The sequence below is a fragment of the Papio anubis genome, chromosome 1 (assembly GCF_008728515.1).
Source record: "Papio anubis isolate 15944 chromosome 1, Panubis1.0, whole genome shotgun sequence".
In the NCBI taxonomy this organism is placed as follows: Eukaryota; Metazoa; Chordata; class Mammalia; order Primates; family Cercopithecidae; genus Papio; species Papio anubis.
The window spans coordinates 171,933,267-172,005,355 of NC_044976.1; the positions used below are offsets into that span (position 1 = coordinate 171,933,267).

Below are 72,089 nucleotides of genomic sequence, written 5' to 3' on the forward strand. Positions count from 1 at the left end.
TCAAAACTTACTTATACAATTGTATAAATTCATGCACAATTCCTTAAAATGACAGACAATATTTGTTGATTCAATATTTCAAGATATTTGAAGAAAACATTAGCAGCCATCTCACTTAATGACATATTCTGGGGTTTCATAGATGTTGAGATAATTTGAATAACTTGCATGATGTGTAATATCAGAGTTTATTTGATAATATGCGGCCAACTTAAAAATTTGATATGGGTTCAGCAATTTTAAGTAGGGACACACTTTGCACACATGTTGTCAGCTGTATACATGGACTTTTTAATAATTCTTTTTAGTGATAAGATGAAGAACTCCAAAACCTTCTCGGTATCATCAAGTCTGCATAAAATATTATTCAAATATGTGTAAAATTCAATATACTTTCCCAAACATTTGAAAGCAAAAATAAATACTTAGTCTTCAGAAAGTTTTGCAGTTAGTCAAAAACCTGATGGACACTGACAGAGGACTTGAACTGTAAAGGTTATGCTTATATAATGACTGAACGCTGACGCTTGTATGAAATTATGATTTTTTAACTTGTTGGTGAATTAGTGTTTGACTGACATTGGATTCCAAACATGAATGTAATTTAAGTATATTATTACTATTATTATTATTATTAAATGCTAGGTATTAGAACAATTATTTCTAAAGAACTGAATTTCATTCTCAAAATAGAAGAATCTGAAAAATCTGATATGAATTTCTAAATCATTTTCTACAGAAGTAGATCCATATGTGTGACATTAGAAAATGTATTTTATTCTATATTGTAAGAAGATTATAAGTAGCTGTGTGTTTCTAAATATTGCCAATAAAATAACTATAATAAAATGCCAATAATTCCAACAAGAATATCTGGATTATAAAAATTTTAAATTTGCTTCCTAAATAGAATAAATTAATTAATTACGAGATGGAAATTCTTGCTTGCTTGTTGAAATATTATACCTAATTCCTTTTTATCCTTGATATATGCAAAATTTAGTCTCATCTATGGTATGGCTATTTTAATCGATAATGGGTATTTCTTTATCCAACATATTCTTCAAAAGAATGTCCTTGCATTACCTTATGCACAGAATATTTGGGATCAAATTTCAATTCAATGCAACCTCAGAGTACTATAACACAAAACCTATTCCTTGACCTGTAAGGTATTGAATAGGAATTAGTATCTAAACTTTTGTAGTTTGAAAGGCTCAAATGTAAATTCACCAATTCAACAAAGATACATGATTCCAAACTAATTCATCTCTTTTAAATAAATTTCACTGTGTTAGTGTATATTCTGCATGATCTTAGACCTTGAGGTTATAGTTGTAGGTGATAATTAAAAAGATACTTGATAAAATTCATCATGTTTTGGCCAGGTGCAGTGACTCAGACCTGTAATCCCAGCACTTTTGGGAGGCTGAGGCAGGCAGATTACCTGAGGTCAGGAGTTTGAGACCAGCCTGGCCAACATGGTGAAACCCCATCTCTACTAAAAATACAAAAATTTGCCAGGCCTGGTGGCGCATGCCTGTAGTCCCATAGTCCCAGCAACTCAGGAGGCTGAGGCAGGAGAATCACTTGAACTCAGGAGGCGGAGGTTGTGGTGAGCATTGATCACATCATTGCACTCCAGCCTGTCTCAAAAAAAAAAAAAAAAAAAGAAAAGAAAAGAAAGAAATTATTCATTTTTGAAAACACAATTTAAACTAAAAGTGTTCAAAAGATCTCATATGTTTTCAATTAAATTTCAGTTGTAGAATCATATGCAATAACTAAGACCACTTAAATATTTTTAAATTATACTAACCAAATAAACTCGGTGAGTAGTATGATCTGTACACAATATATTCACTTTCTCCAAATTCTTTAGATTATAAAATGTAGATCAACGTTAGATAAAAAAAGCAAACAAATAAATCTATCGCCAATTTGTTTCAGTGGGAACAATTTGAAATATGTGTGTACATATACTCTATTGTATATTACTTTCTTTCACTGCTAATAGGCAAGTAGTGCAGCTTTAAATGAAAGTCAGAATCTATTAAATAATTATAAGTTATATGTGTTAATGTGTAATATTATAGCCATCCCAACTTACAAAAGATAATCTTTCAAAGATAAATTACTATGGATATATACAGAATATCACCATCTTGTCTTCCATAACTTATTTTTCTAAGATTTTCATTTATTTTTGTTTTTCGAAAGTCCTGTCATTTCAACTATTTTGCAATGGTTAATCTTAAACACATGTAGACCATAGAAATAAACATAATGACAAATAAAGTCTAAGAAAAGTATGTTTTTACTTTGAGTGGATGATAATGATTATTAATCATACAGAATGTTTTGTACTTACATAACAGTGCTGTTAAATACTCAGATGAGATGCAGACAGAACACCAGTAGAAAAGAATTCCACTCTTCTCTGTTTAATAAACATAGTAATTAATATCTTCTGCAGAATAGCTTACAAAATTACAGTCTCTGTGGTAAGAAAACCATTATGAACCCTAGGGTGAAACCTAATCATATTTAACAGTAACAAAAATAAACAAATAATTGGCTTTATTTTAGTAGCAAATATAATCCATAGTTCTATTTTCTTCCTGGGAGCTTGTGACATATTTAGAAAAGCATATTTGCAAATGTTTTTTATTATTTTTGAATATCTATGTATTGATTTATAAATATAGTTATTTATGGGATCAATTAAAAATACTTCTACAAATTTTACTATTGAATCAGAATGGCAATTAGGGAGAAAAGTAAATGCATACCACAAATAGTAGTTGAAATTATATTTATAAATCATAGCTAAGAAAGAAAATACTGAAAATTTCTTGCAACTAGAGCTTCTTATTCTTAAAGAGTCTGTGTAGGGGACACTGTAACACACACTTGATATGAATACTGAATTCTTTCTGTGAATAAATAAAATCTCTATAAAATTCTCATATCCATTTACTAGCAGAAATAGGTAAACACTAAATCAACAAAAAATAATAAAGCAAAAACGACCATTTAAAAAGTGTAAGTATAAAATATAGAGTATGAAGTCAAGTAACATTTATTTAAATTTACTTCTTTTCTTATTCCATCTTCAAATTCACTAACAAATGGGTGATGCCTCTTGAGATTCACTGCATCTAGACAGCTCTGTAGATGGGTAACACTAAATATTTTAGGCCTAGAATTTGGAATAAAACACGGTTGTCTTAAAACCTTATGGTATTATTTGATTTTATCATCAGATTGCACAAATATTTGGGATCAAAATCTCCTTTTAAAAAGTAAATGCTCTTACTCTATTAAAAAGCAAATGCTCTTACCCTGTGCAATAGGCTAAAGTATGTTCATACATTCCTGCTTTCAGTCATAGCAAGAAAGCCATAAAATAAATATTTGGGAACATTGACATAAAGAACCCAAACTTAGATGCCAAGGGACAGCTCTGGGGGCACCTATATACTTACAGTCTGCAACAACCCCTTCAAGTGCCTCTGAAAACCTGAAAATCTAAGAGAAAAATGTCTTTATGTGTAAATTCACCAGATTGCTGTTCCCAAATCATTTCTGAAAATAAGTTTCAGACACAACCTCTAAAATTTCTTCGAAGTAGTATAGATATTTCTGGTGGGCTGGTGGGAGCAGGAAAAAAAAAAAATCTTAAAGTGACAGAAATTTCAGGTGCAATCATTTGATCCAAGGCAAGGAGTTAGCTTTCCAAGAGAAAGACAATCTTCAGAAGGAAAACTTGGAACAAATTATTAATATTTGGGTATTTGATATAAAATTGAATGCTTGGAATAGATAATATTTTAATATGTTCTTCTCTACACTGCAAGATTATTTTAAAATTATTCATGCAATAAGAAATATTAATAATGAATACAAAAGATACTCACATAGTGAAAACTTTCCTTTATTGAAATATCTTTATAAGCCACTAAAATATACTATTGTAAAAAAGGACAAAAGAAATAAATTAGTACTTTTTAATTACATTAACATATTTTCTTTTAAATGAACTTTATTGTGGGGGGAAAAATTTTAGCTTCATAGCAAACTTGAGGGATATTACTTTTACATGCCTTATTCTTCCCAACTCCACACACCCATAGCCTCCTCCATTATCAACATCTCTCTCTCTTGTTACAACTGGAGAACCTACATTGATGTGTCATTATCAACCTAAGTTTGTAGTTTACACTATGATTAAGTCTGGGCGTTGCACTTTGAGTTTCACAAATGTATAATGACATATATCCACCATTATAATATCATACAGAATAGTTTCCCGGCCTTAAACATTTCTGTCATCTGCCTATCTATTCTTCCCTCCTCTTAATGCCTGACAATCACTAATCATTTTACTGTCGCTGCAAATTTGTCTTTTTCAGAATGTCATGTAGTTTCATACAGTATGTAGCTCTTTCCAATTGGTTTATTTTACTTATTAATGTTCATTTTAAGTTTTCTCTATGTATTTTCATAGAGAAAATGGCTTGACAGTCCATTTCTTTTTAGTGCTAATATTCAACTGCTTGGATATTCAGAGTTTAATTACTGATTCACCCACTGGAGGACTTTTGGTTGCTTCTAAGTTTTGGCAATTGTGAATAAAACTGTAATAAACATCTGTGTGCTAGTTTTTGTGTGGACTTAACCCATTAATTTGGATAAATACCAAGGAACATAATATGCTGGATTGTTTGGTAAGAGGTTTACTTTTATGAGAAACTGGCAAACTGCCTTTCAAAGTATTTGTACCATTTTGTATTCCTGTTAACAGTCAATGAGAGTCCTATTGCTTCACATCCTTGTCAGTATTTAGTGTTGTCAGTGTTCTGGATTTTGGTCATTCTTTTAGGTATGTAGTGATAACTCGTTGTTACTTATTATGCATTTCCTTAATGACATATGATCTGGAACATCTTTTAATATGCTTCTATGTCATCTGTACATTTTCTTTGGTGAAGTGTGCATTCTTCTCTTTGTCCACTTTCAATGGGTGGCTCAATTTTCTTTAAATTTAGATTCAAAGCTCTTAAGGTGGCGTATCCGGAGTTGTTCATTCTTCCCAGTGGGTTCATGGTCTGGCTGGTCTCAGGAGTGAAGCTGCAGACATTCGCAGTGAGTGTTACAGCTCATAAATGCAGTGCAGACCCAAACAGTGAGCAGCAGCAAGATTTATTGCAAAGAGCGAAAGAATAAAGCTTCCACAGCATGGAAGGGGACTGAGCAGGTTGCCACTGCTGGCTTGGTCAGCCTGCTTTTATTCCCTTATCTGGCCCCACCTACATCCTGCTGATTGGTCCATTTTACAGAGAGCTGATTGGTCCATTTTACAGAGAGCTGACTGGTCCATTTTGACATGGTGCTGATTGGTGCGTTTACAATCCCTGAGCTAGACCCAGTACTGATTGGTGCGTTTACAATCCCTGAGCTAGACACAGTGCTGATTGGTGCATTTAAAATCCTCTAGCTAGATATAAAAGTTCTCTAAGTCCCCACTAGATTAGCTAGACACAGAGCACTGATTGGTGCCTTTACAAACCTTGAGCTAGACACAGAATGCTAACTGGTGCATTTACAATCCTCTAGCTAGACGTAAAAGTTCTCCAAGTTCCCACTAGATTAGCTAGACACAGAGCACTGATTGTTGCAGTTTACAAACCTTGAGCTAGACACTGAGTGCTGATTGGTGCATTTACAATCCTCTAGCTAGACATAAAAGTTCTCCAAGTCCCCACCCCACTCAGGAGCCCAGTGGATCCCGCCAGGCCTGGCCTGGAGCTGCCTGTCAGTCCCCGATCAGGTGACTGCACTCCTCAGCCCTCCCGTGGTTGCTGGGACCACGTGCGCAGAGCAAGGGACTGCCTCCATCAGGGAGGCTCAGGCCGTGGTGGAGGGGGGCTCTGGCATGGTGGGCTGCAGGTTTGGAGCCCCGCCAGGCGGGGAGGCAGCTGAGGCCTGGTGAGAATTTGAGCATGAGGCCGGCAGGTCAGCAGTGTTGGGGGACCTGGCACACCTTCTGCAGCTGCTGGTCCAGGTGCTAAACCCCTCTCGCCCATCCGGAACTCACCCTGGCCCGTGAGTGCCTCACACAGCCCTGGTTCCCAGGGGAGTCTCTCCCTCCACACCTCCCTGCAAGCAGAGGGAGCCGGCCCTGGCCTTGGCCAACCCAGAGAGGGGCTCCCACAGTGCAGCAGCAGGCCGAACAGCTCCTCAAGCATGGCCAGAGTGGTCGCCTAGGCCAAGGAGGTACTGAGAGTGAGCGAGGGCCACCAGCACATTGTCACCTCTCACTAGTGCACCAGCAGCCAAAGAGTGAACACTGTACCCAGCAGGCAATTTTTCAATTTTCACTTTACTTTCAATTTCTCCCCTTTTGGAGCCCTCAGAGTCTATTATTTTCATTTTTATATATATGTGCACACATTTAGCTCCCACTTATAAGTGAAAACGTGGTATTTGATTTTCTGTTTCTGAGTTATTTCACTTAGGATAATGGTTTCCAGCTTTATTCATGTTGCTACAAAGGATATTATTTTATTATCTTTGATGGTATTCCGTGATGTGTATATACCACATAGCAGTCCATGATGTATGTATACCACATTTTCTTTATTTGACAAACTGCTGATAGACACTGAGGTTGATTTCATGACTTTCCTATTGTGAATAGTGTCATGATATTGCCTTATTGTTGAGTGCTAAGTTACTTGTAAAATTTCAGTAACAGCCCTTTGTCAGAAATATCTTTTGCATTAATGCATTGTTTTAAAAAAGGGGTAAATATATCAGAGGAAATGCTTCAAAAATAATTCTTCTGTCAAGTTAAGATAATAATTTTCATATGATGTGAAAATAGAAGTAACTCAAATTTTGGTCTTACCAATTTACAATCACTAGGTGCATGGTTTATGTAGAATCTATTGCTAAAAAGGAGCATATGTAGCTAAATGGGCATCATAGACAAGAAAGACATGCAAAATGATTCTTATCTATTCTGAACCACTACAAACTTAACACTTGAAACAAATGTGTGTAGCTGGCCTGTTTGACCAATGTCATTATTATTTTTAAACGTTCTATAGAGAATAGCTCATTACTCATATTCCCTCCACCTGGTGCAGACTGCTCCCACTGTCCCACCCAGCTATGGCACCTTTGAGTGGTATCATCATATATATACACATAGGCACACCCCAACGTCTTCCTACAGAGAAAATTAAGCAATAACACAGTGGAGATGAGCATTTTGGAGGAGACCTCTGAGTGGGAATATTCTCAGAATATTTTGCAGAAGTCCAGGAATTTTCATTATACATCTTGCACTGCCCTTTATTTACTTTATGTACTATGGTCAATGAGGTTGACAGCAGGGAAATGTTGAGGTTTGTTTTGCAGGATTGACTTTTGTGAAGGTAAAAATAAATCACTTTCTTTATAAAAGGCTTTCATATGGTAAAATGAAAGTAGTTCTGGTCATTTGTAATACCTATACCAAGTCTCATTAAGAAAGTAAGTTTGTAATCCCAGCACTTTGGGAGGCCGAGGTAGGCAGATCACGAGGTCAAGAGATCGAGACCATCCTGGCTACTGGCTAACATGGTGAAACCGCGTCTCTACTAAAAATACAACAAAATTAGTCAGACTTGGTGGCAGGCGCCTGTAGTCCCAGCTACTCGGGAGGCTGAGGCAGGAGAATGGCGTGAACCCAGGAAGCAGAGCTTGCAGTGAGCCCAGATCATGCCACTGCACTCTGGCCTGGGCAACAGAATGAGACTCAGTCCCTCCACTACCCCCCCCCCAAAAAAAGAAAAGAAAGTAAGTTTGTTCTCCTTTTCCCCAGGGGGAAGACATACGGCTTCACTTAAGAAGAGCCCACTTAGGCATCTGCTGCTTCTTGTTAGGCAACTACATAAGCAAACAGATATATGATCCCAAAACTATATTAGATATATATTTTTAAATTATCCTGTTAATGTATTACCAAATATGGCTCAGTGTCAATGCTACAATAGTGTTTATACATTTTTATTTTTCATTTTTTCCTATAACTTTACTTTTTATTTGTTTCTATATGGTATTATTCACAGTTACTATTATAATTTGCTCAATATAACTTAACTGTTATCTTCATCATGAATAGTTGTGGAATGGGATATTTTCATTATTATGCAGCAGGTCCTTGAATAATGTCGTTTTGTTCAATGTTGTTTTATGAAAATGTAGATGAGAAAAGATAATTTGTTCTTGGCTGGGACCACTGTGTGTAGTTTGCATGTTCTCCCCATGACTGTGTGGGTTTTCTTTGTTTGTTCTTATTTCCTCCCACATCCTAAAGGTATGCACCTTAGTTTACTTGGCGTGTGTACATGGCCCCATCATGAGTGAGTGTGTCTGTGTGAGTGCACCCTGTGACGAAATGACATCCTATCTAGGACTGGTACCCACCTTGCGTCCTGAGCTGCCTGGACATCTTTAGAGACCTGAAAACCTGAACTGGAATAAGTGAGCAATTATCTTACTTACTTTTATTAATATTTTTAAAATGTATGTTTAATGCACATTTATTTTGATATTTAATATGATAAGTGTTTTGGTCTTTATTTAGAAGTTTTTGATGATTTTGTGACCAGAAATATGCCATAAGAACTTAATTCTTTTGCATATCAATTACCCTATGGTAAAGGTTTCATTACATGTCATTTTGCTTAAAGTAGCAGTTTCTAAGAACCTATTGAGGAGACTGAGAACTTACTGTACTTCAATATTACGTTTACTCATCTATACAATGGGGTACAAATAGTAACACCAACTTCATATGCTTACAGTGAAAAATACTCTAATTAAAATTCAGGAAAACACCTGGCATCTATATAAATACTCAATAAATATTAGCCCTTTATATGTTCTACCTGTTGTATGCATATTTTCAGCTTCATCACTTAACGCAAAATCACTAAATTAAGTCAACATTCATCAGTTGTTATGTTTCATTGCCTTTTAGCCATTTTTGAAAATGTTGAATACGCTTTCCACGCATTTCTTTCTCCTTGACTTTCATAAAATACCTTTCTCCTATTGTCCTTTCTCTTTTACCATACCTTTTTAGTCTCTGTTGCAAGCTCATATATTTATGGTGCTAAAGAGTTTATTTTTAACATTTATCTAAGTATTCAGTTCTCCATCTTTGTCTTGTTTTTCCTGTTTCATTTGCTTCCGTTGTCATTGTCCATGTGCTGAAGATCCCCAAATCTGCATCTAGAACCAGACTACATTTCTTACCTTCAGATCCATATATCACTACTTGACCTCTATACTTGGATCTCTGCTCAGTTAAGTCCATAAATGAGATAATCGTCCATCTCTATCCTCTGTCATTTCTTTATGTATTTGTCTTCTGACAGCATTATCTGAGAAACTTCACAAACCAGAAAACTTGGACTCATCTTTTGCTTGCTTCTATGATTCCAAATCTAATGAATTACTTTCCTCTGTTGACATTATTTGTTAAATATCTTTTGGATTCATAAACTTTTCTTCATCTCCATTACCAATTCCAGTTCTCCTGTTATGCCTTAGCATCCTCTTAGCTGAGCTCCCATACATCAGTGAGAACATAAGATGTTTGGTTGTCCATTCCTGAGTTACTTCACTTATAATAATAGGCTCCAATCTCATCCAGGTCACTGGAAATGCCATAAATTCATTCCTTTTTATGGTTGAGTAGTATTCCATCATATATACATATGTGTGAGATATTATATATCTATATATAACATATTATATATTATATATTTCATATATAATCATTATATATTTCATATATAATCATTGTATATTTCATATATAATCATTGTATATTTCATATATAATAATTGCATATTTCATATATAATAATTGCATATTTCATATATAATTGCATATTTCATATATAGTAATTACATCTATTTTATATATAATATATCTTATATATAATAATTATGAGTTATATAATAATTATATATAATATATATTTTGTGTGTGTGTGTGTGTGTGTGTATATATATATATATCTATCTCACAGTTTCTTTATCCACTCACTGATAGACATTTGGGTTGGTTCCACGATTTTGGCATTGAGAATTGTGCTGCTATAAATATGCATGTGCAAGTATCTTTTTAATATAAGGACTTCTTTTCCTCTGAGTAGATACCCAGTAGTGAGATTGCTGGATCAAATGGTAGTTCCACTTTTAGTTCTTTAAGGAATCTCCACACTGTTTGCTGTAGTGGCTGTACTAGTTTACATTCCCACCAGCAGTGTAGAAGTGTTCCATGTTCACTACATCTACACCAATATCTTCTGTTTCTTGATATTTTGATTATAGCCATTCTTGCAGGAGTAAGATGGCATTGCAATGTGGTTTTGATTTGCATTTCCCTGCTCATTAGTGATGTTGAGCAATTTTTCATATGTTTCTTGACCACTTGTATATTTTGAGAATTGTCTATTCATGTCCTTAACCCACTTTTTGATGTTTTTTGTTTGTTTGTTTGTTTTTATTTGTTTTTACTGATTTTCTTGTGTTTGTTGTAGATTCTGGATATTAGTCCTTTGTCAGATGTATAGATTGTGAAGATTTTCTCCCACTCTGTGGGTTGTCTGTTTACTCTGCTGATTGTTCCTTTGGCTGTGCAAAAGCTCTTTAGTTAATTAGGTCCCAGCTGTTTATCTTTGTTTTTATTGCATTTGCATTTTGGTTCTTGGTCATGAAATCCTTGCCTAAGCCAATGTCTAGAATGGTTTTTCCAATATTATTTCTATAATTTTTATAGTTTCAGGTCTTAGATTTAAGTCCTTAATCTATCTTGAGTTGATTTTTGTATAAGATGAGAGATGAGGATCCAGTTTCATTCTCCTACATGTAGCTAGCCAATTATCGCAGCACCGTTTGTTGAAGAGGGTGTCCTTTCGCCGCTTTATATTTTTGTTTGCTTTGTCAAAGAGCAGGTGGCTGTAAGTATTTGGGTTTATTTCTGGGTTCTCTATTTTGTTCCACTGGTTTATGTGCCTATTTTTATACCAGTACCATGCTGTTTTGTGACTATGGCCTTACAGTTTAGTTTGAACTCAGGCAGTGTGATGTCTCCAGATTTGTTCTTTTGGCTTAAACTTGCTTTGGCTATGAGGGCTCTTTTTTTGGTTCCATATGAATTTTAGGATTGTTTTTTCTAATTATGTAAATAATAATGGTGGTATTTTGATGAGAATTGCATTGAATTTGGAGATTGCTGTTGGCAATAAGGTAATTTTCACAATATTGATTCTTCCCATCCATGTACCTGGGATGTGTTTCCATTTGTGTCGTCTATGATTTCTTTCTGCAGTGTTTTGTAGTTTTCCTTGTAGACGACTTTAACCTCCTTGGTTAGATATATTCCTAAGTATTTCATTATTTTTGCAGCTATTGTAAAAGGTTTTGAGTTCTTGATTTGATTCTCAGCTTGATCGCTGTTGATGTATAGAAGAGCTACTGGTTTGTGCACATTAATCTTGTATCTGGGAAGTTTGCTGAATTCTTTTATCAGTTCTAGGCACTTTTTGGAGGAGTCTTTAGGATTTTCAAGGTAAACAATCATATCATTAGCAAACAATGACAATTTGACTTCCTCTTTACCAATTTGGATGTCCTTTATTTCTTTCTCTTGTCTGATTGCTCTGGCTACGACTTCCAGTACTGTGTTGAAGAGGAGTGGTGAGAGGGGACATCCTTGTCTTGCTTCAGCTCTCAGAGGGAATGCTTTCAGCTTTCCTTTCTTCAGTATTATGTTGGCTGTGGGTTTTCCATAGCTGGCTTTTATTATGTTGAGGTACATCCCTTGTATGCCAATTTTGCTTGAGAGTCTTAATCATAAAGGGATACTGGATTTTGTCAAAGGCTTTTTCTGCATCTATTCAGATGATCATGTAATGTTTGTTTTTAATTCTGTTTATGTGGTGTATCACATTTATTGATTGTATATGTTAAATCACCCCTACATCCCTGGTATGAAACCCACTTGTTCATGGTGGATCATCTTTTTACGTTGTTGGATTCAGTTAGCTAGTATTTTGTTAGGGATTTTAGCATCTATATACATCAAGGATATTGGTCTGCAGTTTTGTTTTTTGGTTATGTTCTTTCCTCGTTTTGTTATTAGGGTGATGCTGGCTTCACATAATGAATTAGGGATGTTTCCCTCTTTCTCTATCTTGTTTAATAGTGTCAAAAGGATTGGTACCAATTCTTCTCTGATTATCTCATAGAATTCTGTTGTGAATCTGTCTGGTCCTGGACTTTTTTTGTTGGTAATGTTAAACTACTATTTCAACCTTGTTACTGGTTATTGGTCTGTTAGGGTATCTAATTATTCCTGATTTAAGCTAAGAGGGTTGCATTGTTCCAGGAATTTATCTTTGTCTTCTAGGTTTTCTAGTTTATGTGTGTAAGAGTGTTCATAGTAGTCTTGAATGATCTGTATTTCAGTGATGTCAGTTGTAACACCTCCCATTTTATTTCTTAATGAAGTTATTTGGATTTTCTCTCTTCCTTTCTTGGTTAATCTTGATAATGGCCTATCTATTTTATTTATCTTTACAAGGAACCAGCTTTTTGTTTCATTTATCTTTTGTATTTTTGTTTGTTTGTTTGTTTCAATTTCATTTAGTTCTGCTCCGATATTGGTTATTTCCTTTCTTATGCTGGGTTTGGATTTGGTTTGTTCTTGTTTCCCTAGTTCCCTGAGGTTTGACCTTAGAATGTCAGTTTGTGCTCTTTTAGTCTTTTTGATGTAGGTATTTAGGGCTATGAATTTTTCTCTGAGCTCCACCTTTACTGTATCCCAGAGGTTTTGATAGGTTGTGTCATTATTGTCATTCAGTTCGAAGAATTTTTAAATTTCTATCTTGATTTTGTTTTTGACCCAATGCTAATTCAGAAGCATTGGGTTATTTAATTTCCATGTATTTCCGTGTTTTGAAGGTTCCTTTTGGAGTTGATTTCCAGTTTCATTGCACTGTGGTCTGAGAGAGTGCTTGATATAATTTCCATTTTCTTAAATTTATTGAGGCTCATTTTATGGCCTATCACATGGTCTATCTTGGAGAAAGTTCCATGTGCTGTTAAGTGGAAATAGAATGTATATTGTGCAGTTGTTGGATGCAATGTTCTGTATTTATCTGTTAAGTCCATTTGTTCAGATATAGTTTAAATCCATTGTTTCTTTGTTTACTTTCTCTCTTGATGACCTGTCTAGTGCTGTCAGTGGAGTATTGAAGTCCCCCACTATTATTGTGTTGCTATCTATCTCATTTCTTAGATTTATTAGTAATTGTGTTATAAATTTGGGAGCTCCAGTGTTAGGTGCACATATGTTTAAGATTGTGATATTTTCCTATTGGATAAAGCCTTTTACCATTATATAATGTTCCTCTTGTCTCTTTTAACTGCTGTTGCTTTAAAGTTTGTTCAGTCTGATAGAATAATAGCTACCCCTGCTAGCTTTTGGTGTTCGTGTGCATGAAACTCCTTTATCCATCCCTTTATTTTAAGTTTATGTGAGTCCTTATGTGTTAGATGAGTCTCCTGAAGGCAGCAGAGAATTGGTTTGTGAGTTCATATTCATTTTGCATTTCTGTATCTTTTAAGTGGAACATTTAGGCCACTTACATTCAATGTTAGTATTAACATGTGAGGTACCACAGCATTCATTGTGCTATTTGTTGCCTGTGCACCTTTTTTGTTTTGTTTTGGTTTTCGGTTTTGCTTTTTAACTTGTATTTTTGTTTTATAGGTCCTGTGTGATTTATGCTTTAAAGAGGTTCTGTTTTCATGTGTTTCCAGGATTTGTTTCAAGATTTAGAGCTCCTTTTAGCAGTTCTTGTGCTGGTGGCTTGGTAATGACGAGTCTCTCAGCATTTGTTTGTCAGAAAAAGACTGTGTTTTTCCTTCATATATGATGCTTAGTTTCACTGGATACAACATGTTTGGCTGATAATTGTTTTGTTTGTAGAAGCTGAAGATAGGATCCCAATCCACTCTAGCTTGTAGGGTTTCTGCTGGGGTATTTGGATGTCTAGGTCTATAGCAAGGCTTGGGATGTTTTCCTTGATTATTCCCCCAAATATGTTTTCCAAACTTTTAGATTTCTTCCTCAGGAACATCAGTTATTCTTAGGTTGGATCGTTTAACATAATCCCAGACTTCCTGGAGGCTTTGTTCATATTTTCTTGTTCTTTTTTTTTTTTTTCTTTATTGGATTGGGTAATTCAAAGATCTTGTCTTTGAGCTCTGAACTTCTTTCTCCTACTTGTTCAACTCTATTGTTAAGACTTTCCAGAGCATTTTGCATTTCTATAAGTGTGTGCAATGTTTCCTGAAATTTTGATTTTTTTTTATGCTATTTCCCTCTATTATTCTTTTATTCCCTTTAGCTTCTTGAACATTTTGCCATTCCTGAAGTATTCCAGGTTTGTTTCACCTCAACTGTCTTATAAAAAAGCTTTTCTTCCTTTCCTTTCCTCTTCTCTCTTTTTTTTTTTTTCTTGCTCTGTCATCTAGGCCAGAGTTCAGTGGTGCAATTACAGCTCACTGCAGTTCAGTGGTGCAATTACAGCTCACTGCAGCCTCCTGGCTCAAGCAATCTTTCCACTTCAGCCTCCGTGGTATCTGGGACCACAGGCATGTACCACCATGCCTGGGTCTTTTTTTTTTTTTTTTTTTTTTTTACTTTATTTATTTATTTTTTAGAAATAGGATCTTTCCCTCTATTATTTCTCTCTTCACTTCTTGCATTGTTTTTTGGATTTCCTTGCATTGGGCTTCACTTTTCTCTGGTGCCTCCCTGATGAGCTTAATAACTAACCACCTGAATTACTTTTCAAGTAAATCAGAGATTTCTACTTGGTTTGAATTCATTGCTGGTGAACTAGTGTGATTTTTGGGTGATGTTAAAGAGCCTTGTTTTGCCATATTGCCAGAGGTGGTTTTGTGGTTCATTCTCATTTGGGTAGGCTCTGTCAGAGGGAATGTCTAGGGTTGAAGGTTCTTGTTCAGATCCTTTTGTCCCACGGGGTGTTCCCTTGATGTAGTACTCTCCCCTTTTCCTGTGGATGTGACTTCTTGTGAGTCGAGTTGCAGTGATTTTTATCTCTCTTCTGGGTCTAGCCACCCAGCAAGTCTACCTGGCTCTGAGCTGGTACTGGAGGTTATCTGCACAGAGTCCTGTGATGTGAACCATCTATGAGTCTCTCAGCTGTGGATACCAGCACTTGTTCTGGTGGAGACGGAAGGGGAGTGAAATGGACTCTGTGAGTGCTCTTAGCTTTGGTGGCTTAGTGCTTTATTTTTGTGCTGATTGGCTTCTTGCTGGGTGGTGGCACATTCCAGAGAGCATCAGCTGTGGTAGTACGGAGAGGAACCTGAGGCAGTTGGGGCCCCAGAACTCCCAAGCATATTGAAGACAGAGAGCCCTTTGTCTTTAGCTTTCAGCCTGGATAGGGAAGGCCCAATAGGTGCTGGCAGGGATAGCTGTGTCTGAGTTCGGACTTTCCTTGCGCAGGTCTTGCTGTGGTCACTGTGGGGGACATGGGTGAGGTTCCCAGGTAAATGGATTTGTGTACCTAGGGGGATTATGGCTGCCTCGGTTGATTCATGCCATTTCTCAGGAAGTGGGGGAAAGCTGGCAGTCACAAGCCTCACCCATCTCCCACACAAGCCAAAGGGCTGGTCTCACTCCCACCATGCTCCCCTAAAAGCCCTGGGTCTGTTTCCAGGTGGTAGGCTAGCTGGGCTTGAGAACTTGCCCCAGACTACCAGGTTCCCAGTTGTGAAATAAAAGGACTTGGTTATTCCCTGGCCTATGGAATCAGCACACCGAATTCACACCCTCCCTGGAGTTCTGGCCAGGAGGCTTCTCTTCTGGTTCGAATTGTTACAAAGTTCAGCAGGAGACTTCTTTCAGCCTCTGACATTTTATCCCCACTCCTCTGGCCACCCTCCCAAAGGAACCCTGTGGTGCCAGGCAGGAATGGCCTGCTTGGGGACCCAGCAAGCTCCCAGGGCCTTCCCCTCTGCTTCCTCTACCCCTGTATTTCGCTCAGCTTTCTATATTGACTCAGCTCAAGGTAAAGTCGGAAAGTGCCCCCGCAAACAGACCTTCAGTTTCCCTGGTGGGGGTGTGTGTATGGGAGAGGAGGATCTCTCTTTCCCAATTCCTCAACTGGGGCACTCACAGTATTTGGAGTGTCTACCAGGTCCTGCAGGAGCATTCTGCTTCCTTCAGAGTGTCTGTGGTTCCTCTTGGGATTCCTGTTTTGTTCTTGCAGTTGATCTGGAGCTAAAATTCATGATGCGAATCTCTGCATGCTGCTCTCTCTCTCCGAGTTGAAGCTACAGTGTAGTCCTGCCTGCTGTCCACCATGATAATTCGGTGTTTCACCTCCCTGATGTCTTTTTGTGTGTCCAACTTTCCTCTTCTCATAATTACCCTCATGTAGTTTGTCTTCTTATGGAGAAGGCAAATAATTTATAAAATATAACACATAAGGAACTGAAAATTAAATATAGCATTTTAAGATATACTAGGAGATGCCATTTTCATTAAGCTAGTCAGAGATGATTCCTCTGAGGATCAAATGTTTATATGAAGAGCTAAATGAAAGAAAGGAAAGTGAGAATCATTAAGTAACACCTTCCTGGCCAGGGGCAGTGGCTCACTCATGTAACCCCAGTGCTTTAGAAGACCGAGGTGGGAGGATTGCTTGAACCCAGGAGATCAAGACCAGCCTGGTCAACATAGTGAGATCCTGTTTCTAAAAAACAAATAATAAAAAAAAAAGACCCAGGCATGGTGGTCCATGCCTGTGGTCCCAGATACCACGGATACTGAAGTGGAAAGATTGCTTGAGCCAGGAGGTTGAGGCTGCAGTGAGCTGTAATTGCGCTGCTGAACTCTGGCCTAGATGACAGAGCAAGAAAAAAAAAAAAAGAGAAGAGGAAAGGAAAGGAAGAAAAGCTTTTTTATAAGACAGTTGAGGTGAAACAAACCTGGAATACTTCAGGAATGGCAAAATGTTCAAGAAGCTAAAGGGAATAAAAGAATGAGCATACAAAAATGATGTTGGAGAAGGTAATTTCCAGAAGATTACATTAAAGACTTTCACCTAGTGTTTTGAAATGTCATTGGAGTTTTAAGGAGGGTAATGATGTGATTGAATAGAAGTTTTGAAAGGATCATTCAGATTCCTATGCCGAAATGGAAAATAACTAGGAAAGACTAACTAATAGAGAGTTTAGTTAAGAAATTATTGCAGTATCTTAGGAAAAAAGTTGATTATAGCTTTACCTAAGGTAAAGGTAGACAAGTTAGAAATAAGTACATGGATTGGAGATCTATTTTGTGGAACTAATAGAATTTGCTGATGGATTGGATACACAACATAAGAAAAGAGAAGAGTCAAAGATGAATCTCAGCAACAGTGTACCAGTAAATGTTTGATAAATGGTGTTTCAAAATTATGTGTGTGTATATTTGTAGCTCACAATATCCAAATATTAATGAGATACAAAATACATATTATGCTTTTCATAAACCAATTTATTCAAGACATATTATTGATTGTTCTTTTGTTTGCCAAAATTTTGTATCTATAGATTGCGATTCAATCATGATTTGACAAAGAGAGTAGAATGAAAATTTACTAACTCTTATTAAGTACATTATCATTAAACCTGATGTGTGACATACTGTTAATTTCTCAACCATGAATAATAACTTACTATTAATTTCTCACTGACAATTTTATATTTATTGAACTGAAATGTCTGTCAGCTAAATGTGATCAGTACTGATCACAATAGTTTTTTCACTTGAAAACTATTCCTCACTTAAAACTATTTATCACCTGAACTTTTTGTATAGTTTCAGGTAACTGAATATAGTTTGATTCTAAATAATTTAATAGTGAATTATTTTAAAAATCATGTCACAAAATTTCTAACGAAATAACAATAAGCTATGAACAGTTATCTGAAAAAGAATTTGGAGGAAAGAGACATTATTCCAATGAAAAGTTTGCAAACCAGGAAATGCGGACTTTGGTGTAAAATAAAGGTGTGTTCCAGGGAACAAATGGAGGGTTTGAGTTTTAAAGCCAAAGTTCCTGCTCAGGTTTCCAACCAGGTCATTTATGTAAATAAAGACACAAACTTGCTTAGTTCTGATTGGTCACTGCAGCTGAGTTTTGATTGGTTAATGCATGTGAGCCCTGATTGGTTGATACAGCTAAACTTGGAAAAGTCTCAAAGTTAAACAGAGGTGTGTGTTTTAGGGGAACTTATTTTAGCTGTGTGACCTCTAGTCAGCAAATGGCCATTTGACTCTATAGAAAATTTAGACCCAGTTAGTCGCATGGGATAATCTTGAAGGTTTGGCTCTCTCCCCCTCACCTCTGTTGTCAAGGTTTTCACAAATCAGTACCAATCACTCCATAACATACATGATTCTCTGGTTCTGGCTTGAGCAACTCCATGTATAGTGGCATCATTTCTTGATATCAGGAACATGGTAAAGTAACAAGACTGGTGAGCAGTGGATATTGACAACTACACTGGGGCTTTTTAGTTACAAATGTCTATTACAGCTGTCCCCAACTTTTTGGCACCAGGGACCTGTTTTATAGAAGACAACTTTTCCACAGACCAGAGGGAGTGGAGTATAGTTTCGGGATGATTCAAGTGCATTGTATTTATCATCGATTCTCATAAGGAGCACACAACCTAGATCCCTCGCATGCACAGTTCACAATAGGGTTTGCACTCCTATGAGAATCTAACGCCACCGCTAATCTGACAGGTGGTGGAGCTCAGGCGCAATGCTCAGTTGCCCACTGCTTGCTTCCTGCTGTGCGGACGGGTCCCTAACACACCTCGTACAGCTATCCAGTTCCCGACACCTGGTCTATTAGACATGGTTTCTAATTAACAATTACCTATATAAATTTGGAATTTCAGGGGAGGTCAGGGCTAGAGACAATTTTGCATGTATTAAAAACAGTACATAAAAGTATTTAGAACCATCAGTGCAGATAGAATCACAAATAACACTGTTTTTCAGTATTGATGCAGAAGAAAAGAGGCTCTAGACCTGGATCCTGGCATATTTCACTAAGTAGAAATACCATCTGAAGACGCTTGAGAATGAATATTGAGGAAAGAGGAATATGACATAGTGTGATACCCAGGAGGATTAAAAAAAAAAAAAGGGGGGGGTTGCAAAAGGACAGAGTGAGAATATGTATTAAATGCAGGTGAGAGGACCATAAATGAGTACTAAGCCTTGACCATTGGATATGGTGACTTTGACAAGAATTCAGTACAGTGGTGGGGAAGAAAGTGTAATTGTAATGCCATTATAGGAAGTAGAGATAGTAAAAGACAATTATTGTAGTAACTCTGTAATAAAAGGAATTATAGAAAAAAGATGTAGCCTACAGGGAAATGTAAGGTTAAAGAAAGGGATGATTTTAAGAAGGGGAAAGTATAATAAGTTTGTATGTTATTAACACAATGAAATCTAAACATGTTGTGAGTAGTATTAGTCTGCTCAGGCTGCAATAACAGAATGCCACAGATTAAGTGACTTAAATAACAGAAATCTATTTTCTTAAAGTTCTGAAAATTGCAAGTTCAAGATGAAGGTACCAGCATATTTAGTTTCTGATGAGACCCCGCTTCCTAGCTTGCAGATAGGTGCTTTTATTCTGTGTCTTCACATAGCCTTCTCTCTGTGACCTCAGAGACAGAGAGGGATCTCTGGTGCCTTTTGATATTCTCATAAGGACGTTAGTCCTTTTGGATTAGGGCTCCAATCTTATGACACCATTTAGCTATAATTACCTCCTTAAAGACCTTATCTCCAAACACAGTTACACTGGGTGTTAGGACTTCAACATATAAATCTGGTAAGGACACAATTTTATCCATAGCAAGCATATGTCTTTAATATTTTTCAACATTATTGTATATATATAGTGTGCTTACTCTTTTAAATTAATATGAAATGGAAATTCTATATCCTACATAAATAATATATAATTAGAATCTTTAAAATGAAAGAAACATTGGCAATCATTTAGTCCAGGGTCAGCAAGCTACATTTTATATAAGTGAAATCCAAATTTATTTGGTAAACAAAGTTTTTTTTTTCTTTTGAAAACAATGTACATTCATTTGTGTAATTTACATCCTCTTTTGTGCTAAACCAGAGAGTTAAGTAGATGCAACAGGGACTATATGACCCACAGATCCTAAAATATTTACTTTGTTGCTCTTTACAGAAAAAAAGTTTGCAGATTCTAATCTAGTCCATACCACTCATTTTACAGAAAAAAAAAACCCTGAGCTTTAGATATACTAATTAAAGTTATTAAGCTTAACAGTAGACAGCCTTCAAGATAGCCTGGGATTAGTCTCAGTTCTTGATATACAGGTTGTTCCTCCAATATTGAAGAAGGGCTGGCCATTGTGAAAAACAGAGTATGGAAGAGGAGAGAGTATGTAACTTCTGAGGCTAGGATAGGCGTATTAAATCTTTCTTGCTCTTGATCTGGTTCTGGGGAAGCCAGATGCTATGGAATTAGGACACTTAAGCAACCCTAGTAAGGGGCCCATGTGGAGAAAAACTAAGACTCTATTACTATATAAAATAATAAGTACCAATTTGCTACTGTACATGTTAACCTTTTGCAAATGGCCTGTCCATCCCAGTAAGACCTTCAGATGACCAGAGTCCCAGAATAACTGATTGGAACCTTATGAAACACTCTGAACAAGAACTGCGTAATCAGGTTGTTCTGGGTTTCCTGATCCTCTGAAATTATAAAGACATAACAATTACAATTGTTTAAACTACTTAGGTTTTGGAGTGATATGTTACAAAACATGAGGCAGCTAATATAGTGTCAGGAAAAAAGTTGTTCCTAAATATATCCATGAAGTAAAAGAAGGAAAAAAATTGCTAGAGAGTTTGTTTGGTTATGTTTTATATTTATTCTTATACTTATACTAGATATTTATAAACTGCATAATCCAGGTCAAAAACCTGCTTTTGGATTTCACTTAAAATGTGTTGAAATTTTTGTTTGCAGAATTTTTTCACTTTATCTTAAAAATGTGAGAAATAAAGATAATTTTTGTTAATGAGTAATCATTAATTAAATACTATATTTGTAATCTGAGTAATTAAAGGAGAATGTAAAATAGTCTTTGAGTCAGGAGCCAGTGTTATACTAAGAAGCATATTTATGAATTTTGTAAGGATATATGTAATCCATATTCCTACTACCAATTTACAATAGATTTCCAGAAACATTCCATCTAAGTTAGTGAACCTAATTGCAAAAACAGCACTAAGCATTAGTCTCTTAGACTTCTTAAAAATCTGACTTAAAACATCTTTTCCATGTTTACCAAAATTTACAGAGACAGAATAAACTTATATTTCCTTGTACATATTTATTGCTTAAGAAAATACATTTGGAAAAGAGAGAATTATTCATTAACTCCATACAGAAAAACAAAACCAAGCACATTCTCTTGATTCAATTTTTTAATTTAATTTTTGAGGAGGATAGTCATAAATGTAAATTAGAATATAAAAAAAGCATTTTCTCCAGATGCTTATATATATTTCTTAAACTATTCCAAAAACTTTTTCCTAAGATCTTTTTCAAATTCAAAATTACTGCAAAATTCCGGAATTGGGAAATCCATGAATTAGTTATTTTTACTCTGCATAAGATATTAGATGAAGAAATATATGCACTTATTCTTACAATTGTTTTTATAGATTTCCAAAATATCTTGAATCTGTAACTCTTAATTTTGGCTGTACATATTTTGCATAATTTATTAGTTCTCCCCCTTCCCCTAAAGTATGATCAAGTTCCTGCTCTTTGAAAGATGTGCCACCATGCTCTGTGGGTGATTCAATGATATATAAGTAATGTGACCTGCTTTGTGTCTATCAGGAGAAGTAAAGCATGAATACAAATTTAAAAAGACAGTAGAAAATGATTAGAGCCTTTAGAGAGAAATAAATTAAATGCTATCATAGTATATATAAAAAAATAGTTCTAGTCCATGAAAGAAAAATAACAGAGGGGATGTGTCATTTCATTTTTAGGATATATCTGATTTAAAAATCTGGAGTCGGGGAAATGAGGAAGGATGGGACCATTTTTTTTCCCACACTTTTTCTGCATTATAGAAAAGCATAACCAAAGGCATGTTAGTGGAAGGAATCACAGAATATATCGTGAGGCTGTCGGTATAGCTTCTTTGCTCTGATCATGGGGTAGTGTAGAGGAGCTGGTAATGTCAGCTGTAGCAAAAGTTAAATGGCACAAGTTACTCTAAATTAGAACAGAGCAATGCTATTATTTGACCAGAGCTTCAGGGAGTTTACTACGTGTTACAGTGAGATAAGATAACCCACGGGATGAGATAAAATATTCATAAACTACCCATCTGATAAGAAATTGATAACCAGAATATATAAGGAATTCAAACAACTCAATAGGAAAAAATCTGATTTTAAAATGTGCAAAATACCTGAACAGACATTTCTCAAAGAAGACATACAAATGGCCAACACATATATAGATATTTACTCAGCACTACGAATCATCAGAGTATTGGAAATCAAAACTACAATGAGATATTATCACACCCCGGCTAACAGGACTTTTAACTAAAAGACAAGCAGTAATGAATGCTGGCAAGGATATGGAGTGAAAGGAAATCTTACACACCGTTGTAGGTGGAAATGTCAATTAGTACAGCCACCATGGAAAACAGTATGGAGGTTCCTCAAAAAACTAAAAATAGAACTACCATATGATCCAGCAATCCCATTGCTGGGTATATGTCCAAAGGAAAAGAAATCAGTATTTTGAAGAGATGTCAGCACCTCCATGTTTCTTGCAACATTATTTACTATAACCAAGATACAGAAGCAACCTAAATGCCTATCAGTGAATGAATGGATAAATGAAATATGGTACATATATACAACAAAATATTCTTCAGCATTAAAAAGAATGAAATCCTTCATGGATGGAACTGTGGTATGGAAGATTTACAATAAATGTTTTTAAATGCTTCATTTTACTATGATTGAGCCTGTAGATGATGAATTACTTTTGCCTTTTGTGTGATTTCCAGAAATTCAAATTTCCATAAATGTCCATAAATTCAAATGCTGATCAATCATTCCTAACATGCATTTGAGATTAATGCAAAATTTGTTCCGATTTATTTTTAAAAATAATGGGATGAGGATAAGATAATTTAGAAAAATAATCAATATATCCAATATGACTTTATCTTTGATTTCTCGGACTTGCCTTTATATATGGAAAAATAGCAATGTGGAGGAATAGCATGAAATCTAATAGAATATTTTAAACAATTTAAAAGCTTAAAAATATGTAAAAGAAGTGAGACTTTGTCCAATAGTTTCTTTATTTTACTCTGTTAAATACGTGGCTTTTGGTTACTTAAGGTAACCAAAAGGATATTACCAGCTTCTTACATTCCGAGAGAACAGTATATTCACAAATCTAACAGAGGGAGGAAAGGGAAATGACAGTGAGAGAAGACAGAGAGTGAAGGGAGTGAAGAAACAGAGAAAGTGAAGGAAGGGAGTGAAGAAACAAAGCAAGGGAGAGAGGGAAGAGAGAGAGGGAAACAGAGAGAGAGAGAGAAATTGTTTCTTTTTCCTTGAATGCCCCTTTTCTGAAAGTTGCTAGCAGATGACTCAACCAAGGCCAAGTAAATATAAGCAAATCGATGTCTTCAAGGTATGTGAATGACTCACTGAATTATTCATTTCTATTTCTATATTTTGCATTTCAAAGGTAAAATTTTAAAGTATTGAATCCATATTCTCCCTATAAAACTTCTGATGAACGCTTTTCTAGCTCAGGAAGAAAAAACTACACAAAGATAAGATAAACAAAATAAACAAAAATGTTAATTAAAGGAAAAGAGATACCTTAATATTGGGAATCTCACTTTCCAACTGTGTAGAATTGACAGTGTAATGTATCTTTAAAATAATAACGTGAAAGAAAAATATAATTTATAAACTGTATAAAATCTAGATTGATATTTTGTGAGGGCAAACAAAATATTTTATGCTTTCAAGGTTAATATAGTCTTTCATGTGGGCTAAAAAGTATCAGCTAAGAGATAGCCAATTACAAAATTTAAATCATGATTGTGCCTTTTTAAAGCCCATTCCCATGTCACCTCTGATCTTTCCTTTAAGCTAATTTGTATTCTCTGGGTTGTGATGTTGATACTTACAATTTGTGATACATTATAATATCACACTTATCTATTTTATTCCCTGCAGCTGCTGATTTTTGCATATGTGGAAAATGGGCACGGTAAACACATAAGGTTACTTTTAAGAAGTTGTGGATAGAAATAAAAATAAAAAATTTCTTAAACATTTTTTTCCTATATACGAAAAAACATAATAAAAAGTAGTCGATAGGAACTTCTCCTCTTGATATTATTCTACTATTGGGGCATATGTTAATTTTTTCCTTATAACAATTTATATGTTTCTAAATATATTCCAAGTGTGAACATTTTTTTCCTGCATAGCTGCATCATGAAAACTTTCTTTTTACTTTATATTTCTGTAAGCTCTTTATTTTTCCGTGAATTACATTTGTATAAAAATTGGCAATAAAAGTATGTCTGTCAAAATGCATCTTCAAATTTTATGTCACATTCATGAGATAGATTTTCTAGAAATCTGTTAGTAATCTGATATTCGTGGTCAAGGTATAGATTTTAGAATTCAAATATTAAATTTCAAATTCTGACACTGCTCTGACTCTGTGACCTTGAGCCTATTGCTAAGTCTCCCTCTGACTTAATTTCTTTGGTCTAAAATAAGAGTAATGCTGGTAGCAGCCTCACAGGGTAATAATCTGCAGGAGTAAATGAGATGACACATATATAGCGCATAGTGCTGTGTAGGACACACTGCTGGTCTTCAATAAATCTGACCTAGTTTTATTTTCAGCTTAGGCCAGGAGTTAGAAAATGACTGAAGGAATTTTCTTGATTTTTAAATGATAAAAGTTCAAACTGCACCTGTACTTACATGAGGAACAATCATCCACTTTACTGTTAGAAAACTTTAGGGAAAGAGTTGAAACACTTGCATCAAAATTTAAATGTACTTCCTTATTTCAGAAAAATGGTAATACATTCCTACAGATCAATTTAAAAAAAAAAAAAAAAACCTTCTCATAGTCTACAATACAAAAAGCTGCAAGTCGTGTATATAATTTCTCTCATAGGCGTAAGTGCCATAAGAATACAGCATAGAAAGTGCTGTACCAGGGCCCTTTTAAGGAGGAAAGCCAGGTAAGTTTTTCTAGGAGGCAGCATTATGCAGACTTAACTGACAAGAGGAAGGAGGTGGGTAGGAAACTGTACTGTAAGTGGAGAGAAAACAAGTAATACAGCTTGGAGGCATATGTATCATTGTATACATGACCCCAACTCCCTCAAAAATAGGACGTGTTTGAAACAGTCTGCTGCCAGAAAGTTTTAGTATTTCAAGTCGGAGGAATGAAACCCAAAGATATCTGTTATTACTGAAAGACCAAAAGCACCTCCCCTTGGCCAAGTTGTGATCATTTGGGCATAAAAAGAGAATGATAAAGCTTGGGTTATAGAGTATACTGATTCCATAGAAAGTCATGTGAATCTCATAATGTGAATATACAAAAACATCGATATCATCTATAATATAGAAAATCTAATGTGTAATACACACCAAAACATTCGTTATTTCACTTTCAAAGTAGTAGGAATCTGGGAGTGTTTTTACATGGTAGTTTGGCTCAGGGTCAGGTTGCAGCCATCTCAAGGTTCCACTGTAGCTGGAGAATCTGCTACTGAGCTAACACACCTGGATGCTGGCAGGCCTCTGATTCTCAAGGGTCTTTACTGAAGGCCTTTCAGGTGCTACTCGATCTTGGCTTATCCCAATAGAAAGAAAGAGACTGACAAATTAAGATGGAAGCTGCAGTACTTTCCATTTTTTGTATTTATTTTAAAAATAAATTTAGAGAGTGCAAGAACATTTTTGTTACATGGATATATTGCGTAATGGTGAAGTCTGGGCTTCTTCTGTAACCATCACCCAAATAGTGTAAATCATACCACGTGGGTAATTTCTCTTCTCTCAGCCTTCTCCCACGCCCCTGCCTTTTGGAGTCTTCGATGTCTAGTAATCCACTATGTATGTTCCTGTGTTCTCATTCTTTAGCTCCCACCTATAAGTGAAAACATGTGGTATTCGACTTTCTGTTTCTAAGTTATTTCACTTAAGATAATGACCTCCAGTTCCATCCATACTGCTGCAAAAGATATCATTTCAACGTTTATGACTGAGTAGAATTCCATGATATGTAAATACACCACCTTGTCTTTATTCATTCATCCATTAATGGGTACTTACGCTGATTCTGTGACTTTGCTATTTTGAGTTGCGCTTTGATAAACATATAATTGCAGGCGTCTTTTTTTATATAATGATTTCTTTTTCTTCGGGTAGATACCCAGTAGTGAGATTGCTGGATTAAATGATAATTCGAATTTTAGTTCTTTGAAAAACCTTCATACCATTTTCTGTAGGGATTGTCCTAATTGGCAGAGTGTGGTGGCACTGTTATCCCAGTGCTTTGGGAGGCCTAGGGTGGAGGATCGCTTGAGACCAGGAGTTTGAGCTACAGTGAGCTATGATTGCATCATTGCATTCCAGCCTGGGAGACAGAGCACCACCCAGTCTTAAAAAAAAACAAAAAAAAAAAAAGGAAAAAAAGTTCCTTTTTATTATAACCTATCCTTGAAAGTTGCTCATCATCACTTCCATCACTACTACTTCTTTTTTCTTTTCCTTTTTTTTTTTTTTTTTTTTTTTTGAGATGGAGTCTCATGCTATCACCCAGGCTGGAGTGCAGTGGCACAATCTTGGCTCACTGCAACCTCTGCCTCCAGGGTTCATGCAATTCTCCTGTCTCAGCCTCCCGAGTGGCTGGGACTACAGGTGCCTGGCACCAAACCCAGATAATTTTTGTATTTTTAGTAGAGATGAACGTTTACCATATTGGTCGGGCTGGTCTCGAACTCCTGACCTCAGGTGATCCACCCACCTTGGCCTCCCAAAGTGCTGGGATTACGGGCATTAGTCACCGCACCCGATGTTCTACTTCACTTTAATTGTTACAAGATAATCACTAAGTCCCAGCCACACTTAACAGAAGAAGAATTTGGGTTCAACTCTGGAAGATAGAAGTAGCAAATAATATGGATATATTTTTTAAAACTGTGAGTTATTACCAATGTAGCAAAGAAAAAATGGTGTCAAACTATATTTTTGAAAGATTATGGCTTAATCAAATGTTGTAAATGGAAAAGGTGACTCAATAGACATAATACATTATGATTGGAGTATGAAAATTTCAGGATTACACTGTTAATCAGAATGAGTTATTTACAAAGATAGGCAAACATTTTTGACAGTATTAACTGATGAAGTCAATATGAAACAAATGGCAGGCCAATTGACCAAGTAATGTCTGAAAAGCATAGCTAAAAGAACACAAGGAGAAAGAACTGGCTTTCATGACAATTATACGTTCATTAAATTGATGAGCTTGAAAAGACTCATTGAAGTAAACATGGAGTTTGACTATAGTAAGTTGGTTTGCTTACTCATGGAGGTTTAGCTATGCTAGCAAATCTACTTCTTTTCCAGGAATCAATTGTTTAGTAACCCAGAACTTAAAACCTTAACTTGGATGAAGAAGTAGTCTTTTCTACTCATGTTTGATAACGTTAATATAATTCCAGAGATACAGAAATTATTATGGATTAGTGCACTGCAATTTTTAGAAGATATGAGAATACATGGAAATAAGAAATTAATTAAATCAGAGATATTATCATTTTATATAAATGTAAGTATTATAATAGTGTTGTTATATTTTGTTTATGCTTTGTCTACAATTGAAAGTGTTTGCAATGTTCTAAAAACAACCATTGTTAAGTTTATAAATAGAAGCTGAAGTTCTGGATGGCTTTTACTTTTAGTAAACAATCTTTTTATTCAATAAATAGTTTTTTCAAAAAAATATTTTTAATTTTACCACATTTTATCCATAACTACATAAATATTTATTAACAAGTTGATAGTATTTATAAATAAATATAGAATGTGTACTTAATAGTAAATACTACCTTCCACAAATCTTAGATTCACACTTGAAGACCCTATTGAACTGTTTTGATGGACACAGAATATATAGAACAAGTAAATAATTAATCTCTTCATTTAAAATGAATATTATGGTTGAAGCACTAGAAAAGGAGCAATAAAAACCCAAACGAAAAATTAAAAAACTTTATTTGATAATAGTGCTCAAGATGATTGTTAGGCTCTTTCTAAAGCTATCAACTTCACAACTAGGTAACTGAATTATTTTAAGACTATGCTTTACAATAAATAAAAAATCGCAATAAATCTATAATAATTTATATTGATCTTTAATTTAGTTGGTGTTTTTAGTATTTTCTTGCCATTGTGCCTTTTACTTTCTTCTTACAGCTACAGCCTTAAGCCCTTTCCTATCAAAAAGCTTACAAATGTCATTGGAACAGCATAAGCTTTCTCAGAAATATTGGTTCACTTTTCTCAACTTAATGAACTGATTTGTTTTTCATGTTTCAACCTGATTTAATAGTGCAGATAAAAGGAAATAATAAGCACACTCAGATCTCGAAATGTAATAAAATGAACATTTTTTCTGTAAAGACTATTCGATGATTCAATTTTCTTTCCTCTTACTCTTACTCTTAATGACTTGGGTCATTTGATGTACTCAATGCATAGCTGAACATCCTGGTGCATTTCTAAAAACTGAATAATTTGAAAATAATTATGTGTTTATTATAATACAAGTAAATTTCTGACCATTCCTACTAAAAGAAGACTTTCTGAGAAAAAAAATCTGAATTACAGTAAAGAAAGCTAGAAAAAAATAATAAATTCAATTTTATGATGAATTTAAATTCCCTAAAGGTAAGGATATGGTTACCACTTAACATCTATTCAGGGCTAAAAGTGCAGTTTGATTATTTGCTTTTTCATTAAGAGTCAACAACAAGCTTTAAGCATTTCATAAAGTAAATTGAAGTAGTGAGTTTAATATATTGAGCAAAATGTGGGGCTCATAGTAATATTAAAAATGTTCATATTTTTAATCATAATCAAAGAAAACGTAGGTTGTAAATCATGGTTAAAGATTGTCATTTTCTTGGAGCTAACAAGTCAACTAAACAGAGACTGGGCTGAGGAACTGTCCGTTGAATAAATGCTAAATGGAGTAGAGGCTAAATAATAGGCAGGAGACACAGAGCTGTGGAAAATTCCAAGCCTGACAAAGTGACATTATGATTTTTTATTTATGTTTTCCATGTCTTAAGGGTCTCATTTTGTAGCACAGAGAATTAAACATATATTAAATATAACAGAAAATTAGGAAGCAATTGGAAGACACAGGAGAATGCTAGCATTTGCTCAGTTTGTGTTGTTCACATAAACTCCCAATTATTTTCCATTGCCTTCATTAAAAATTAGATTCGGTACTCCAGAAGGTCAAGTTAGTGCAGGAATTTAGAATTGCTGTAGTGCTTCTGTCAAAAACTAAGATGAAAAACTGTTATGCAATATTCAAATAATAAGAGAGTTCAGGAAGATGGTCAAGTACAATATCAACTTACAAAATCAATAATGTTTCTTCATAAATGCACTTACCAATTTAAAAATACAGCAGCCACAGATTACTGGGTCTTACCCCTCGAATTTCTGACTCAGTAGGATTGAGGTGAGACTGGATAACTTGCATTACTAGCAAGTTTCCAAGTGGTATTGATGGTACTGGTCCAGGATTCACACTGTGAGAGCCGCTGCACAATAGAAGTCTGAACATGTGCATCAAAAGACATGTATAGGAAAGCTCATAGCAACATCAATCATTATTATAAAGTATTTACAACAATTCATTATGTCAATCAACAACAGAAACTATAAATAACTCAGAGTATATTCAGACAATTGAACATTCTATAGTGGTATCAAAGAATGAACTACACACCTATATACAATAACGTAGCTCATTCTCATTTTGAGCAAAAGAAAAATCTCAGAAAAATGTATAAAGCATGTTTTAATGTATAAGATTCAATATGAAACAAATTAAGATATTATATGAGAATAGTTTTATGATTAAATCATAAAGAAAAGGAAGAACGTGAATAACCCAATAATAGAGAGAGTCGGTTTCCTCCATAGGGTATGTGGGTAGTGGGGAGATGCAATCATGGAGAGTATTGTTCTGTTTCTTAAGCTTGAGGTGAGTTATTGGATGTTTATTTTATTCTAAATTGTACAGACACATGATGCATACCTTTTCTATTTAGGGTATGTGTCAGAATAAAAAAAAATTACAAGATAATGTGACCCCCACACCAAAAAAAAAAAAAAAAAAAATAGAAAAACCTTAAGTCAAAGCAAAAACAAACAAACAAACAAAAAACAAACTATAATGTATGCAGAAAAAAATCCTACCAAAATGCAAAATAATAAAAATCTAAACCAAAATAGATAAAAGAATAAGTTTAAAGACAAAATATGTCTTCTTTAAAAACATAATTGCACCCAAGTTATTTATAAAGCTACTGAAGTATCAAGATAAATTTCAGCAAGATGGTTGAAGGAGTTAAAAAATTTATGAAAGATTAAAGGTCAAAATATCTAAATCAATTTTGTTTAAAAGAGGAGGGGACTCATCCTGCAAGATTTTAACAAATGCACCTAAACAATAGTTATCAACACTATGATGCTCTGGCCCCAAACAAAGATATGGAACATAACAGAGGGTTCAGAAATAGATCCATGTGGATATCATATAGATGAAAAGAGACATTAGTGAGGAAACATCACTTAGTACGTGCTGCTGTAAAAACAGATCCAAGACATGGAGAAAAGTAAAGCAGAATAGCTAATTTGCAATATACACACAGCAGACTCATATATATGACAAGTAAAAAACATAAAGGAGAAAGGACAAGAAAATATGTTTACTACCTTCTTGCAGGAAAGCTTTTCTTGGGATCGAGGGCACAGGGTGTTGCAGCAGGAGCTGGGGAATGTGAAGAGCTCTTGATGGCAGCGCCAGGGCCTGGACCACAAATGATCTTCTGCCACAGCTGCCACATTGGCGGCAAGGACAAGAAACACAAGGCTCTGGCGGCCACGGCGGTCCGGTGGTCCGGGCCTCCGTGTCTGCTTTCAGAGCCAAATCCACCACTGGGGCTGGAACTGCCCAGGAGGCCTAAAACAAAAAGCTGGTGTCCAGGCCTCCCGCCCGATGCCGCTGCAAGCACTAGGAAGTCTCGAGTCAAGCAAGATTCAAAAATTTATAGTTTTAATTCTACAAATGATTCTGGTGGTCCTGCAAGTCTGGGTAAATCTCTTTTGAAAGTGGTAATTAATAACAAACTAGAGCAAGGAATTATGGGAGTGATCAATGAACATAAAAAGCAAAACAATGACAAAGGAGTGATTTCTGGATGACTTACTGCCAAAAAAATTGCAGGATTTTTATACGGCCTTACAAGCATTTTTATTTAAGACTAAGACATTGAAGATGCCATGACCAATACTCTCTTACATGGAAATGACCTTCATTCTGCCTTGGACTGGCTCTGTTTAAACCTTGCAAATGATGCACTGAAAGATTCAGTCAAGAATTTGAAGAGTAACAACCTAAAAGTGGGCTGAAATTGCCGTCTCCCGTACAAGCCACTATTTCACCTCCATTGCAACCTAAAACAAAACAAAACAAACAAACGAAAACAAACAAAAAAGCAAAAGACCCTAAGATTAAGCCAAAAAAGGAAGAAGGAAATATGGAAGCAAATATGAAAGAATGGATTTCATGGTACACTGAACAATAAATGAAGAAGAAAAGAATGAGAATTCTAAAAGTTTAGAAGAAGAGGGAAAAAAATGATCCCAACAAAAGGTACTTACATTTTGCAGAAAAACTGCTGGATGCAAAGGAGCAACTAGCTACCTTTAAACTGGAAAAAAAAAAAAAAAAAGGCAAAACCAAAAGGAGGCTCAGGAAAAAAATAAATAAATAAGGAAATTTCAAAGAAAAATGGAAACTTTAGAAGATGATCCAGTACTTAATCCAGCCATAAAGATTTCACATCAATAAAATGAAAGAAAAAACCCTCCTGTGACCATAGAGTGGGAAAGTGCATTGAACTTTTAAGTTATTTGAAAAATCTGCAGCTGCTACTGAAGAAGAGAAAGATAAAAAGAACCTCATGATGTAAGAAATTTTGGCTGTACCACCCAAAGTTGAACTGGAAAATCTCCCAAACAATTTCTGATTGACTGGTTCAGGAAGACTCTTCCCAAGAGTCCAAATCGTTCCTTTGAAAAAGTTCCAGTAGGTAGATACTGGAAATGTGGGGTTAGGGTAAGCAAGTCGGGAGGTGCTGTCCTGGTAGGATGCCTACAATCTTAACAGGATGGCATGCAAGCTCAGCACCTGAGACGTACTTTAGTTCTTTATCATTTAGTTAAAGGGCAGTCAGTTCATCAGTTATTTCATCCTACTTCCCAAGATGTTTGGCTGGAGTGTAGTGATGCAGAAAAGAAAAGGGAAGAATTAAATAAAATGAAAACCAATAAACCATGTGACCTTTTTATTGCCAAACTTTTGAATACATTGAAACAGCAGCAACAACAGCATTCTGAAAGTAGGAGAGAAAACTCTAACGATCCTGAGAAATCTTGGGAAAATTTATCTTCTGTTGATTTTTCTGCACTGTCCTTGGAATCAGCAAACACGGAAGATTTGGAACCTGTTAGAAACCTCTCTAGAAAGTTGCAAGGCACACCTAAGTATTAAAAACTTCTAAAGGAAAGACAACAGTTTCCTGCATTTAAACATCGGGATTCAAGTGTTGAAACTCTTAAAGGCACTGCTGAGTGGTTGTGGCAGGTAAAACAAGGAGTGATAAAAGTACTCAGGTACCACATTTTCTGTTGGAAGTTTTGCTTCTAAATGAGTAGGGAGCAAGTAAATGTAACATTGCCTGTACCCAACCTCAAAGGATCTCAGCAGTGAGTTTAGCCACCAGACTGTGTGAAGAATTGGGCTGTGAAAATGCAACTGGAGGAAGGAATTCTTTGTGTGGATATCAGATCCGGATGTTATCTCAAGCTTGTGAATCTACCAGTTTACTCTATTGTACAACAGGGGTTTTGCCAAGGAAACTTCAAGAAGATGGTCCTTTTGCGAATGCGTCTCATGTTATTGTAGATGAGGTTCGTAAAAGAAGTGTCCAGACAGACCTCCTACTGACTATCTTAAAGGAAGTTTTACAAAAACAGTCTCATCTCTAATTGATTCTAATGAGTGTGGCTGTGGGCAGTGAACAATTTTCCACATATTTCACACACTGCCCCACTCTCAGAATTTCAGGAAGGAGTTATCTTGCTGAGACCTTTCATCATGAATATGTAATAGAAGAAACAGACTTTGTACTGTGAAAAGACTCAGGATATTGTCAGAAATGGATATTGTCAGAAATTTCTGGAGTAGGAAGAAGAAATAATCACTAATGTTACAAACAAAGCAGGGGGAATAAAAAAATTAAGAATACATTTCAGTTCAGACTAGAGCAAATGCTGATTTAAATCTATTTTACCAAAAGTACAGCAACTTCACTCAGCATGCTATTCTCTACACGTGAATCCTCATAAAATCAACCTGGATTTCATTTTGGAACTTCTTGCATATTTGGATAAAAGTCCCCAGTTTGGAAATATTGAAGGAGCAGTATTAATCTTTTTCCCAGGCCTGGCTCGTGTTCAGCAGCTGTATGATCTCCTATCAAATGATAGAAGGTTGTATTCTGAACCATATAAATTGATAGCTCTGCACTCTATTCTTTCAACCCAAGATCAAGCTGCAGCACTCACACTTCCTCCTGCAGGAGTTAGAAAGATTGTTTTAGCAACAAAGTTTGCGCAGATGGGTAGCGCTCTTCCAGATACTGAGTTTGTAATTGACACTGGAAAAACAGAAGAAAATAAGCTCCATGAAAGCAGATAGATGAGTTCTTTGGTTGAGACATTTGTCAGTAAAGCCAGTGCTTTGCAGTGCCAGGGGAGAGCTGGGCGAGTCAGAGATGGCTTCTGATTCTGGGGGAACACGAGAGAAAAATTTGAAGGCTTTGTGGATTATTCTGTTCCTGAAATCTTACATGTACCTTTAGAGAAATTATGCCTTCATACTATGAAGTGTAATCATGATTCTCCTGAAGATTTCCCTTTCAAAGCCTTAGATTCGCCTCAGTTCCCAGTGATCAGCCATTCAATGAATTTCCTCCAAAAAACTGGAGCTTGTAAGCTTAATGAGCCTCAGCTGACTCTGTTGGGCCAATACCTTGCAGCTTTACCTGTGTATGTCAAGATTGGCAAGATGTTTATTTTTTGTACAGTATTTGGCTTCCTTGACCCAGTGGCAAAACTAGCTGCAGTTATAATAGAGAAGTCTCCTTTTACCACACCAATTGGTCGAAAAGATGACACAGATCTTGCAAAATCAGCTTTGGCCATGGTGGATTCAGAACACCTGATCATCTACAATGCATATCTAGGATGGAAGAAAGCACGACAGGAAGAAGGTTATCATTCTGAAATCATATACTGCCAGAGGAACTTTCATAATAGAACATTACAGTTTACCCTAGAGGTATTTCTTAAAATAGCTCACTCTCTCAGAGTCACGGATAACTGTAACAAGTTTATTTGGGAAAAAAGAATGCCTAGGAAAATACTTGACACACAGTAAGTGTTTAATAAACATTTGGTGAATTAGAACAAAAAAAGTTTTTCTTAAAACAAGGTCTCAAAAAATGAAATTTGGATCAAAAATACGTATTATTTTACTACATTAAGATCAAGGAGTTCAGCTTAACACAGGATACCTACAAAAAAGTTGACAAGTAATCGATTGTGATAATAACTATCATTTGTTATTTATATTTAAAACAGTTTAAAATAATATAAGATTAAATAATTGATAGAAAAATTTATCCTCAAATCAATGAGAGGAAATACAAAATCCAATGGGAAAAAAAATGGACAAAGTATATAAAGAGGCAGCTCATATATGGAGTACATGAATGTCTGACAATTTCATTGGTAATCATACAAATATAAATGTAAATTACCATTTTATACATGTATGGCTAGAAAAACATGAAGTTTGATTGTATAAATGTTTTGGTGAATATATAGATACTTTGAAACATGTGTATAATGCTGGAAATAGTTTAATCAGAAAAGTCATTATGGAAATAAATATGGAAATATAAAACAAAATTGAACATAAGTATATATTGTGATCTGCAGTTAAAATCCTTATACTCCAGAAATGCTTGAGCAGTTTCATGAGACTCACATACAGATACATTCATGGAAGCAACATTTTTGCTAGCATTTAGATAAAGGCTACTTATATGTCTACTTATGGGAAATGTACAATAAAAGGTGGAGGAGGCCTGCATAAAAATATTGTGGAACATATTGAAGTAGGAAAATACGTGCTTATATGCAACTGAAATCATTTTTGTTTAAATGTTATATTAACAAAGAGTTTAAGACTCACAACACAATGCTATTTAACAGAAATAAGGAGGTACGATCACAGAAACAAAAACATTCTTTGGCTCACCAAGATGTAGGTGCACACGCATGAGCAAGTGCATGCATGTACATCCATGCACGCACATGCGTGCGTGCGTGCACACACAAACACACACATTTAACCATAAGGGAAGGTTGTAGAGATTGTAAGTGAGAAATAGAAATGATAGTTAAAAAAAATTAAATAAAGGAAAGGCCTTGCAAAACGGTTGATATACCATGTACTGTGTAGTATGATAAACTCTCTTACATGTACCTAAATTCAAAACAGAAAGGAAGAAAAAAATGATTTTAAGGAGGGAAAAAAAGGGAAGGAGGAGCCAAGAGAAGGAGGGAGGAGAGGAAAGTAAAGAAGCAAACCTGTAAATCTCCCTTGTTTAAAAGACTTTTCCACAATTTATGTCTAAACATCGAAATTCCTTGTCTCTAGTTTGAATATCCACGACAAATTTTATGTTTTTAACCTAAAGACTCCACCAAAAAATTATTAAAACAGATAAACAAATTCAATAAGCTGTAGGATACAAAATCGACATACAAAAATCAGTAGCATTTTTATATGCCAAGAGCAAACAATCTGAAAAAGAAATCACAAAAATAATGACATTTGCAACAGCTACAAATAAAATAAAATTAAATAACTAAGAATAACTTAACCAAAAATGTGGAAGATCTCTACAATGAAAACTTTAAAATATTGAGCAAGAAATTGAAGAAGACACAAAAAATGAAGAAATATTCCATGATCATGAAATAATCAATATTGTTAAGATGTCCATATTATCGAAAGCAAACTGCAGATGGAATTCAATCCCTATCAAAATACCAATGACATTCTTCACAGCAATAGAAATATAAAAAACAATCGTATAATATATATGAAACCACAAATGACCCGAATAGCCAAAGCTATCCTGAGCAAAATGAAACTGACTAGAAAAATCACATTACCTATTTTCATTTACCTATTATGCATTGCATGCATGTATCAAAAAAGGGATATAAAAATTATACTACAGCTATAGTTATCAAAACAGCATGGTACTGGCATAAAAACATACACACAGGCCAGTGGAACAGAATACAGGATCCAGATATAAATCCATATATTTACAGTTAACTAATTTTCAAACGAGGTGCCAAGAACATACATTGGGGAAAGGACAGTCTTTTCAATAAATGGTGCGAGGGAAATAGGATATCCATATTCAGAAAAATGAAATTAAACCTCTATTTCTCACCATATTAAAAAAAAATCAAATCAAATTGATTAAAGACTTAAATTTAAAACCTAAACTTTGAAACTACTAAAAAAAATGGGGAAGTTCTCCAGGGGATTGGTCTGCAGATTTCTCAAGGGCTATACCAAAATTGTAGGCAACTAAAGCAAAAGTGGTCACACAAAGCTTCTATATGCAAAATAAACAGTTAACATGGTGACGAGACAGCACATAGAATGAGATAAAATGTTTATTAACTATCCACCTTACAAGGGATTAATAACCAGAATATATAAGGAGCTCACACACCTCAATAAGAAAAAAATCTAATAATCGGAATTAAAAATGGGCAAAAGAGCTGAATAAACATTTCTCAAAAGAAGACATATAAGTGGAAAACAGGAATATGAAAAGATGCCCAGTATTACTGATCATCAGAGAAATGCAAATCAAAACTACAATGAGATATCATAACATCCCTTAAAACGACTGTTACCCAAATGTCAGGCAATAACAAATGCTGGTGAAGATGTGAAGAAAAGGGAATCCTCATACACTGTTGGTGGGAATGCAAATTAGTACAACTACTGTGGAGAATAGTATGGAGGTTTCTCAACAACCTAAAAATGAAGCTACCATATGTTCCAGCAATCCTACTGTTTGTTAGGTACATATGCAAAAGAGGGGAAATCAGTATATTGAGCAGTTATCTGCACTCCTATTTTTATTGCAGCACTATTCACAGTAACCAAGATTCAGAAGCAGTCTAAATGCCCATCAAAATACGAATGGATAAGGAAAATGTGGAACATATACACAATGGGGTGCTATTCAGTCATAAAACATGTTGAAATTCTGTCATTTTAAACAACATGGGTTGAACTGGGGGACATTTTGTTATGTGAAATAAGCCAAGCACAGAAAGACACACTTCACATTTTCTCACTAATTTGTTGGAGGTAAAAATTAAAATAATTGAACACCTGGAGACAGAAAGTAAAATGATGGTTACCAGAGGATGGGAAGGGTAGTGGAGTCAGAGGAGGTGGAAGTGGGATTGGTTTAATGGATACAAAAAATCTAATATTTGAGAGCACAACAGGATACAGTCAACAATAATTTGTTTATTTTTAAATAAAAGAATATACTTGGAATGTTTGTAATACAAATAAATGATAAATGCTTCAGGTAATGGACACTGCATTTATCCTGATGTGATTATTATGCATTGCATGCATGTATCAAAAAAATCTCATGTATCCCATATATGTACACCTACTATGTACCCATAAAAATAAAAATATATGTAAACAAAATTTGACACATTTGCCATATGAGATAAAATGCGTTTTGCAAATATGAAATGAATTTGTCTGAAAACTAAGAAATCCCTGCTGGTCTGAAAATTACAGAATAATTGTTCTGAAATGTGTCACATCTTATGAACTTGAGCTTGCTGGCTCTGCCTTTTAGAATGATAACACCAAATTATGTAAGTTCCGATGTAGTTAATTTATTCTTGGATACCTCACTGTCATCTTGCTCAGTTTCTATGTGATACTATGGCATGGTTATGTCAAAGGTAAGGCATGCTGCTGGAAGATATGGATGACGTAAATCTAATGAATGACATCACATTTTCATTTACCAGGACATAGCTGAGACAAAGGGGTGATTTTAATAGTGTTAGTATTGTCTCAACAGGTAGGTGTAAATATTAACAGAAACAATCGGGTTCACAAAGAAATATGAAACTACTTAGAAAGTGTACAAATTGATTTAAAAAGTATCAGGAAGACTTTTCATAGATACTTTTTATTTCATGTGGTTTAAATTTTATTTTTACTAGCAATTCCATTTGAAATATTTATTGTTATTGTGGGATTTGATAATCTCTGATTTTCTAAAAATTTCAACCCATAAAAATGACATTTTGCTTGTAATTATATATCTGAGTAAATGCATCCTCCCAACCTTGGCATCGTTGGCCCTGTGTTTATTGGCCCAGGTATACTATATACCTAAGAAGGCTGCCAGGCTGGGCGCGGTGGCTCACGCCTGTAATCCCAGCACTTTGGGAGCCGAGGTGGGTAGATCGCCTGAACTCAGGAGTTTGAGACTAGCCTGGCCAATATGGTGAAATCCCCATCTCTACTAAAAATACAAAAGTTAGCCAAGTGTGGTAGAGGGTGCCTGTAGTCCCAGCTACTGCTACTCGGGAGGCTGAGGCAGGAGAATCACTTGAACCTGGAAGACAGAGGTTGCAGTGAGCCGAAATTGTGCCACTGCACTCCAGCCTCGGTGACAGAGCAAGACTCCATCTCAAAAGAAGAAAAAAAAAAAAAAAAAGGCACCTGCCTGCCAGACAAGTGCTAATAAGTTATCAGTTCAGTTGCTGATTATGTCCTGCACCTAGGTTTCTTCTACCTTCTATTTCAGTAATTGAAGGCTAAATTATCATACCCAGATTAATTGTATTTCAGGACCAAATGGACTTCCTCTGCAGATGCTACCTCGGTAATAGCTGCTGCTGGACCACCATAACCTCTTTGGTGGTTATGCTTACCTGATAGGCCCCATAATAACGCTTCACTCTATCTAGAGAAAAACATGTCTTAAATTTTGAAACTCTTTATAAAACTTGATCAATGTTAATTATATCTCCTCTATTCTACCTTTATTCGACTGATCTACAATTTTAGTTCTAATTTCTGAACTCATAGCTTTGCAACTTTGCCTATAAATTAGAAAGTTGTGCTTAACTGTCTATGTTTGTTATTGCAGCAATGTCTTGGTCAAAGGCTTCCACAGTCTATGCTAAGATGTTATAGATTGGGATGTAGGCATGAATGACTTAATTTGCTGCAAAAGGAGCTAAATGAGAAGGATAATACTCTGGAACTGGTATTGATTGTTAAGTTGGAGCACTGCCAGAGGTGGTAAGATATGAAGACTCATAGGCATTTACTAGACTTGACAAAATAATAAAGTAATAGTTGTTCTAATAGGGTGCAGCACAATTCTCTGGGTGGGCTTGTACTTACTCAGGTCTCCCCCATCTCTTGCTTGTAGTTTTCAAGAATAACTGCAAAATATATTGGGAATGCAATATCCTGAGATAGGTAGAAACTGCTTGAAAAAGCCTGGGCTTTGTTATTCTCTCTTGTGAAATCAAGCAGAGCTTCCAAGCTTTAGTTCAGTCAGTCAAGTTTCCCTGAACTACATAACCCATGGTGTGCTGCATTTTGGGTCCTATGCAAGTGGGACACATGCAGTTAAGACTCTATCCTCCCCAGGCAGTTTTCTTGAGAATTAGGGAACCAGCTCACAAACCTTAGACTTTTTTGGTACATTGTTGCCTATTTGTACATAATAAATTCACTTCATATAACTTGTTGCATGTGCATTCATTCCGTCACACCAGACTCAGACATTGGTAGCCAGGAAACTGTGACCCTACTTCACACTGGAGATTACTATAGATAATCCAGTGGCAGATAAAATCTGCAGATTTATCAAGGAATAGGCAAACCATTGTTGCCAAAGACATTGGCAGTATGTGTGTGCTGGTAGTTTGATCCTACTGTTTGATTATATAGAAAAGTATTCCCATTCCCACAAACAACAACTTCAGTACTGTAGGAGCTGGGGTACTAAGCAGTTTGCCCCAAGCAGGATAAAAAGCAGAGGCCACTAAGGTGCTCTAGTTATGATAAATTGGCTATCATCTGTTAGGAGTTTGATCTCAGGGATAAGGCAAGGGCTCAGCTAGTGGAATTGTTGCATAAGCTTAGAATGAGACAAGAAGCAAGGGTCAGAAAGTGGGTCTAACTTAGAGTTTTTAAGTTTCTGTGATTAATAGTATTTATAATTTTAGTGTTGGATAGCAAGTGATATTATACATGGTATAAGTAAAGATATTTATTGTTTTATTCACTTCTGTTTCTCTCTCCCCCTAGACTAGCGTTTGGCTTAGAATAAGCATTCAAGAAATCTATACTTAATGTAGAACAGATAAACACAGGAATGGGAGGGAGAGTTCACAGTCTAAAGAATCAGGCAGGTCCTGACGCAAACCCAGTTGGAAAATTGCTAATGATAAATGTTGTCAGTCAGAAAAGTCCTATTGTATATAAGAATGCATAAAAAATACAGGCTAAAAGACAACATTTCCATGTTTGACATAACTAAATAATTACTATTTTTGTATTTACAACATAGAGTGCAAAACCATTCAAGTATTCTAAACTACCAAATACATAGTTTAAAATATTTGACAAGTTATGTAATTCTATAGTATAAATAAGTGTCATGTGTATTACTTTTTTGTTTGTTGTTTAATGTAAGTATCATCAAGAGAAAACAATTAGAAATCATAATAACCACAGGTCACATCTTTATTAGCATTCAATTAAGTTTCAATTACACTGTTAATCTTTTTGTCATGTCACCTAAACTCGTAAGTGCAATAACAATTAGATCTGTAGAAACTGAAAGAATCACTATTTAGAGTATTTAATGAATTACGTAGCAAGATTTTTTCTCTTGAAAGAAAATTACTTTTTGAAAGTCTCTCACTTAGGAATAGTGATTTTTAAAAAGTCATTTTTGAGAATTAGGAGGCGGAGCAAGATGGCCGAATAGAACGCTTCAATTATCATTCCCGCAGAGGACCAACAAATTGCACAATTATCCATGCAAGAAAGCACTTCATAAGAACCACAAAATCAAATTAGCAATCATAGTATCTGGTTTAATATAATGTCAAGGAAAAAGGCATTCAAGAGTGTGGAAAAGAAAATCTTGCATTGCTTACACCATCCTCCTCCAACTCCCATCATTGCTGCTTGAAGAGAGTATCTTTGCTTGGAGAGAGTACTCTGCTTGGAGAGAGTACTCTGCTTGGAGAGAGTATCTCTGCTTAGAGGAAGGAGAAAGAAGTGAATGTAGTACTGTGCATTGGAACTCAGTGCTGCCTTGTCACAGTGTAATACAACACAGGGCAGATTTCTGCCAGTGTCCAAAGAGGGAGAATTTAGACTAACCCTGGGTGACAGGACAATTCTCAGCACCAAGGTTAGGAATTTGAGCCCCTCTTGGTTCCACTACCAGCTGACTAAAGTGGCCTGGGACCCAGAATAAATTTGTGTGGCTGTCACGCCACAAGGACCACAGTCTTTGGGCAAGCTCTGGAGCTTCCGTGGTCTCAGAGGCTGTGGAATTGAAGTGCATGCAGCTCAATGCAACACCAACTGTGGTGCCCAGGAAATGCCTGTATCACTTCTCCCTCACCTGTAGCCAGTGTAGCTTAGAGAGACACTCCTTGAGGAATGAGAGAGAAAAGTACAGAGGACTTTGTCTTGCAACTTCAGCAACAACTCAGCCACAGTAAAATAAAGCACCAAGCAAACTCCTGAAGCCCCCAGTTCTGGGCCTTAGCTCATGAATGATGTTTCTAAACTTACCCTGGGCCAGAAAGGAATTCACTGCCTTTGAGGGAGAACCCAGTGCTGTCAGGATTCACCACATGCTGACAAAAGAGCCCTTGGCCCTTGAATAAACTTTAATAGTAACCAGGCAGTACTCACCATAGGCCTTGGGTGAGACCCAGAACTTTGCTAGCTTCAGGTGTGACCCAGCACAGTCCCAGCTATGGTTGTCATGAAAGTGGTCATATCACCCAACCCCAACTCCAGGTATCCCTGGAGAGACTCCTTAAGATTGGAGGAAAACGAAGGAAGAAGACTGGGGGAAAGAGGAGGAAGAGAGCATGCGATGTCACCTGATAACCCAAAGAATTCTCCTTTATCTTACCCAAGCCTACCAAGGTGATGCCTCTAGGAATCAGCAAGGCAGTGTTTATATGGCTGCGTTGACCAAAGGCTTAAATCGTAATACCCAATTCTTTTGAATATGATGAAAGCCTCCTCAAGAAGGATGGGTTCAAACAAACCCATACTGTGAAGATTGAAATAAATACCTAACTCTTTACTGCCCAGACATTAATAAAAATCCACAAGCATCAAGAATTTCCAAGAAAATACAACCTCGCCAAACAAGTTAAATAAGGCCTCAGTTACCAATCTTGCAGTGACAGATGTATGTGAACTTACAGAGTAAGAATTTAAAATAGCTGTCTTGAGGAAGCTGTATGAACTTCAAGATAATAGACACAAGGAATTCAAATATCTTTCAGAGAAATTTTTAAAAGATTAATAAAAAAGTCAAACAGAAAAACTAAAAATGAAATATTCAATTGACATTCTGAAAATGCATCAGTGCCTATCAACACCAGAATTGATCAAGCAGAAGAAATAATAAGCTTGAAGACAGGCTGTATGAAAATACAGTCAGAGGAGAAAAAAGGAAACAGGAATTGAAAAAAAGGAAGAATGCCAACAAGATCTAGAAAACCACTTCGAAAGGGCAAATATAAGAGTTATTGGCCATAAAAAGGATGTAGAGACAGAGAGACCATAGTGAAAATTTTATTGAAAGAAATAACAACAGAGAACTTTCCAATTGTGGCGAAAGATATGAATATTGAGGTACAAGAAGGTCGTGGAACACCAAGAAAACTAAACCCAAGTAAGAGTACAAGGCTTATGTTAACCAAAATCTCAAAGCTCAAGGATAAAAGAGAGGATTCTAACATCAGCAAGCGAAAGAAGCAAACAACATGTAAAGGAGCTCCTATATGTCTGGCAGCAGACTTCTCAGTGGAAACTTTACAGGCCAGGAGAAAGTAGGATGACATTTCAAAGTGTGAAGAAAAAAAAAAAAATCTTTCAGTCTAGAATGTTATGACCAGCAAAATTGTCTTTCAAACATAAAGAAAAAATTAATACTTTCTCAGACATTCAAAAGCTGGGAAATACTGTAAACACCAGACTTGTATTATAAGAAATGCTAAAGGGAGTTTTTCAGTCTGGAAGAAAAGGACGCTGATGAACAACAAGAAATCACCACTCCCTTGGGAATAGTAAGTACACAGACAATACAGTATAAAACATATGTTAGGCCATGCAAAAACATTACTTTAATTGAAATAATATCAAATATCTTTTCTGACCAAATGGAATAAAACTAGAAATTAGTAAGAGGAACTTTGGAAACTATATAAACATATGCAAGTTAAACAATACGCTTCTGAATGACCACAGGGATAGTGAAGAAAGTAGGAAGGCAAATAAATATTTCTTGAAACAAATGAAAGTAGGTACATAACACACCAAAAGCTATGGAATATAGGAAATGCAGTAGTAAGTGGGAAATATTTTGCAATAAACACATAAATCTAAAAAGCAGCAAAGCTTCAAATAAACAACTTATATTTGCATGTTAAAATTTAAAAAATAAGAGCAATCCAAACCCAGAATTCATAGAAGAAAATAAATGATAAGGATTATAGCATAAATAAATAAAATCGAGACTAAAAATATACAAAATACCATTGAAATGAAGAGTTGGTGTATTGAAAATATCAAGAAAATTGCCAATTCTTTAGCTCGACTAAAAATAAAAGAGAGAAGATACCAAAAAATAAAATCAGAGATGAAAAATGAGACATTACAACTAATACTATAGAAATCCAAAGGATTCTTACAGACTATTATTATCAACTAAATGCCAACAAATTGGAAAATCTAGAATGAATGTTAAAATTTCTAGAAAGATACAAACTACAAAGATTAGATCATAAAAAAATCCTAAACATGAATAGATCAATAACAAGTAATAATATAGAAGGAGTAAAAAAAAAATCTCTCCATCAAACGAAAGCCCAGAACCTGCTCGCTTCACTGCTAAATTCTAGTATTTAAATAAAAATTAATACCAATCCTACTCAAACTTACTAAAAAGAAACCTAGAAGGAAGGAATACTTCCAAACTCATTCTATGAACCCAGCGTTACTCTGACGCAAAAATCAGATAAACCCACAATAAATAAAAGACAACTGCAGGTCAATATTTCTGATATCACAGAGCAAAAATGTCAACAACAAAAAATAGCAAACCAATTCAGCAACACAATTAAAAGATCATCCATCATGATCAAGCTGGGTTCCTCCTAGGGATACAAGGTTAATTAAACGTGAAAATTAATGTGATACATCATATAGTGTGAATGAAGGATAAAAACCATACGATCATTTCAATTGATGTTTAAAAAGTATTCAATAAAATTCAACATACCTTTATAAAAAACTAGGTATTGAGAGAATATACTTCAACATAATTAAAGCCATATATGACAAACCCACAACTAGTATTGTAATGAATGAGAAAAAAATGAAGGTCTTTCCTCTAAGATATGGAAAAAGACAAGGATACCCTCTGTCACCATTTATTCATCATGATGCTCAGGAAGTCCTAACCAGAGCAATCAGACAAAAGAAAGAAATAAAGAGCATCCAGGCTGGGTGCAGTGGCTCAAACCTGTAATCCCAGCACTGTGGGAGGTCGAGGCAGGCAGATCATGAGGTCAGGAGATCAAGACCATCCCAGCTAATACGGTGAAACCCCATCTCTACTAAAAATACAAAAAATTAGCCAGGCGTGGTGGTGGGAACCTGTAATTCCAGCTACTTGACAGGTTGAGGCAGGAGAATGGTGTGAACCTGGGAGGCGGGCTTGCAGTGAGCCAAGATGGTGCTACTGTACTCCAGCCTGGGCAACAGAGCGAGACTCCATCTCAAAAAGAACAAAAAAAAAAAAAAAAAAAAGAAAGAAAAAGACAAAGAAATAAAGAGAATCCAAATTAGAGAGGGCATAATTAAATTCTTCTTTTTTTGAAAATGTTATGATTTTATATTTAGAAACAAGAAACAAAGCCAAATCCACCATAATATGATTAAAATTGATAAACAAATTCAGTAAAGTTGCAGGATGCAAAATCAATATACAAAAATCACTAGCATTTCTATATGCCAACAGTGCACAATATGAAAGAAAGAAAACAAGAATTTAATCCCATTTACAATAGCTATAAATAAAATAAAATACCTGATATGATTTGGCTGAGTCTCCACCCAAATCTCATCTTGAATTCCCATGTGTTGTGAGAGGCACCCAGTGGAAAGTAATTGAATCATGGGGGCAGTTCTTTCCCGTGCTATGCTCATGATAGTGAATGAATCTCACGAAATCTTAGGATGTTATAAAGGGGAAGTTTCCCTGCCCAATCTCTCTCATTGCCTGGTGATATCCATGTAAAATGTGACTTTCTGCTCCTTTTGTCCCACTGTGATTGTGAGGCTTTGCCAGTCATGTGGAACTATAAGTCAAATTAAACCTCTTTCTTTTGTAAATTGCCTAGTCTCAGATGTGTCTTTGTCAGCAGTGTGAAAGTGGACGAATACAGTGAATTGGTACCAGTAGAGTAGGGCGTTGCTGAAAGACACTCCAAAAATGTGAAAGCGACTTTGAACTAGGTAACAGGCAGAGTTTGGAACAGTTAGGAGGGCTCAGACGACGACAGGAGAATGTGAGAAAGTTTGGAAATTTCTAGAGACTTACTGATTGCCTTTGAACAAAAGCCTGATAGTAATGTGGACAATAAGATCCAGGATGAGGTGTTCTCAGATGGAGTTGAGGGACTTGTTGGGAAATGGAGCAAAGTTGACTCTTGTTACATTTTAGCAAAGAGCCTGGCAGCATTTGGCCCCTGCCTTAGAGATTTGTGGAACTTTGAACTTGAGAGAGATGAGTTAGGGTATCTGGTGAAAGAAATTTCTAAGCAGCAAAGCATTCAAGAGGTGACTTGGGAGCTGTTAAAAACATTCAGTTTTATAAGGGAAGCAGGGCACAAAAGTTTGGAAAATTTGCATCCTGACAATGTGATAGAAAAGAAAAACCCATTTTCTGAGGAGAAATTCAAGCCAGCTGCAGAAATTTGCATAAGTAACCAGGAGCCAAATGCTAATTCTCAAGACAATGGAGAAAATGTCTCCAGGACATGTCAGAGGTCTTCATGGCATCCCCTCCTATCAAAGGCCCAGAGGCTTAGGAGAAAATAGTTTCATGGACTGGGTCCAAGGGTCCCTGTGCTGTGTGAAGCCTAGGCACTTGGTGCTCTGTGTCCCAGATGCTCCAGCTGTGTCTGAAACGGACCAACATAGAGCTTGGCCTGTGGCATCAGATGCTGCAAACCTCAAGCCTTGGCAGCTTCCATGTGGTGTCGAGCCTGTGAGTGCAGAGAAGTCAAGAATTGAGGTTTGGGAACCTCTGCCTAGATTTCAGAGGATGTATGGAAATGCCTGGAAGTCTAGGCAGATGTTTGCTGCAGAGGTGAGGCTCTCATGGAGAACATCTGCTAGGGCAGTGCGAAAGAGAAATGTGGGGTCGGAGCTCCCACACAGACTCCTCCCTACTGCAGCACCACCTAGTGGAGCTGTGAGAAAAGGGCCACCCTCCTCCAGCCCCCACAATGGTAGATCTACCGACAGCTTGCACTGTGTGCCTGGAAAAGCTGCAGACACTTAATGACAGCCCGTGAAAGCAACAGGGAGGGAGGCAGGATCCTGCAAAGCCACAGCGGCAGAGCTGCCCAAGATCGTGAGAACACATCTCTTGCATAAGTGTGACCTGGATGTGAGACATACAGTCAAAGGAGATTATTTTGGAGCCTTAAGATTTGACTGCCCCACTGGATTTTGGACTTGCATGAGGCCTATAACCCCTTTGTTTTGGCCAATTTCTCCCAACTGGAATTGCTGTATTTACTCAATGCCTGTAACCCCACCGTATCTAGGAAGTAACTAATTTGCTTTTGATTTTACAGAGTCATAGGTGGAAGGGACTTGCCTTGTCTCAGATGAGACATTAGACTGTGAACTTTTGAGTTAATGATGAAATCAGTTAAGACTTTGGGGGACTGTTGGGAAGGGATTATTGGTTTTGAAATGTGAGGACGTGAGATTTGGGAGGGTCCAAGGGTGGAATAATATGGTTTGGCTGTGTTCCCACCCATACCACATCTTGAATTCCCATGTGTTATGGGAGGGATCCAGTGGATGGTAATTGAATCATGCAGGCAGGTCTGCCCCATGCTGTTCTTGTGATAGTGAATAAGTCTCATAAGAGTTTATGGTATTATAAGGGGATGTTTCCCGGCCAAATCTCTCTATTTGCCTGCTGCCATACACATAAAATGTTATGTGCTCCTCCTTGCCTCCTGCCATGATTGTGAGGCTTCCCCAGGCACGTGGAGATGTAAGTCAAATTAAACCTCTTTCTTCTGTAAATGCCCAGTCTCGGGTATGTCTTTATCAGCAGCAGGAAAATGGACTAATAAAATACCTAAGAACAAAGTTAACCAAACAAGTGAAAGATTATAGAACACTGATGAAAGAAATCAAAAAGAACACTGAAAATTAGATATTCCATTTTCATGCATGAGAAAAATCAGTATTTTTAAATTGTTTATACTACCAAAAGCAAATTAGAGCTTGAACCCAATCTCTATCAAAATAACAATGAGATTTTTCACAGAACTAGAAAAAATAATCTCATCCTAAAGTTTATATGGAACTAAAAAATACCCAAAATAGCTAAAGCTATCCTCAGCAAAATGAACAAAAATGGAGGAATTACATTATCTGACTTAAAATTATACTACAAAGCTATAGTAACCAAAATAGCATGTTACTAGCATACAAACATACCCATAGACCAATGGAGAAAAAATAGAAAATCCATAAATAAATAAATATATTATTAGTCAATTTTTTTTTCAACAAAAGCATCAAGAACACACATTTGGGAAAGATGGTCTTTTCAGTAAGTGGTGCTGGGACAACCAGATATCCACATGCATAAAAGTGAAACTAGACCCCTATCTCTCACAGTATAAAAATCCAATCAAATGTGATTAAAGACATAAATTTAAAACCTGATACTGTGAAACTCCCAGGAGAAAACACTGGGGAAACTCTCTAGGACATTGGTCTATTCAAGGATATCTTGAGTAACAACTCAAAAGCATAGGCAACCACAGCAAGAATAGACACATGATATCACATCAAGCAAAAATACTTCTACATAGCAAAGAAAACATTCTACAAAGTGAAGACACAACCCATAAAATGTAAGAAAATATTTGTAAACTACCCATCTGAGAAGGGATAAATATCAGAATATATAAGGAGCTCAAACTTTGCAATAGGAAAGGAAAAACAATCTGCTTTAATGATTGGCAAAATCTGGATAGATATTTCTCAAAAGAAGACACACAGTTGTCCAAGATGTATAAAACATACTCAACATTAGTAATCATCAGAGAAATGCAAATCAAAACTATAATAAGATAGTATTTTACCCCAGTGAAAATTGCTTATATACAAAAGACAGTCAGTAATGAATGCTGACGAGGATGTGGAGAAACAGAAGCCCTTATACAGTCAGTGGAAATGTAAACTAGTGTATAGCCATTATGAAGAACAGTGTGGAGGTTCCTCAAGAAACTAAAAATAGAACTGTCATGTGATCCAGCAGTCTCAACTGTTGGGTATATATCCCGAAGAAGGAAAATTAGTATATCAAAGAGATATCTGCACTCCTCTATTTATTGCACCACCATTCACAGGAGCCAAGATAGGGAATCAACCTAAGTGTTCATCAACTGATGAATGAATTTTAAAAAGTGGTACAAATACACAATGGAATATTACTCATTCACAAGAATAAAATCTTGCCATTTCCAACAATATGGATGGAACTAGAAGGATGTTATGCTAAGTGAAATAAGCCAGGCACCGAAAGACAAATATCACCCTTTCTCACTCATATATGGGAGATAAAAACAATTTAATTCATGGATATAGAGTAGAATGATGGTTATCAGAAGCAGGAAATAATAGCATGTCTGGGAGGGGGTAAATTGGTAATGAGTTAATGGGTAGAAAATATAGTTAAAATGAATAAGATCTAGTATTCAGTAGCACAATATGGTGACTATAGCTAATAATTTATTATATATTTTAAAATAACTAAAAGAGTGGAATCAGAGTGTTCCTAATGCAAGGAAATCATAAATGCTTAAGGTGATGGATACTCAAATACCCTATTTGATTATTACATATTGTATGCCTCTGTCAAAACATCACATGTATCCCACAAATATATACAACTATTATGTAACTATAATTTAAAAATTAAAAAAAATTGTTCTCTAACATATCCAGTAATTAATCATCAATTTTTCTTCTTAAATGGACAGTAGTAGTAATTCATTATTATCTATTACTTACCTGCCTGACATCAATAAATTTAAAAATAAGGATACAACCTTAACAAAAGTAATCATTCTAGCAATCTTTTCAGTTACACAGTTATAATAAAATAAACTCAGTCCATTTGGTACAAAAAATCTATTAGATTGGTTGATGTTCTATAATAAAATAAAGTAGTGTGTAGGATAAATAAATTTATTTAGTTTTAATGATATTACGTTGTTTATCATGACAATGGCTCTATAGAACCCATCACATCAAACAAAAACCTTATTTATGTCTCTAAAAGAGAACAGAAAAAAAAACTTTTAAAAAATTATGTCAAATGTTTCTCTGTCAGAAAATGTGGTTGTAAGGGACTTCTTTATTATCTAGTACAAAAAGCACACTTGCAGTTTTAGTACAATTAACATTTTTATTATTGATCTGTAACAAAAGACAGCTGCCTAACACATTTATTATTGTTCCACTGGTTAAGCAGTAAGCTAAGTGACAGTACAAGTGTAGATAAAAAGCTGTAGGAATGTTATAGTACTGTGGTTTTGATTTTTTACTCTGCTATGTAATGGCAGTGGATATGTCAATGATTGACATAGATTGTTTGAGATTCAGATTGATATAACACTTTTTTTTCTGGATTATGGTAAAGAAAAAATAATGTACATGGAAACAACTACTGTTGTTATTTTTACTGCAGTACCCTTTATGCTAAAACAATGCACTGACTATTTCTTGTGCGTACATTTTCTTTCCAAAGCATCTTTTTCTCATGAATTTATTATTATTTTATTTGCCCATAATCCTTCCAGTTATCTGGGTTCAAATTCTCAGGTTAATATTTAATGCCTTTCTTGCTCTTTATGAATGAGTTGGCTGATGAATCATTGAACTCTACATTCATGTAAACGCCAGTTTTTCTCATTCCATTTTCCAAGGCACTGCCACTACCTTATATTCAGTCGTAGTTCAGTATTGTTGTCATTGTTTATTTGCCTTTACCTGCCTCCTGAACATTTTTCACGTTATTACAATCCTCTACATATGGTGGCCTGTTTGAATTGTTCTAAAATGCGTATTCCTAATCATCTGATTCTTCTAGTCGTAAGCTTTCACTAGCTTGATACTAATATATGAAATTCAAAATATTATTTCAGCATTGTAAATCTTATAGAAGATAGTCCTAAGCCATATTCGCAATATATCCCGGTATTCATGAAGTGCATTATATGCACCAAAAATCAATTTGGTTCTTAAGTCTCATCTCAAATGTCACTCAGGAGAATAGTTTTAATCCGAAGCCCTTAAACTGATAACATTCTCATTATCTTTAACTTCAAAGGTCTTCGTGCATGACTGAGTATTCTGTTTTATTTTACACAGAATTGCATAGCTGTCTAATTTGCTATATTTTAAGCCCCTTGAAGTCAATGTATATGTGAACATCACCTATTTTCCTTAGCAAAAGTTTCTTGTAGGTATCAGGTACTCTCAGTTTTCATTTAATTCCAACAGATAATTTTAATTCAACAGTAAGTTTTATTTACATGGCTACTTTCTCTTCTGTTTACCATACTGAAGAGTAGCCATAATGCTATTTTATAAAAATAAAGAGAGTACTACCAATGATGACATAGTGCATTTTATACACATTTTTGTGTCAGGGGTTGTTATGGGGATTAGAGAAAGAAGAGTCTTTTGAAACACTCTCTCCTTAAGGCCTTTACCAAGTGAAAAGAAGCAGACACAGTAATAAATCAATGCTAAATATCATATCTCCATGCTGTAGAATGTGCAAAGTGAAGATGCACATAAAGGGAAAGTAAAGATGCATATCAGGGAAAAGTAAGTCCTGTTTGCATGATCAGGAGTTTCATCAGGAAGCTACTGTGTGAGTTGAGCACGAGAAGGGCATATATGCTCATGGACTAGAATTACTTGGCAAAGGCACTGAGGTATTCTAGCACCTCCTGGCAATAGTAAACAGCTCAAAAGCTTAGGAGGTACAGTCTAACACAGTTGTAGGACAGAGAGCTATCAGGCTGGAGAGATGCACCAGGAACACCTTATAAGGGATATTAATGTGCTAAAGCCTGGAAAGTGTTTTTTCTGCGATGGGGTCCTCTGACTATAATCATTCTGGGATGGAACAGGGTAGACTTGGATTCACATTTTAAGAAAACAAAAAAAAACACTGTTACAAAATATGATTATACTGGCTAACATATTTAATCTACATTTAAAGAAATAACTTACAACTTGTATATATGTTGCTGTCATTTTACACTTCTGAAAGAAGCTTTATGTATATCACTTCATTTGTAGACTCATGTTGTATGAGGACTTGAATCCAACCTTTCCAATGCTTCATTTACTTCTACTCAGCAGAGAAAAGAGTGGAGTGGTAAAGAAAATTACAAAAATATATTATTATTTCAACGTTCAGAAGAAGCTGAAAACATTGCTAATTAACTGACTTCAGTAACATTGCCTTTACACTGGCCTTGTTAGTATTTTGCATTCATATTTTCCTTGCTTTAATGAGAGTACATTTGACGTAGGAGAATAAAATGAGTGCTAGACTCCTCCGATTTGATCATTTTCTCAGTTTGGTTCTGCTCCTCACGCTTTGCGCTGTTATATTTATGGGCTTGCTGGTATCTTGTCCCTGCTTGATCCATATCTCAAACCTAGGCTTAAAAAGTCAAAAATGATTTTTCACAGTTCACGGGTCAGACAAATATGTGCCAGATAAGTTTTTACAATGAGTCAAGGCACACACGTATCTTCAGATGCTGTCTGGTATGTTCTGAGGACAAAATATGATGAAGAATGATGAAAATTGATACAATGTGAGTTTTTTAAAAATTTCTTAATAGTAATACTGTTAAAATATGAAATAAGTCAATAATTAAATAAATTGTATACCGGTATTCTAATTTACCCTTCTTATTTTCACAAATTACAGATTGTTCTAAATTTGAGGGCGTATAATTATTTGTCATCTCATTAAAATTGGGGGATAATTTTTGACTTTTATATGTTTATACAGACATTAATGTAAGTTAGTTAAATCATAATACATACACTATATAGAAAAATGTTGTTTGTTGGTTCTTTACATATTGGACAAGGGGTTAAAGAATAATATCTTCTCTCTATTCACAGATAATATAATTAGCATATTACCACAGCTACTTTGCTAGCTTTGTAAATTGTGGATGTGGAAAGCAAATGACTAAATGCTTATCAAATATCTGTAAAATAATAAAATATTCTAGCGTAATGATTGCTAAGAATTTTCTAGAGAGTCTATGCAGTTTTGGATTTTATTCTAGGATACATAAATTATTGCTCTAAGCTGTCACTTTCCTCTGTGTATGTTCACCAGAGCTCAGTTACTATTTGAGTTCTAGACACTCTTTAAAACTGTCTGACCTGTCTGTCATATCACTTTAGTGGTTTAATTGGTGAGGTCATGCCTGAATACTTTTTTGGCCAGATCATGAGCCCTTATTCTGTAATACTTTAATTTGGCTTCTAATGTTAATTTATCATTTGAGATACAAAGCACAGCAGTGTTACTCTCTCTAGGTAAGCTTTTACAGAAATAATTGTGAGCTGGCTAGTCATGACCTTGGCTTTATCTATGCTCAATTTTTGATCTAAAACTTCAGTGAACATCAATTTTGAAATCATTTCCAAGTACACTGAGAAATAGCATTTGAAGCTTGGGACCATAAATTCTCCTTTAGATATTTCCCTGTTCAGGGTAGATTGAGTAGGATTAAAGGGAGCAGTCATGCACTCAGGGTTAAATAAAAAAGGTATTACACTTGAATGGTAATTTAGGTAGGACGGATGTTTTTCACATTACAGACACAGGGGTAAAGCACAGCAGGAAACTATTCAGTGGGGAAGATAAAGGGAAATGATGCTTTAAGCCTCCCTGACCCACAAACAGAAAGAAAAGCCATTATTAACTGAAACCAGGAGCAAGTATAAGGCAGGGAAAACAATCATGCTATGAATCACCCAGGTAAGTTAGTTGCAGTTTTCTTGCACCAGATACAAAAGTTCAATGATTAGGAATGCGATAAGCAAGGTTTAGCCACGTGGTTAGTGAGGAATATTAAGCTGTGATTTAAAATATGATGTTACTCACAGTAGCAGATAATAGAGGAACGTGTACAGTAAAGACAATATGATATATATTTTGCAGACACTCGTTTTTAAAAAATAAACTGGAAACTACCAAGTCTGAGTTATGAACCCCCAAAATCCGAGACAGGTCTCAGTCTAATTTGAAAGTTTATTTTGCCAAGGTAAAGAAGGCACCCTTGACACAGCCCCAGGAGGTCCTGACGACAGGTGCCCAAGGCGGTCGGGTACAGCTTGGTTCTATACATTTTAGGGAGATATGAGAAATCAATCAATACATGTAAAATGTAAATTGATTCGCTCTGAAAAGGCGGGAAAGCTTGAAACCGGGAAGGGGCTTCCAGGTCACAGGTAGATAAGAGACAAATGATTGCATTCTTTTGATTTTCTGATTAGCCTTTCACTGAATATACAGTTGACAGAAATAGTCATTTTTGCCTTAGTATGGCTCAGTGAAACAATAGGGCAGAGAAAACAATCAGATATATATTTGTCTTACATGAGCAGAGGGATGACTTTGAGTTCTGTCTGTCCCTTGTCCACAAGGAATTTCCTTTATCATACAGTGATCAAATGTTTGTTTTGAAATGTATACAAATGGTATTACATTATATAGACACGTACTCCAGGAGAAAATTTTAAGAATGTTTACAATAATAGGGTTAGAATGGAAAAAAAGAAAATATCCCAAATATCTATGTGATGAATATTTGGTGAAAGATGAAGGGGAAGTAGTAGCATATTTATATATTAATATACAACATGGAAAATAAATCATCTGCAGCTGCATGCATCAATATTGTTTAATCAGATATATGAATCTCAGGGAAAAGTTCAAAAACAAGCAACATTTTATAATATGTTGTTTAAGGATAAAATTATAAAGAAAATCAAGGAATGGAAAATGAAGTATTTTAAATAAAAGTTGCTGGGGATGAAAATAGACTGGAAGCAGGGTGCTTGCTTTTCAGTAGGGGATAGGACTTAATGAAATAGTTTATAATTTGGGCAGTCTTAAGGATGGTGTGTTCATTCAAACAATTCACTTTATAACTTACATACCATTTTGTTATATCAAAATTTCATGAGTAAAATGTTTTTAAAGCAAAAAAGCCAACAAATAGAGATTTTTTTTATTATTAGAAGAAAATGAGAGCAGGGGGAAATTCCAATCCTGTTATCTTCTACTACTTACACTAAAATGAATGATCCTCAAATTTACAAGCGTAGAAAAAAACAGGTTTTAGAAATTTTAAAAGAAAATTACAGTGCAATAGGTAACTGAAGTCTTTGTTTATATCTGCACAGACCTTGCAGTCCAAAGAAATTACCTCATAAATACAAGTTTTTAATAAATTTATCTCAAGAAGTACTGCACACGAAGGTTATACCATCAAAAAAAGAAAAATGAAAAAAAGAAAGAAAGAGAGAGAGAGAGATACATGGATTGAAGTTGTCAAGCCTAGGTTCAGTAGTATTGTTTTTGAAAATACTGTACACAAATCATATATGGAATACCCTAACTCAGGCTGTGGTTCCTTGGAAAGGCTGAGGACTATATTGCCCTGCCCACCTTGGCTGGCTGTGTTGGAGGGTTTTTATTCTGGATGGAATCCATGCAAACCCTAATGGTGAGACCTCCTAGTTTTCTTCATATATATGAATATCTACAGTGTCATATATATAAGTTCAATGATGAGTATTTATATATATATGACACTGTGTGTATATATATATGCTATATAGAGACACTGTGTGTGTACGTATATATACAGTATATATAGACACTGTGTGTATGTGTGTGTGTGTATATATATATGACATGTCATATATATGACACTGTAGATATTTTAGTATCTGGCCCAGTGTATTAAGAACAATTGTGTTGTGGCTGTAGAATCAGTCATGGTGGCAAATCTAACAAACAGAAATTCCAGGGATGTCTTTAAAATAACCTTTTTTGGGCCCCTTTGTGGGGTGGTGGGGGGAAGCAAAGTTGGAGCATTCTGTATTGTCCCTAGTTACCCTTCACTATTTCAGAAAGCACCCATTAAACCTAAGATAGAGTACAATTAAAAGAAAAGACAAAATCACGTGCATGTGACAAATTTTTGAAGTGGAAATGCTATTGCATCTCTTTTCCATTTACTTTATCACCTTCTTAATGGGTCAGTTATACCAGTATATTTGCTTTACTTCTAAAAATGTTTTCAGAGCTAGCGGTTGGTTTTGGAAAATTTTGTGAGATTCTTCTCTACACACTTATTTTCTGTAAACAACAATTGTCTTTTAAAGAATGTCATTTCTAATTAAAAATGTTCTATTTATAATTGGCCATAAAAAATCCTATGAATTTTGAAATGGAGACACTGATTCAACAGTATGTATTTCTGAAGTACTGAAATGATTTATGTTGCTTGAAATCTATGCTAGCAGATTACAAGGAAAGATTAGATAAAATAACAATAGCATTATTTCTCTAGGATATAAAATAACAATATTCTTTTGCATTTATTTATAACCAGGTATGTTTACTTATAAGTGAGTTTACTGAATCTAACAATTAAATACAATCAAAACAATATTTTCTGGAATATGTATTTTCCTAATTACTTTTTCCACATAATCACACATTTTCTATACTTTCAATGATAGTTCGATAAGTTTTTTCTAAATCAACTTACTGTGAATTAACGCTTTCAATTTTTTTTCTGGTGGGTGGTTTTTGACTCTGTTAGGTTTGTAACTTAATTTGCTTGACACATTAGTGTAGCTATTGGCATAGATGGGGCTTACTGTTATCTCTAGCTAGTGATGTGACTGTTGTCTTAGTTTAGATTCTTCAAAGATATCCCTGAGACAAGAATTTAAAAGGATGTAGTTTATTTGAGAAGTATAAGGGACAAGAGGATGAGGATGGAAAAATGATAGAGGAAAGGAAAGTCGGCTATAAAGAGAGCTCTATTGCACCAGTCTCTTCTATTGTCTCCTGGAGCTTACTCTATGGTGAAACCCTGGAAAATGGCACACAACATATGCTTCAGTTTCATCTGGTCCCCAGGATGAGAGGGATAAGGGAGCTGAGATATTTTTGTATTAGCTCTCAAGAGTCTTTGGTTTAAAAATATTCTTATAGGGTAAGGGTATTAATTCTTTGGTGCTTTCTGTCGACTTCATGCTGTCATTGTAGCTTTACACAAATTGTGATGAGAAGAGGAGTCATTGAACAGAGTGAAATTGACACCAGCATATGGTAGTCTGTCAGAGCACTGAAAAAGGAATCTAGGAAATGTGAGACCTACAACTATGTTCTTTTATAAAGATTGTTTTGGCTTCTGAGTCCTTTGAGTTTCCAAATAAATTTTATAATGGAATTTTCTATTCTTCCAAAATATGTTATTGGGATTTTGACAGAGATTACATTGAATCTATAGAAACCTTTGGGTAGCATTAATTCTTAACAATATTAAGTTTCTTAATACAAGAACATGGAATGTCTTTCCATTTATTGATGTCTTTAATTTCTTTCAGTAGTATTTTGCAGTTTTCAATGCATATATATTTCACCCCCTTGTTAAGTTTATGTCTAATTTTTTTGTTGCTATTATGAATGGAATTGTTTTTTATTAATTTCCTCTCCAAATTGCTCCTTATAATTGTATAAGAACACAACTAGTTTTTTTGTGTGTGTGTTTATTTTGTTTTATGCAACTTTGCTAGATTTATTTACTCCAACGATGCTTTGTGGAAACTTTAGGATTTCTATACACCATATTATGAGTTCTGTGAACGTAAATAATCTTACTTTTTCCTTTCCAATTTGAATGCCTTTTATTTTTTTTCTTCCCTGGGTAAGAATTTGAGTACCATGTTAGATAGAACTGGTGCCAGCAATGTACAGTAATGTACTGTAAGTTTTAGCTTAAATAGAAACAAACTTGAAAATAACACAAAAGGAGAGGGATATGTAAGAATATTCTTAGATAATATTCTTAAGCGTACCTCAAAGTATATAATAGTAAGTCAAGAAAAATATTTTAAATTTTAAACAGAAATGCAAGGGACATAAATTATTCCAACAATTTTGAAAGGCAACAAAATTGGAGGACTTTCATTATCTGAATTCAAATTTCAGTCTAAAACAAATGTTATCAAGATATTGTGGTATTGGCATAAGGAGAGAGAAATCAATGAAATAGAACAGTTTTCTGTAATTGACCTATACTTATATGATCAAATAATTTTTGACAAAGCAACTACATCTGTTCAATTCCGAATGAAGCGCATTTTGAAAAAATGGTACAAGAAAATTAGGTCTCTGTATGAGAAATGATGAACCTAGAACCTGCCTTTCACTGTATACAAAATTTATTTTGAGATGGATTGCTGACCTAAACTTAAAATCAAACACTATATAGTTTTAAAAGAAAATATGAGAAAACATATTTGTAATCTGGAATTAGCAAAAGCTGTCCTTAAATTACCCCAAAAATCTAATCATAAAAATATCTGATTAAAAGGATCTTAAAAAATTAAATATGTATTTATGAACTACATATATATAATTCAAAATACATTAAAATGAATAATAATGCAAATTTGTGGAGAAAATATTTGCAATACAAATATTTGGCAAAATAGTTAAATAAAGAATATATAAACAACTCTTGAAGCTCAATGGTAGAGAAAAGTCATACCAGGAAAATTGGTAAAATATTCAAACAGACCTTACGCAAATAACTTGTAGGAATGACCAATAACAGATTATTTAAAAGAGCGGCCATTTTCACAATATTGATTCTTCCTATCCATGAGCATGCATGATTGAGTTATCAGGATAATGCAAAAAAGAAAAAAAATGAGGTACAGATATGTATGCACCAAAGTGGCTGTAATTAAAAGGACTGATAAAAAACAAATGTTGGGAAGTATTGGTGATCACAGTGTAAAATGATACAACCAATTTGGAAAATTCTTTGACATTTTCTTATACATTTAAATACAACTTTGTAAAATCTATTTTTATAAAAATTTTCAAAGCAACTTTAAAATAGTCTCAAGTTACAAATAACCTAATGTCTACCATCAGAAATCTGGATAATTTATGATCTATTACATAATGGACATGTACTCATCAATAAAGAGGGATGAACTATTAATATACACAATAACATGGACGAATCTCTTCAAAAATGCTATCTGAAAGAAATCTTACCATAAGATTGTATAGAACATCATTCTGATATATATCATTTTAGACAATGGCATTCCAAAAAGGAGAGAGTAATAGTGGAAGTGGTATCTCCTCTGGGTGGAGTATTTTAACACTGACTTTCTTAAAAATCACCAGTTTGTAGTGACTAAGTTTTAGTTGGATTTTATTGTTTAAAATTCTCTACCAGCAATGCACCATATATTGCCAGCTCACAGATCAGATTTCTAATGCCATTCCTCCACTTGCATACGTTGTTTTTATAGAACAGAGAAACTTAAGCAGTGATAAAATAATTAAAACAGTAGTTGCTTTCAGGGAATAGGTAGGGAATTGACTAGGAGTAGGCACTACCAGGCTTCTTTTAGTAATCAAAATATTATCAGTCTTGACATTGGTGTGGACAATCTAGCTTTATGCTTTTGTCAATGATGTTAGAACTGTACCGTTATGATCTGTGCACCTCATTGTATGCAAAATATACCTCAATAGAAATATAGTGTAATAAAATGATAAAATGAAATTTTAAAGTGTTTAAATTTCCCAACCCTTTCTAAATGTATCATTTTAAAAAGGTGACTCTAAATTATAAAATATTTAATTAAGAAAACATATTTAATAAACTTTCCATATGTTAAGAAAATGAATGACTCCAATGACTGGGCATTGCATGTTTTTGCTAATCGTTTTGTAGTTTGGATATCACATTACTATAATATTTAATTTTTTGATTTATTTAAAAACATTTTATTGTAAAAAAATCTTTAAACATATCCATGGGGAATACTTTCCACAATCCTCAGTGGATGTCTGAAACCACCGATAATATCAAACCCTGCATTTTTCCCTATTAAGTGGAGAACTTTCACCTTTTCAGTTGAAAGAAGCACTTTACAGCTTCTCTGGCATATCCAAATTGCCAGCATCACTACTCTTGCTCTTTGAGGTAATTATTAAATACATTAAGGGCAACTGGAACATATGCAATGGGTGACCATGACAGATAACCAAAATGGCTAATAAGTGGCTAATGAAAGGGTAGCATAGACAGCTGGGTACACTCAACAAAGGGAGAATTCACATTCCAGGTAGGTCAGTGTGTGATTTCATCATGCTACTCATATTGGTTCACTATTTTAAAATTATGAATTGTTTTAAAATTGGAATTCTCCATTTAATATTTTCAGACTGCAGTTGACTGCAGGTAACTGAAAGTGCAGAAAGTAAAATAGTGGATAAAGGGAAAGTGCTATGTATAAAGGCACTGGAAACAGGAAAATAAACCATCATATGCCCCTCAACAATTCTTTACCAATAGTTGGCCAATAACACCTTATCATTCATCCATCTCTCCATCTTTATTCGTAGATCTCTCCATCTAATACTCCCTGTCCAGTTATTTGGATGTGTTTCAACACATGCCATTTAATTAATAATTAATAGTTTTACAAAAAATAAGATTATTTTTTAAATTAACAGCAATAACATTCTCACAACTAAAAAGTGCTTCATAGTCATTTCTTAATATCATCAGCTGTCTCATAAGTGATCAAATATCTATGATTGTTTCACATTTTTATAGTGTTTGAATGAAGAATTAAATGAAATAAATACAAATATATCAACTATGTTTATATATATATTAAGTCTCTTGATCTATCTATTTCTTCCACTTGTGTTAAAAACAAAGGGAAAAAAATTGTTTTTCTTTAGAGACTTTCACTATCTGGAATTATACTTGGTTAGTTGCCAATAAATTTGCAGCTAAACATAAAAACTTTATAACATTTACAAGACATTTTAGGAAAAAAAGACTGTGTATACAGTGTTGCATAATTCTATCAGAAGGCAAATAATGCCATTGTTAACAAGCATAAGCGATTATTATTGTAGTGATTACAACACGGTACTACGTTAAATTCGGCATTCTTTCTTTACCATGTCCTTTATAATGATAAATTTTCATTCAACAACTATTTTTCTACTCTGAGGTATTGTTCTCACAGAAAAGGTAAGACAAATGTTTGCTTCTTTCCAATTATTTATCAGCTTTCAAAATATTAAGGTGGTTTCTACGGCAGATTCCTATGTGACCCCAACTCCCAATGATTCCTCTACTCTGTTTCAATCCTTTGTGTAATCATTTTGCCTTGAGTTAAGTGGGAACTGTGACATGCTTCCAACCAAAATAAGGTAGCAAAGGGAATAGGAGGCTGTCACTGATGTGCTTATGTTATGCAAGACTCCATCTGAGCAGACTAGAGGTAGAGATTCTCCTTGCAGGTCCCATGAATTCGACATTTTGGAGAAATTCATAAGGCAAGGAACTGTGAGAAGCCTCTTGGATGTGAAGGTGATATCCAGCTGATAGCTAGCTGGGGCCCTCAGTTCAGCAGCCACAAGGAAATGAAGTTCTAAAGCCATAATGAATTCTGCCAATTCTAAATTAGTTTAGAAACAGATTCTTTCCCAGTTGAACCACTAAATGGGAATATACCCAGGATAACACTCTGATTATAGCACTGTGCAACTATTCCCTGAGCAGAGGCCTCATCTAAACTGGGCTCAGACTCCTGACTCACAGAAGCTATAAGATGATAAGTATATGTTGTTTTAGGCCACTAAGTTTGTGGTACTTTGTTATGCAGCAATAGAAAATTAACATAGTTTCCTAGAAAACCACTAAGTTGACAAATAATTTGTTGTTTTAAGTATCTTTATCATTCCATGGATTTAATTATATATATTTTCTTGTTTATTGTGCTTATTAGTCTTATTAATACTGAAAATATCCTTTAAAAAATATGAATGTCTTCAATTTGGCTCCTGATTCTACTGACACATCATTAGTCTTAGATAACTTTCTTGCTGTCTGTTATCTTTTGTTATGGCAAGATCTGTCTGTTTCATCTCTTACATTTTATTATCAGATGCAGTACTAATCATTTCCTGCCAAAGAGCTCTAGTTCCTTTTAATGTGAAATCGTATTGTTTGAAGATCACAATTTTGGTGCTATAGGTTGTCCATAGATTCTGTTTATTTTTTGTTGTTAAACATTTTTAGTGGATACAAATAATAGATTTATTTTTAAAGAGAAAAATGCATGATGAATGCATAGTAATACATCTGATTCTGTTTTGAAATTATATAATTTTTCTTACATAAGCTTTCATCTATATGACCTGACCTTTCCTTCACCTCAAAATCCAAGTTCTTAATGACATAAATACAGAATTAATTTCTTTATCACAAATTACACACACAACAGTTTTGTAATAACAAAACACATTTCAACACTATCACTATATAATGCTGAACATAGTTTTAACATTTTTTACATTACTTTTTTATCTATATCTATGAAAATGTGCAGTTGCTTTCTTTGTTTAAAATCAATTGAAACAGGAACACAACAGTTTCACTTTTCCAAGTTGCCTCTGATTTTATGAATTGCTATTTTAAAATGTAATTTTGATTTATAATCATGTAAATATTTACATGGTTCAAAATTAAATCTTCACAAAAAGCTGTATTTAGAAAAGTCCAGCATTTTTTCTCCCCCAGCCCCAGCCTTCATCTTTTCTACCCTCTCTTCTCCTTCTACATATATATTTTTTTCTTTGCATGAGTCAAATGTTGCTGCTCCATAGAGTTTGGGAAGCCAACAGCTACTGCACTGGTAGGGCATTGCCGTGAATATCCATCACCCAGAATCACTGGAAGTTCTTGGGTGCTACCTCTGAGTCTGGAGATCCAGTGGCTGAGTCCTTGGAAATCAATAATTTATGTAACACTTTGGAGATCACCCCTGTATGCACTTTATGTAAAACTTCAGGAATTACTCCTGTATAATACCTGCTATTGCTGACAATTAACCACTCAAAAATGTAGTGACTTAAGCAATCACCATTTATTTCTCACAGTTGTGTGTGTTGGCTGAGCAGTTCTATTCATCTGGAGCAGGCTTGCTCATGCACCCCAGTGGCAATTTGGCTGAAGGCTGCCTGCTTTCCAGAGACCTCTCAGACGGATGACACAGCATACCCTGCACACCTCTTCATTCTTCTAGCAGGCTATCCTGGGCAGTGACAGTGTCCAAGAAAGAACCTGAAAGTGCGAAATCACCTTTTCAAACCTCTGGGTCATGTTTGCCACTGCTGAATTGAGTAAAAAGTCACAAGTGAAGTGCTGAGGCCGTGTGAGAGTGCACCATCAAAAGTCATAGATGCAGGTAGGGTGTGAAAACTTGGGGCCACTATTGTAATTGATCCAACTGCCTTTTCCAGGGATTGTTCTAACCACCTGTGATATGAAACTGAAGATAAAGTCTGAGAGGTTGATTGGTGGATGAGGGAACATACAGTGAGTGTGATGAGCTGACATTGCTTCTGGGGATGACTGGTAGAGGACGATCTCAGATGGAACTGATCATTTTTACCTAAGTAACTGATTAACTTATTTTTCTCTGCTTCCCCTCATATAGTTTCCAATAGTCCCACCAATCATTGTTTCATCACATTGCCTAAAGTAATTGGAGCACATACTCAGAGAAACTGGTTACTCACTCTACTCACCCCTAATTATATTATTATCACTTTATCTCTTGTATATGAGATACAAATATTTTGAAAGGGTAAACATTGATGAAGACACTCGGTAAATGTGATTTGTGGAGAAGTAGTTTTGTTTTTACTTTGAAATATGATTATCTCACAGTGTTTTCAATGTGTAGAAATACCTGAAAGGATTTAATATGAATAAATAATTTGAAAAATTGAAAAAAATAGCTTTCTAATATTTCACTTATATCCTCTTAACAAAGCTTAATATTTAATAAATTTTATTACATGTTAAGAAGGAATTATATATATTCTGTGTGTGTATATACATATAGTGAATAAAATGTGCATTAAAAGTTGAAATACGTTCCAAGATGCTTAGCAAGAGGCATACATTTACTATAATTGTTGAAGTGATTATTGTAAACTCTGTAAGAAATCACAGAATTTTGATTTTGCTAAAAGGTTCTTGATGATGTAACATTTACCAGTATTTGAAGCAAAGTAAGTGGCATATACTATTTGGATAAACAAATGCATCTGAAACATTTTAAAAATAAAATGAGTTACTTATTTTTTCTCACTCTATTCGAATAGTGAAAAGTTTGCAAAGCCACACTTAATTTTTTAAATTGTTAGATAGAGGCTTTTGAAAGAGATAGAAAACGATTTTATTTCTAACACTTTTAAAAGTAATACAGTCTTAGGAACTCACACAGGTTTTCATTTTATTTATAAAGTTTTCTGTTTTTATAACAAATAAATATGTAATATATCTAAAATAGGCATATAATCATTGGAAATGGTCTTTAAAATGTGTTATTCCACACATTAGCCAGTGATCAGCCTAATATTAATTTAATTAGAAAATTTCCTTAATATAAACATAAAGTTTGAAAACATACCATTTCTCCGTTAATAGTAAGATGTCTCTTCTAAACCTGTTGTTTTCTTCACTTTAAATATTCTGGATTCTGGGAGATTTTTTCAATGAAATAACTATAATGCAATATGTGTAGAATTATTAAAAGTAGTTCTTATCAAAAGGATACAAGGTATAGGATGAGGATGTTACATTAAAGTATATATAAATACATTGGGGGTTACGGACCAAGTTATAAGAAACTTTATTAATAGCAATGACGCTAACTACCATACACTTATTCAACACATCCTCCAAATTGCTCTAAATTGTACATCAGTCTTCTATTTCAAACCTCATATTTGTGCATCATTACTTATATGGTAAGGTTTGCATCTTTAAGCCCTTTATAATTTGACCTACTTTCATCTTGAATTCTGTCATTTATCTTTGGCAATCAGAATATATTACATATAATTTCTTTAAAATTGTATCATTCTTGAAGTCTTCCGATATTTTTCCATGCTACTCCATCTGCCAAGAACTCTGTTTCAACTCTTGTGTAGCCAAATACTGCAAAGTAATTTTTCAAGATTTAGCTGAAATTTTAATTCCTCCTGATAATTACTTCTCCCTTGCCTCTCCATAGGATGGACTAAATATCTTTGATAGTTTTTTCACTTTCTACTAAGCTAACATGTGAATATCTCAGTGATAGCACATCTCATGTGAAAATAGATTTTATTCTTGTACATGTTCTCAATAACATTTACTTCCTTGGACGCTTTTTTGCCCACAGATTTACAGAACCATGATTTTTGAGTCATTTCAAAAAATTAAGTCTGCTATCAAAGGATAAATGTATATTGACATTATAATATTTAATATATTTGGATGGACCTAAAGATAATTCCAAATAAGAAAATTTATAGACATTGAAGGATGGTAAAGATCTTTGATTAAATGTATTATCTCTAAATTTCTTGCTGTTATCTACTCATGTCTTCTTTTAAAATTTAAATTAAATTATTTCTGTTTTATTTATTAGCAAATGCTTTTACAAATATGAGCTCTATGTTGCTATATTTGAAGGGAAACTTCACAAGTTTGATTTTGTTCTTTTTATGGTGCTTACTATTTAGATGATACTCACATTTTATATTTCATGCATTTAAATTTACCTGTCTATATTTCTGTTCTATGACAATTAATATTTTCTCTCACCTTTTCATTTTTTTAAAAAAATGTGAAGTTTCTTAATGCATGAAGAATGTGAAGGTTTGAATTTATTCACTTTTCTCTTTCAAACTAGTTTTTAACAACTACAATTTCAAAAAGAATGGGTAGTTATAAAATAATTTCAGAGAAGAATACCATCCAATTACAATCTAATTAAAGATGATATATCTAATCAATAATGATGTAATATGACTGAGAATATAAAATGTACTAGGAGTCATTAAGCGGCTAGACTAAAAAGTAAATTTAGTCATATGATACACTATATTAAATATCAAAATGGCATAATTCATAAAAAGTCATGATAATGCAATCAGAAAGATCAATGCAGGTATACCCCTTTTCTTGTACCAAAGAAAAAAATGTAGAAATAAATTCAACACATAAAAATGTTTTATATGTTCTAAAATTAGGAAGTTTTCACATTAAACATGATTCTCATATAAAAGCTTTACAAATTACTAAAAAAGTCATTTAAAAACCACGCTTTTTTCATAATATTCCCATTTACTAATTCATATAACATGAATCTGGATGCCATCTTTGACTCCTCTTTCCTTACCTTCCACACGGCACCAAAGAGTTTATTCTAACTCTTCTGTGTTTCTTACAACTAAATTTTGATTGCCATTCTCCAAAGACATTCCTCAAATTTTGATGATTATTGTCTCCTACAAAGACTATTGTAATCGTGTCAGCAGAGGTCCAACGGGGAAGCTTGAATTTCACCCTGACTCGAAGTAACTTTCCCTTCTGGACTGTCAAACAAGTCAAGTGGGGAACCTCAACTTCCACTCTCACTTGGGAGTAATGATGCATTGCCTCCTTCCTCAACAGGCATGGTGTCACAGGAGGCCTGATAAAACAGAGGGTTCAAATAAAACACAGGGGCATATAACATAATATCCAAAATGCCCAGGAAGAACCAGGAAAATGTCACCACTAGGAAAATACCTCAAAGTTGGGATAACACAAAGAAACAAAAACAAAAAGGAAATGTCTGCGTCTGCAACAAAGCAGTAATAGTGAATAATGTTAATAGCACATTGTCATCTGCTACAGTCCACTGAAATTCAAAATCTTACTCCTGTTAGAATATTCGGCATTTAAGATTAAGCTCTGGTAGTAATTATAACTTTATTTCAATAATCTATTGTGTGTCAATAATCCAAAAACTGAGAGGATATAATCACACAAAGAGTTACTTTGTAGAGTGCTTAGAAGCCTATTTGTTCCAAAATAATTTTTATAGGTTACTAGCTCTAGTATCTGCAAACTAGCACCATTTTTGGGTCCACTAAAAGCTACTTAAACTTTGTAAATATCTGATTAATATCAGAGACTTAAATGCATAATTAATATATTCAAATTAAGGAAGGGAGCTATTTAAAGGTAAAAATGTAGATGTTCCTGAAAGATAACTTTTTATCCTATATCCAGGAACATAAGGAAGGCAATTAATGCTTGTGAAAACTGGAAGATGGGGTGATCAGTGAAAAATAATATTGTCCTGTATTTGTCATTTGACTTCCTTTCATATTTTACAAATGTGTTTATTTATGTTATTCTGCTTGCTTTATACCTCATACTCAGGGCAGATAATAATATATATTATGTACAAACTACAGATATCTATTTTAGGATTTTATTTAAAATTTGTATGACATATTTCTTCAGACATTATGCGTGTGTGTGTGTGTTGTTAGATAAAATAAGGCTGTGAATATTTGATAAGAGTTTTAATAATTATGTAACTATATAAATATAAAAATAAACTGATGTAGATAACTGGTTGATGTTCTTAGCAGTTTAGTTATTAAATTTAACAAGTATGCAAATGATGAAATGTATTTTAAAAAATCACATGGAGTTTTCCCATTGATCTGATTTAAGATATAAAAAAGAAATAGATTTTTCAGGTTCACCTCTAATAATACTGTACATAATATAGTATAAACATATGGCTTAAGGAGAATCTATCAAACTTGACAAGCCAAATATCTTATTGTAAAATCAAATCATTAGATATTAGATGAATGTTTCCCATCAAGATGCATCAGGCAGTGTGAACCAGGAAAAGTAAATATCATGTTTCTCCCTCAGCAAGCCCACTTCAGACCTTCAGGTCGATTTAACCTCAAATAAATGGTCATGTTAAATATTTTTAAAAATATAAATCAGCGTTTCCGAATTTATCAAAGTAAAAAAAAATTACTATTAATATAAAAACAGTCCTTTTAAAAAATTCCATAAATGCTATAAAATAGTTATCTTGAATCTTTTAAAATGAAAGGTTTTGAGAATTATTCAAATAAGGAATTTTTACTAGTAAAAATTCGAAAGTGTGATTGTTTACTTGATATGAATGACCCCATGACCTCTTGAAATGAAGGAATATAGATAATTGTGTTTTATACTCACAGCTATAATCTGCATTGTGTACAATCTACTTAGAATTGCTATAATATAATATTACAGTCTATTTTATGCCTAATGTTTTCATTCTAAGCATTTCTGAATTTCTCTGCTTAACAATTTTAAATTGAATTGTAAGGTAACAACATAATTTAGGTTACTGGAAGTCAATTAACTCTGCATGATACTTGAGAAAAATTGGCTTATACAATTGTAATTTCAGAAAATAAAAAGCTTCATTTTTGTTTTTAGAGTAGCTCACATCAAGGACAATTATTCTACAGGAATGTATTTTTAGTTCTAACCTAGCAGAGAATAAAGACATTTTTTAAATTCTCTTTTACATTTTGACTCCACAGTAGCCCCATAACTGAAGAACTTTTCACTAAATATTGTAGCATATTCAATGCTTTGGGTGGCTTTAGGGAATGTTGTTTTAAAAAAGATTAAACCACTGATGACTTTAGTTTTTAACCTCAGTCATAAAATGCAAGCACTCTACTATATCCCTACAATTTAAATGCAAATAATCTTTAAACAAAACTAATCTTGAGGGCTTTTAGATAGTGAATGATAAATGGAAGGGAATTTTATAAAGTGTGATAGTGAGCAACTCTGATTTCTTTTTCACATCAATCATCCCTCCACATAGATCCACAATTAAAGTGTTCCTGTGCTTTTTGAGGGAGTCTGAGAAAGCAAGTTCATCATTTAGCTGCCCGTGGCATTACCTTGGGGAGAAGTAAGCTGATCCAAAGGGTAAGTGTTAATTGAAAAACGTGTAAGGAAACTGAAGATCCTTTCTCTTTGTTTGCTTACCTGCAGAACCAAACCTGAGTTGTGCCCAGAAAGTTTAATAGTCTTGTCTAAAATCGTGTGTGCTTAATACAAGAAAGGATGCAATTATTATAGTTGAGCTCTTTTATAATGGTAAAATTAACTCATCTTTTCAAAAGATTACTTCCAGGAGAATTTTATAATGATAAAAATTATTTTTTATACATATCCAATAGAAAGAAAACTTACTTTTTATTTTTCACAATCTTGCTGCTTATGTAATTGTAAATTTAAAAATACAAACTTTGTGTTCGGCTTTTTTAACTATGAATTTTTTTTTTTTTTTTTTTTTGACACAGAGTCTCTCTCTGTCGCCCGGGCTGGAGTGCAGTGGCCGGATCTCAGCTCACTGCAAGCTCCGCCTCCCGGTTTACGCCATTCTCCTGCCTCAGCCTCCCGAGTAGCTGGGACTACAGGCGCCCGCCACTTCGCCCGGCTAGTTTTTTGTATTTTTTAGTAGAGACGGGGTTTCACTGTGTTAGCCAGGATGGTATCGATCTCCTGACCTCGTGATCCGCCCATCTCGGCCTCCCAACGTGCTGGGATTACAGGCTTGAGCCACCGCGCCCGGTCCTACTATGAATTATTTTTGAGACATAGAAAGTAATGGCAAATAAAGAAAACATTAGAAATAAAAGAAAGTAATATATACCCTTTAGTAAAAGGATTTAGAATTCTTAGTGAAGAAGTTGATCCTGAGTCTGGAACAGGGAAGGTACACATTGAGCCTGGATGATTTTGTTGTACCAAAGGTAAGAAATAGCCAATGAATAATTAAAATATCTGTAAAGAACAAGAAGTTATTTTGCAGGGACAGTCACTGTCCAGATGTTAATAATAATAATCTGAATTCATAATGGCATAAAATGAAGAAATTAATAAATAAGGGAGGAAGGAAATCTCTTCCTTACAGAGGATCAACTAATATAAAAAGAAGTATAGAGTTGGAAAAGTATCAACAAGTGGTAAACCCAACAGGTCAAATTTTGATAAATATAACCAGTTATTACTTACAAAAAAATAATAATTTTATGGTAAGAATGCTTGTTAGATTCCTTAACCATGTTATCAAATTAATATCACAATACTGGAACAAATGAACGTCAGGTGCTTCCAGATATAACATACTGAGAAAGGCAATCTTCACTTTTACAGTATTCCTACCAAAACATGCAAAACTCAACCTGAAGAACAAGTCTAAAAAACAATTCACCAGTAATCTCCAAAAATGCCAAAGGGAAGGAACACAAAGAAAGTTCAAGGAAATGCTCTGGATCAAGAAAGCTGAGAAAACAGAATTTAATTCATGATACTTTACTGGATTCTGAACCAGGAAAATATATTTATAAACCACATTATTGGAACAATTGATGTTATCTGAGTGTTAAGTGTAGATTAGATAATAATATTGTATCAATTTTTAAAAACTGTACTGTAGTTATGTAAGAGTATATGCTTTTCCTTAGGAAGCATACAATGACACACATGTCTAAAGGGACATGATTCTATCACTTACTCTCAACTGGTTCAGGAAAATTTATACATCTACATACATATATACATACATATGTGTGTGTATATTCATGCACACATAGAGAAAAAGACAGAGATAATAAGGTCAATGGGGGAATGTATGAATAGTTTGCCACACTATGTAAAAAGTCTACGGGAATCCTTTTAACAATTTTTGCATTTTTTTTTTTTTTTTTTTTTTTTTTGAGACGGAGTCTCGCTCTGTCGCCCAGGCTGGAGTGCAGTGGCCGGATCTCGGCTCACTGCAAGCTCCGCCTCCCGGGTTCACGCCATTCTCCTGCCTCAGCCTCCGGAGTAGCTGGGACTACAGGCGCCCGCCACCACGCCCGGCTAGTTTTTTGTATCTTTTAGTAGAGACGGGGTTTCATCGTGTTAGCCAGGATGGTCTCGATCTCCTGACCTTGTGATCCGCCCGTCTCGGCCTCCCAAAGTGCTGGGATTACAGGCTTGAGCCACCGCGCCCGGCCAATTTTTGCATTTTTTAAACTAATTTGAATTATATCAAAATAAATACAATTTTTGAAGGCAGAAATGAGAACTTTGTGGCACAACTAAGTTGATAGAGATAAAAATTTTCCTTTATCATAGAGTCAAAGGCATCAGTTTGTCATCATATCACAAGAAACACTAGAAATAAATACAACTAATGTGTAAATCAGATTGAATCTAAAATGTACATGAGGAATCAGAACCTCTGTAACCAAATTTTTAAAGTAATCTTGAATTGAATCAACAGAATAAACATTTTAAATAATTCCTTTCCAATTATTTTAAAAAGTACTCTGCTGCACTAGCAACGTGTAGCACATACACACTGTTAGATTCTCATTCAGTAGATGGTGTTCTTTCTTTCCTTGTTTAATCTACTTTTTGTTGCATCAGTA

At 34.8% G+C, this 72,089-nt stretch overlaps 2 pseudogenes; both read left to right on the forward strand.

The window, feature by feature from the left end:
- The first annotated feature begins 31,220 nt into the window (after positions 1-31,220).
- Positions 31,221-33,294, forward strand: LOC101022969 (annotated as a pseudogene).
- A 1,045-nt stretch (positions 33,295-34,339) lies between these two features.
- On the forward strand, positions 34,340-35,095 carry LOC116271058 (annotated as a pseudogene).
- Positions 35,096-72,089: the final 36,994 nt, after the last annotated feature.